Source organism: Lactuca virosa, chromosome 9 (assembly GCF_052849685.1).
Source record: "Lactuca virosa cultivar CGN04683 chromosome 9, Lactuca_virosa_CGN04683_v6, whole genome shotgun sequence".
Lineage (NCBI taxonomy): Eukaryota > Viridiplantae > Streptophyta > Magnoliopsida > Asterales > Asteraceae > Lactuca > Lactuca virosa.
This window is the reverse complement of record NC_136434.1, coordinates 184,909,701-184,981,789: the sequence shown is the minus strand read 5'-3', so window position 1 is coordinate 184,981,789 and position 72,089 is coordinate 184,909,701. Positions and strand designations below refer to the sequence as shown.

Below are 72,089 nucleotides of genomic sequence, written 5' to 3'. Positions count from 1 at the left end.
AATTTCATGCCAGCAAATAGGAGATCGGCATTTACGGCCATACAATGCCTCAAATGGTGGCATCTTGATGCTAGAATGATAACTGTTATTATAGGAGAATTCCACCAACGGTAAATGAGAGTCCCAGTTTCCTCCGAAATCCAAGACACACGCCCTCAACATATCTTCGAGTGTTTGAATAGTCCTCTCAGATTGACCATCGGTCTGAGGATGATAGGCGGTACTGAGATCGAGGCGGGTTCCCATGGCTGTTTGAAGTGATTGCCAAAACCGAGAGAGAAATCTCCCATCACGATCTGAAATGATGCTGAGAGGAATGCCATGCCGACTAACTATCTCGTTGATGTAAATCCGAGCAAGTTTTTCGACTTTGAAATTTTCACAGATGGGAAGGAAATGAGCGGATTTGGTCAAACGGTCAATGATTATCCAAATGCTGTCGTGTCCTTTTGTGGTACGGGGAAGTTTGGTTACGAAATCCATGGCGATCGCTTCCCATTTCCACCTGGGGATTTCTGGTTGGACCAATAGTCCAGAGGGTCGTTGATGTTCTACTTTGACCCTGGAACATGTAAGACATTTGGCCACGAATAAGGCAATATCCTTTTTCATTCCCGACCACCAATAATTGGTTCTCAGGCCATGATACATCTTGTCAGTGCCCGGATGAATGGAATATCGGGTTTTATGGATTTCTTCCATCAGGAATATACGAAGATTGTCACGATCTGGGATCCAGATGCGATCTTGATAATAGAAAATACCATCAGATTTAGTTTCCAACTCCCCATCAATTCCCGTGGGCATGTCATTTTCGGTAATTGCCGAGTGTTGGGCTCCTCGAATTCGGTCGCTGAGATTGGACAAGATAGGAGAACATATTAGATGAAATGCATGGGCATGTTCTTTTCGGCTTAACGCGTCGGCTACGACGTTTGCCTTGCCCGGATGATAGCGTATTTCACACTCGTAATCATTTAGGAGCTCGACCCATCGTCTTTGCCTCATATTGAGTTCCTTTTGATTAAGAATATGTTGCAAGTTCTTGTGGTTGGTGAAAATTACGCATTTAGTGCCGTAAAGGTAATGCCTCCAAATTTTAAGAGCGAAAATCACGGCACCGAGCTCCAAATCATGAGTCGTATAATTCCTTTCGTGGATTTTGAGTTGTCGTGATGCGTAAGCTATAACCTTTCCCCTTTGCATCAAAACACAACCTAGACCGAGATTGGAGGCATCACAGAATACCACGAAATCTTCGGATCCTTAAGGGAGTGTAAGAATCGGAGCGTCACACAAACTTTGTTTAAGGGTTTGGAAAGCGTATTCCTGCTTGGGTCCCCAATCAAATGGTGTACCCTTGCAAGTGAGAGAAGTAAGCGGTAAAGCAATCTTAGAGAAATTTGAAATGAAACGCCGGTAATAGCCGGCTAAACCGAGGAAGGACCGAATTTCCTTGGGGGTACGTGGGGCTTTCCAATTCTGGACTGCTTCAACTTTTGCGGGATCGACTAAAATACCCTTGTCACTTACAATATGACCAAGGAATTGTACCTCATTTAACCAAAACTCGCATTTCGAAAATTTGGCGTAGAGCCGATTTCCTTGCAACGTTTGGAGAGTTAGGCGAAGGTGTCTTTCATGCTCTGCCTTTGTCTTGGAGTAAATAAGGATGTCATCAATAAAGACGATAACAAAACGGTCGAGATAAGGTTTAAATACCCGATTCATCAAGTCCATGAATACGACAGGGGCATTTGTTAGGCCGAAAGGCATAACGGTGAACTCGTAATGACCATAGCGGGTTCGGAAAGCGGTTTTGGGGATGTCTTCTTCCCGTACTCGAAGTTGGTGATAACCCGAGCGAAGGTCAATTTTTGAGAAGCATGAAGCTCCTTGAAGCTGATCAAAAAGGTCGTCGATCCGAGGTAACGGATATCGGTTCTTGATGGTTAATTTATTTAACTCCCGATAATCGATACACATACGAAACGAACCATCTTTCTTTTTGATGAAGAGAACCGGGGCTCCCCAGGGTGAAGTACTAGGGCGGATAAATCCCTTATCGGTTAATTCTTGGAGCTGACTTGCCAATTCTTGCATCTCGGCTGGAGCCAACCGATATGGAGACTTGGCTATTGGAGTAGCCTTAGGAACGAGATCGATGCGGAACTCTAGCTCACGTACTGGAGGGAGTCCAGATACGTCATCAGGAAAGATGTCGGGAAAGTCTCGTACTATCGGAATATCTTCGATCTTCTTTTCTTTGACCTTTGTTTCCACCACATGGGCTAAGAAAGCCATATATTCTTTTCGTAGATATGATCGAGCTTGAGTACATGACATAAGACTAAGCTTTTTCGAATGAGTCTCGCCATAAATACGAAGACTTTGACCGTCGGCGAGAGGAATACGAATGAACTTATCATAACATACTATTTCAGCATGGTTTTGGGATAGCCAATCCATTCCTACGATGATGTCGAAGCTACCAAGTTCCATAGGAACTAAATTGACAGAAAATTTATGACCGCAAAAATCGAAAGTGCAATCTTGGATGACTGCATTGAGTGAAATGTATTTTCCATCGGCGACTTCTACGGTAAAGTGCTCATCAAGAATCGTGCGAGATGTGTGAAGTGTGGGCTCAAATTCCAAAGACACAAAACTTTTATCGGCACCTGAATAAAAAAGTACTGACGCGTAGCAGTCATTTATGAGAAACGTACCATTTACGACCTTGTTATCGGTCTTTGCTTGGGTTGCAGTAATGACAAAGGCTCGGCCTTTGGGAGCTGGAACCTGCACTGTTGGATTTGCCTGGGCTTGGGTGTTGATGATATTGACTAGCCTAGGACACGCGTTTCTGAAATGGGTGGGGTCACCACAGTTGAAGCATGTTCCAGTTGGATACCGGGTTTGTGTTTGCTGATTTGAGGGTAGATAGAGTGGTCGCTGAGTTTTTGGTGCACGACATGTATCCGCCAAGTGGCCATAGCGACCACAATTCGTACAGAGGCGACACGGACTGGTGGTCATATGGTGATAGTTACAGTGGTTACATAGGGGGTGAGGTCCGGTATACGGCTTTTTATTCGGTTGGGCTTGTGGGGTGACTTGGGTGATAGGAGTAGCAGGGGTAATAACAGCATGGTTGTGGTGATGACTTTTCTGCTTCTTTTTGTCATGTCGGTGGGAGGACTCGGACTTGACAATTAGGGGGGTCTCATGGGTCGGCTTTTCAGTTGACATATTTGAACCCTTGCGTGGGAGGACACCATCGTTCATATTGTCCTCGTTGAGTTGACCTGCTATTTCAATGGCGGATTCTAGGGTAGATGGCCTGCTGCTGGTCACCGAATCACGGATCTGGCGTGGTAACCCTTTGATGTAGCGACGTATTGCAGTTTTCATAGGTTGAACCATGTGAGGTAGGAGTCTCGAGAGATCATGGAATCTATTGGTGTAGGTCGCGTTGTCGCCTCCCACCTGTTTCAGATTCCAGAATTCATCCTCGAGAGTTTGCAATTCGCTGTCAGGGCAGAACTTCTCCATCATGCGTTCTTTTAGTTTTGACCAGGTCATTCCCAAGGCAACAGCCTCTCCCTTTGCCCATTTTTCTAGGTTCCACCATGTGAGAGCATGACCTAGGAGGCACCCTGTAGCATGACGGACCATCAGGTCCTCAGGACACTCGCTATGGATGAAAGTACTCTCCATTTCTTCAATCCACGTGAGGAGTGCGGTGGCACCATCGATGCCTTTGAAGTAAGGCGGATTGCAGTCACGAAAGTGCTTGAACGAGCAACGAGGAGTGGTTGCTGGAGCTTGTGGCTGAAGAGAATGAAGTTGGGTTGCAATTGTTGGGATGACGTTTGCTACCTCCTTGGCGATAAGGGCAGCTAGCCTTCGGTTGTTGCGAGCAGCGTATGGGGGTCGTAATGCCATCTACGAGAAACACGCATATGGACTTGTGAGTTATTTGTAAATTGATTATGGAAATAAAGTTTTTAGACATTGTTGGGTAAAATAATTTTAAAACACTTGTTGGGCCATGGTTAGGAGTGTTGGGCACCTTTTGGGCTTTCCATGGTTACTAAATGTGAAACATGTAGCACTTGAGTGGGCCCCCACAAAACTAAGTTTTCACATGTCTTTCCCACTTCTAGGCCCATTAGGGAACTTAATAGTCCAATGAGTTGGCCATTTTGGAGTGTATCCTTTCGGATACGTTTGATAAGGTCGGGTATTTTAATGGCTCAAAAGTAATGTGAATGACGCGCTTTGGCCTATAGGTTTGGGAACTCTCGCCTTTGGTCCCCAGGTAAGCAAACTGGTCCCTCGGTTGATTGGGATGTATACGAATGCTTACCTAGTCAGGACTTTCGGGCTACCGGCACCTCCCCCTTCCAGTTACTACGCGTCCATCACTATGATCCTACCCAACTAGAGTGGATGGCTTTGAATTTCCTATGAGCTCTAAGGAATATATATGTATATACAAAACTACTTGAATATGTGTATGATTTTCAGAGAAAGAGGCAAATATTCACAAGTGTATGCACACATATAAGTGTCAGGAGTAATACGTATGCACATAAGGGAGCAATTAACACACAAAGGTATTCCTAGAATTTTCTAAGTGCGAATTGCATACAGTTGTGTGTGCATTTTATAAACTAGCATACGAGAGGACCCTAGAGGCTATAGACTAGGTCAAGGCAATTAACCTAATTCCCTATAGTCAAGGGCTCTGATACCAATCTGTCACACCTCGATGCTTGTCGGAATAGATCAAGGCGTGATATACTGTTCAAAGTCTCATGACAACTATGTTATAATATGATTAGATTCAATTAAGTACTAAGTATGCAAACAAGATCCACAACATACAAATACATATCCAAATACGAACAACATTTATTACATCAAATTTAAATTGTCTTGTGGATTTCTAAGGCACAACCTATTTTTCATCATTCTTCATTCTTCAAATCTGCACCATGGGTAAAAACAGGTCAACTACGAGAGTTGGTGAGTAATCTAATTTTAGTGGAGAAAATTGTGAAGTTGAAACATTTATAATTTGAAATTTGTTTTCTTTTGAAGTCGACAAACAATTGTATTTGAGATAACGGTTTATAAATCAAAAATTGATTAACAAATGATAACAACAACAATAAGTCCTCACCCTATATATACATATGTATATATATATATATATATATATATATATATATATATATATATATATATATATATATAGGATGGAGCATCTAATCATCATACACACTTAACCACGTGCGATCAATCACCTTAGCGTCCCAAGGCGGGGTGGTCAACTCAATAGCGCTATTATTGTCCATAACGTACCTCAAGAATACGGACATAGTGATGGAGATTAGACTAAAAATGATAATGCACTACAAAGTACATGTAGCGTAAACAAACAATAGTTATACAATTAATGACTCACGTATAAATGTCCCAACAATGTCTCAATTGTGATAAAACAATAAAATGAAGTTGGAACACGCACCCACCCAGATTAAGCATTGCTACTCCTGTCAACAGTCGTCGCCACAAAACACTTTCCCTCGCAACAATTCACATCATGGACAATCCCGTTCGACGACAATTAGCTGAAGGGCTCCCACTGGAATAATAGTCTCTCGGTACTCCACTGGCCATCTCACAAACTCAAGTCTCAAAATAATCCAAAAATTTAGGCCATCATACTCAGATACCTCGGTACACCATCACAGAACCTCGCGATCTCTTGCCTCAACCACTGATCTTCCACTCACGGCATCATACTCGGATACCGCAGTACACCCTCTCAGAACCTCACAATGTCTTGCCTCGACCACTGATCTTCCTCTCATACAACTCGCAACTTCAAAATACTCCAACTCATAATTTGAAACACATAGGAATCGTCACTGACTAAGAACACGTTGACGACAATCTGAAACCCCATCCTCTACTGCTCAAAACTCATGCGAGAATACTCATACCGACTCTAAAATTGGTTGCCAAATCAATCGTTTCCCTTCCCGGAGTGCATATAACAACCCATACATCGAACTAGAAATTCTCAACAGTCGAGACTGGACCCCAAAGAGCCAACCGCCTCGAACTCACCCACTACAAACTCGAAGAATTTCCTAACCACAATAAGGTCCCTACTCAACGGCTACTCGTTGTGGATACACTTATCCTTTCCTGACCACGTACAACATGCATCATCTCGCTCTGCACCTTGCCTCATCCACCAATAACCCGAGTCTCATATGTCTGTACCGCATATCTCCATAACCAGTTCTCTAACCACACTTGAACAGATCGCCAATCCTCTCAATAGAATACCCAGTTCTCCCCCACTCAGGGTTCAAACCATCACCAATAGGCATACTAACAGTCTACTCCAAAGACTGTTTCACCAGGTGCATCACACTTGACTCTTGGAACGTACAACGTAACACTCGATGATCTTCCCGATATATACCAAGAAACTATAAATATCCCGAATCTCAGATGAAATCTTCGGAATCCTCCCCATGTGACTACCTCTAGTCATCCCGAAACCTCATACCGACATACCGCCAGATATCCCAACTGTCCCGAACTAGTCATGACTCTCAATCTGGAAATAATGCACTATAACACACCTCGTTCCCGATCCCTCAACCAATAATCCATTGCATGGATCATCATAGAAGCAAAAGACCTTACTCTCACAGTCGATACACAACGTAGACAACGAGGGCCGCCGCCCCGATATACTCCTATTGATTACCAGGAACTGTTGGTAGAAAGTATGCCTTACTCAACTACGGCATCTCCTTGTCCTCATCCATCTCAGTCCTCACAGATGATTCTCTCACGGTATAAGAAATACCTCGCAACGAACATACAATTACTCTGGAACCGGAAACTCGTTATCTCGTTCGCTTCAAACGAGAAGCAGAATTAATGTAATTCTCGTCACAGGATGTGGCATCTCAACCATCGATCCATCACTCAACCCAAAACGCAATCCTTCTCCACATGTCACCTCCATTTTTCCTCAAGTCCTGCTACTCTAAATGGCAGCCCACCAGTCAACTCCCCGGGATCTAAACTCAATCCTCTCACAAGGTACACTCTATCGAAGCTCAACCGACATGGCCTCAGGTGTCACACCCCGATCCTTGTCGGAATCGATCAAGGCGTGATATATTGTTCAAAGTCTCATGACAACTATGTTATAATATGATTAGATTCAATTAAGTACTAAGTATGCAAACAAGATCCACAACATACAAATACATATCCAAATACGAACAACATTTATTACATCAAATTTAAATTGTCTTGTGGATTTCTAAGGCACAACCTATTTTTCATCATTCTTCATTCTTCAAATCTGTACCATGGGTAAAAACAGGTCAACTACGAGAGTTGGTGAGTAATCTAATTTTAGTAGAGAAAATTGTGAAGTTGAAACATTTATAATTTGAAATTTGTTTTCTTTTGAAGTCGACAAACAATTGTATTTGAGATAATGGTTTATAAATCAAAAATTGATTAACAAATGATAACAACAACAATAAGTCCTCACCCTATATATACATATGTATATATATATATATATATATATATATATATATATATATATATATATAGGATGGAGCATCTAATCATCATACACACTCAACCACGTGCGATCAATCACCTTAGCGTCCCAAGGCGGGGTGGTCAACCCAATAGCGCTATTATTGTCCATAACGTACCTCAAGAATACGGGCATAGTCATGGAGATAAGACTAAAAATGATAATGCACTACAAGTACATGTAGCGTAAACAAACAATAGTTATACAATTAATGACTCACGTATAAATGTCCCAACAATGTCTCAATTGTGATAAAACAATAAAATGAAGTTGGAACATATTAGAACCACATGATACACCCCAAAAGTATTGAAAATTATAAAGTATGGGGTAGATTACTCACTTTAGTCCCAAAACGGAATGCGTGTGTCGTACGATAGACGGTTCGGGTCAAAATGGCGTAGAACCTAATATAATTAATAGTTTTGGTTTAGGAACTGCTAAACGAGAATGGAGTATTAATACAAATAATTAGACACATATTCTTATATTAGATGAATTAACAATAATTCATTTTGATTATAATATTAAGGTATTCATTTGTTAAATGAATTTTAAATTGAATTAATTACTTTGCATAATTAATTTATATTTTCAATTTAGGCCAGATTTTAATAATTTCTTATTAAAATAATAACTTGCCCAATTATAATTATTTATAGATTTTAACAATTATTTATATGAAATAATCATTAAAATGCATTTTTACATGCTTAAATACTTAGGAAAATGGTTTTAAATAGTAAACAGCCTTGAAAAATTATGAAATTATTAGCAAATCATTATTTCATAAAATATTAATTACTGTAAAATGTTTATATTTTTCTGAACTGTTTTAGTATTTATTAATACTTTAATGATTAAACAACAACAAAAATCGGGAAAAATAGTAAATGATTCCCAAAAATTCTGTAAAATTAACCATAGTTTTATAACATGATATAGAGCCCAGTGTATAATTTTCAGATATTTGTGACTATGGGAAGTATTTTTTATATATTTCATTATTAATTAATCAATAAAATCGTAAATAATGGTAAACAGTAATATAAATGCATGAAACTTCATATATCATGTTTAATCAATATATAGGTCATCCCAGAATTTTCTCAGAATTTATTGAATGCAACAAGTATTTTATGTGAATTATTGCCCTACTTTATTGCAATAATTATAATAATTCAATAAAAATAAGTTATTTTCTGAAAATTTCCAGAACTTCTTATTTTATTGATGGTATTCTGAGAAAAATCAGGTTTATGCATAAAATGAGTTTTAGATATTTTGGTGGATTTAATTTGTTTCTTGTATGAATTTGAAACTTTTAACAACATACCTTGATGAATGCTTCAAGAGGGATGAAGATTTGAGTATAATAGATTGTTCTTGGATGGAATATGAGTATTTCTTGGAGGAAATTTCGAGATTGAGAGTGAGAGAAAGAATAGAGAAGGTTTAAGTGGTGAAGAGAATAATGTGTTGGGAGAAAAAGGAAGGAAAGTGGATGGGAGGTGTGAGTGGGAGACCATGGGAATAATCTTTTTGCTTTTGGTGGTCTTCATAATTTCCCACTAACACAAGCATCTTTTACATAATTAATATAAGAGTTTTATAAAATTTAAAGTAAAGTTTATAAAAATAGAGTTTTATAAAATTTAATGTAAAGTTTATAAAAATGGAGTTTTATAAAAGATAGGTTATCATTTGATTATAACAATCTACTTTGATTTGAAGTTTAATTATGGCATTCAAGTTTGATTCTTTTAATTTAATTAGAGCATTATACTTTGATTTGATTTTAATATGGTATCATAATTTAATTTGATTATAGTTATAACATTGTACTATACTATGTTGCTATTAACGTCAATTTATATCGTAGTGTATGGGTTTTGATCCTATTAGCGTAAAGTAAACTTGAGTAGGGTTTATTAAATTTCCAATTGGGTTGGGTTGACCCGAATCCATTTTAGGCGGATGTCACATCAGGCCCCACAGTTTAGCATATCCATTCCCGGTCTGAACACCCATCGTCGGATAACTGGTAAAAATGGCAACACACTCTTCTACGAATCATGGTAACCGAACCATGTTATCTCCATACTACCTGCTATTTAGAAACTCTGGAATCCTCCCTGTTTCGAGTATGGGTCCTATGCTTTCAGTAGTACGGGCCCATACTTTCTGCCACATCTACCCATACTTTCCACATGGATCGTCCCGTGTTTCCTAAATAGCTGCTCAACCTTCTCGATCGCCAATCCCATTGCACATGGTCGCTCTCCAACGAATACTCTCCTCTATCAGCGTACTCATCTGACTAAGGTATCTCCCTAGGCTCTTTCCAAGTTCTCACACTTCTCTGCCATCAGCTGCTGAAGAACTCCTCATGATGATAGCCATCTACCTCCTGAATATCGTCATATTCACTTAGTAGTTGTCTCCCATCATCAAGAGTTCCATAAAGCACAAAGCAAGCAGCATTTGAGAATCGAATCACCTACACCAACACATAAAACCCCTCTAGCACACAACTCCACTCGCTCTATCCGCAACTCTAAAAGGCATTACCGACTCAGGCAACCCTACCTCTCGCGGTTATCTCACTACTCTCTCAGTAGATTCCTCAAATGCACATCTAGGTATCTCCCCTAGGTTACTCCTCTACTCAACACTCTCTCTAAAAGGTTCTTGCTAGATACTCTTACTTAACACATACACAGAGCAAATAGCAGATAATATCAATCAATAGCATTCCCTAGGCTAAGGCATCACAAATCAGGAAACTCTAGCCCTAAATATGAAATAGCCAGCCTATCCTCTAGCATGCATCCCTAACATCTCATAGATATCTCATAACACCAAATAAGTAAGGGTATTTTGGGAAATCACCATTTGGGCTCTGGCTGATTGTACACACTGCTCCAACTCGTCTTCTCTTTAAACTCTTACTCATTTTAGAAATTCATTTATGTTCTGAAAAATTCCTCAAATACTCAGTTTGAGTCCGGACATACCCGAGAGTACATCCGAATCCCTCAAACCAATGCTCTGATACCAACTTGTAACACCTTAAATTTTCAAAAAAACAATTCATTTTAAAATCTCATAATTCTCATTAACACTTTTCACAAAACCCCCAAAGTATCAATTGATCAAAACACATATCAATATTCGTTAAATAAAAATCCAGGATCCGCAAAAACATAACTCCATCTCGTGTGTACAATCTAGCTGGCGCCTTCCCGCGATCCTGAAAAGTACCTGAAACACATATAACACAACACGGTAAGAACAAAGCTTAGTGAGTTCCCTAAAATACCACACACACAAATAGTTAGCCTCTCATGGCTATGTCTCGATAAGGACCCTCTGGCCATGTGTCTTAGTGAAGACCCTCCGGTCCCACAGCTCGGGTCGGACCCTCCAGTCCTGGTATCTCAGTGAGGACCCTCCGGTCTCACAACTCGCTTTGGACCCTCCGGTCCTAACTCAATAGAAGCACATAACAACATACCGCATAAATCACAAAGACATAATGCATAATATCATAATACTCAGTATAAGCACACAAGACCCTCCAGTCACACAAATTACCGCTCAAGGTAAGTATAGTGAGAAGACTCACCTCGTCAGCAAGTAAGGAAACTGAATACCCCTCGAACAGTCAAATCCCCGCCTTCATCTAATAAGCATCTCTAATTAACACTTAAAGATCACAACTCTAAATAAACTCATGATAGTCCGTCTTTAACTCTTGGGATGGGTAAAAGACCATTTTACCCCTCCATGACCTCTATCCCTCAAATTTAACCAAACCCTAAAGTCAACAGAAGTCAACACTCGAGTCAACAGTCCATTTTGACCCAACTCGTCGAGTGCATCTATGCGACTCGTCGAATGCATTCGGTTCCTCAGAACCCTCATAAAAGTCCAACTCACCTCGCTGAGTTACCGCATGTTCAGTCTCATCAGGAATACCCTAGCCGACTCGTCGAGCCAGCTCATTGACTCGACGAGTCCATTTAGTCTGTGTTCTCATTCATATGTTTTAAGGAAGATCTACCACTCCAAACTCTAGATCTAGTCTCCTACGGCTCGAATGTCACATAAAGCTTCGATCTTTACGTTCATACATGGCATATTTTCTCTATAATGCCAATACAAGCTCCAACAAGGGTTTGGTGCTCATAGGCTTGCCTCTAGCTCCATAAAGCTTGGTTCTTTGGGCTCACAAGACCTCCTACAATCCAGATCTGAGGTTTCAACCTCAACATATGCTCAAGGGACTCACTAACACAAGAAGGATAGGGAAAAGCCCTAGAACTCCCCAACTAAGATCTCACAAGAAAATGATCAAGATAGAATCTTTTTACCTCGAACAGAAGCTATCCACAGAGAACCTCTAGATCTAAGCTTCCTTCCTTGCTCCAAGCCTTAATGCTTTCCTCTTCTTCTCTCAAGGTGCACCAAAATGCTCAAGATAGCCTCTCCTTCTCACTCAACAAGCTAAAACTCGATTAGGGTTCGTCAAAGTGAACAAGGGTGATGAGGGAGGCGAAAATGATGGATTAAGGCCCTTTAAATAGGACACAAACCCGGGGATTTAGGGTTTCCTCACACAGCGCCAACTCGGCGAGTCGGCTCTCTGACTCGTCGAGTTGGTCATTAAACCCACGTGACCAATCCGACTATACTCGACGATTCGGGCATACAACTCGTCAAGTCACTCACTCAATCCCAAAATAAATATATAAATATTATATCTGAGAGTCGGGATATTACAGGTGCCTCTGGAGAGGCATGTATAGTTCAGGATTGATCTGGTTCCAGGTGCGGCTCCGATAGCCAAAGCACCAATCGGTTGGCTCCTCCCGAGATGCAGGAGTTGTCTACACAGCTGTAGGAGCTTTTAGACAAGGGATTTATTAGACCGAGCAGTTCTCCTTGGGGAGAACCGATTCTATTTATGAAGAAGAAGGACGGGTCTCATCGTATGTGCATCGTCTACCGAGATTTGAATATGGTAACAGTGAGGAACCGTTATCCCCTCCTGAGGATTGATGATCTTTTCGACCAGCTTCAGGATGCATCTTGGTTCTACAGGATTGATTTGTGATCGAGTTATCATCAGATGCGGGTCAGGAATGAGGGTGTGCAGAAGACAGCTTTCCGGACTCGTTATGGTCATTACGAGTTCGTGGTGATGCCTTTCGACTCACCAATGCTCCAGCCACGTTCATGGATCTCATGAACTGTGTGTACAGACTGATGCTGGATCGGTCTGTGATAGTGTTTATTGATGATATCTTGGTTTGTTCCAAGACTTGGGAGAAACATGAGGAACACTTCAGGAAAGATTTATTTTTTCTCTTTCAATTCAATAAATTTTATCTTGTATTTAATCGCATGTGATTATATGTATCTAATCTCATATGATTTATAAGGACAAAAATGAACTTTGTCAATATAAATCATATGTGATGAACAACATATATAATCATATGTAATTTTATACACAAGAACAACTATTGAATCAAGAAAACAAAAAACAAATATTTTCCATGTAAATCATATGTGATTAAATACATATAACATATGTGATTAAATACACAAGATCAATTATTGAATCGAAAACACAAATTGAATATTGTCCACATAAATCGTATGTGATTAAATATATATAATCACATATGTTTAAACCCACCACCTACCACCACCACCGTCCTGTTGGGTTTTTAGCATTCTAACACTCCTATGGTGTACATGCAACCCTAGAAACCTTGGATCTATGTTTGACTAAGATACATGTAAATAACTATTTTTCCAAGTTTCTCAACCTAACTAGCATGGCATGGGGTACTTGAATCAAATAAAGCTAGTAGAGTTACTTACCTTTTAGTAGTGGTGGATTGCTTGGAGTTTGAGAGCCTAGCACCAATAATGTGGATGCCTCAAATGGAAATCACAAATCACCACAAACTTGGAAACTTGAGAGAATAGCAAAACCTCTTCTTGAAATCGGCCCTCTTAGTTCTCACACATAAACTAGTACAATTTCTAGAACCAAAGCCTCCTTTATATAGTGTGGTGGATTAGGGTTACATCCATGTAAACCCTAATACCCATGTCTTTTCATTTCCATGAGATCCATGGGTTAAAGCTCCATGGATTATCCATGGACTTTCCTTGCAAGCCTAGCCCATTCCAAATAAGCATTAGCCCACACTATATAAATACACAAGCCCATATTTAATTAGTCATACTTTTGATCACTAAATTAATTCTAAATTAATTATTGATCAATATTAATTAAATAATATGATTTTATATTAATATATTAATAAATCATAACTTATACTATTCTCAAAAGATTATCCATAAATTGTTCGGGTGAAGTGCAACCCAAATGGACCATGCCGGGTCGGGTCAAGTACATAACAAATATAGTTACGGACTTAGACACTATATCCAACAATCTTCCACTTGGATAAGTCTAATAACTATAGTTGCAAGTATGACTTCAGGAACCGATCGGCAATCGTAGCTCTTAAAACTCTGTTGAACTATGAAGCGCCATTTTAGATAAGTGATCATATAATCCTCTGTTCTAGATATCAGCCGGACAAACACATGGAACAATGTCTTACTTATTGTCCAGCAGTTGTTTCCCGATTTCCGATTTGTTTGACATAGAACTTAATTGAACACATCAACTTAGTTCTGACCGGGCCCGGTACATGGGTCAACACAAAATCATCGAGGGGCCCAAATATCGCTTCTAATCCAAGAAGGAACAGATAAACTTCGACTCATATGCTTGTTCTACTACTTGTTGAATTACACACAAAGGCATGTTTTATAACATCGAGTTACCAATGCATTTTCGTACAATCAATGCATAACCAACTCATAGGCAACAAGTCATATCTCTAGGTTTGAAGACTTATATGATATTACCGTCTCACGATCACTTGAGATGAATTCCATGAAGTGATACCAGTGAGCGTGGGTTGAATCCAATACTCAGAACTTATGAGCACTCATGAGTGTTGTAGCACCACTTTGTCCAACATCTTGGACCTCTACAAGCCAACCCATGACAGTCTTGATTCATATCTACTTCCAACATATGACTGACTGTGGATGGTTTGAATAACTTAATCATTCAGGAAGAGTGACTTAGTTATTTTGGAAGTCAAAACATGCAAAGTGAAACACAAGAATAAATGAATCAAATATGGTATCAAACCCTATGAATATAAATAGACCACTTTTATTTATCACCATACTGATTACTCATTATTCATTGTTTCGGTTTTAAACTATCAACTTTATACTTGAATTAAAACAATAGTTGTCCCATGCTCCAAGCATGTACACTATGATTTTTTTTTCTTTTTCTAAACACTAGTCATGCCATACGCCAAGTATGCACACTATGTTTTTACAAACATTAGTTATGCCATACACCAAGTATGCACACTAAGTTTGTCTATGATCTTTATTCTGTGAAATAGTTAGATTGAACATAATTCCAATGATACTCATTTCACAATCCCAAATCCTTACCGCAAATGCAAGAATTCCAAATTCCTGCCATTTACCTAAATCTGTTAGATTCTAAACTTATATGCATTGGTCCTCTTGTAATAATTTTGCACAAAGTCGCAAAGACTTGTCAACAGACATTACAGAGTATTCCAATGGAGATCAACTCCATGGAATCGAAGTCTCATATTCAAAGTTCATTGCCTTTGAACATTCTTCTTGCATTAAGTTTCCTAATCTTACACAGATTTAATGAATAACTTCCACCTATGGGAACATTTCCATATTCCCCTTTTGACTATTACTCTTGAACAAGAGTTGCCTCTTTTCAGAATATGTCAATATTGTCCTTCTCGAATTAACACTACACTTCCAACTGTCCCTGAGCAACCAATATTTGGTAAACCTTAGATTGTCCTCGACAATTGCTTAATCACTTTAGTCATATCCCATTCTAGACCTTTTCCCCTCTTAGTGCCCCAAGGCATTTGGAAAATTTAGAAAGGATAAATATTATAGCACATGAAATCGATCTTGTACCCAAATGGGACACGATTTATAAGGACATGATACTAGACCAGTCTTTTGCTATAATATTTCTATTTCTATTTGCCAAGTTCTCATAATTCAGATTATGAAAAGGGATGCCGTAATCATAATCGAATTTTAGAACGCAAATAATGGACCCATATGTAGAATTTCCTTTTGTTGAACCATTTCAACATGAAATTCATATATATATATATATATATATATATATATATATATATCCTTGACTAAATATGATTAAAACCTCAATCTAAGCTTTTAGAATTGAAGTGAAGTATAATTTCCTCTCCCTTAATTATAGCAAAACAACTTTTTCCCGATTGAAACCTTTTGTTTTCTATAATTAACATTGCTAACTTGCAACACTTATTATAATTATCATGCTCCCACTTGCATGATGATTATCAGCATGAAGCTTATGCTCCCACTAGCTTTGACATGTACTCAGAAATCTGCTGAACTTCTAGAAATCAATACTTTATTGACCTTCTTACCAAAGTTCATATTTCTAATACGAGATGCTTTGATAAAACTTTATCAAAATCATACAACTTTCCTTAGATAGCACACATGTGTGTCTAAACAATTTCAGAACTATGAAAAAGGATTCCGTAATCATAGTCTCAATTGTTTAGACCTTTGCCATTTCTCACAAGTCCATGTTAGTGTGCCAGTTAACCACACACGCTCCACTAACGACTTTGAGAATGCAAATATCATAATTGCTATCTACTTAAAATCTACTCAGTGAAAGCGTTTCCTCACCATCATTTTTTCATGAATCGGAGAGAAACCTTATGACACTTAGATTTTATGGTGTATGTGTTCCTATCCACATGAATTTGTCAAAACCATAATCACAAGACAAGGTTAGTGAAATATCCAAACTCTTATGGATTGAACTTGTGCAATCTTAACTTCTTGCCACCTAGCAGCTCAAGGGTCTGCCATTGCTTCCAAGTTGTTATGTTACCAGTTGAGAACTCTCAGAACTCATATGCAAAGCCAACTTTAACTAGAATGGGCACAAAAATAGGAATATATGTAACATCCGGATTTCCAGGTATTTTATAAAGTTCATTTATCTTGAGTTTTATGGAGGGACTCGGCGAGTAGACGTTTAGACTCGCCGAGTAGGACCGCGAGTTCTTGTCTGGATTAATGACCGGACTCGACGAGTAGGTGCGTGGACTCGGCGAGTCCGCGCTGTAAAGTGAAACCCTAAATCTCAGGGCCTGAGCCCTATTTAAAGGCCCTTATGGCCGTCATTTGCGGCCACTACTCCCCTGTGAAAACCCTAGAGAGCAAAGAAAGCTTAGAGAGCATTTTGGAGGCTAAATCTTCATCTTTTGGTGTGATCTTGCAAGAAGGAGTGGAGAAATTCAAGCTAGATCGATTGTGGAGTTTGGATCTATATTGTTCACACCAGGATTCACGTTTTGAGGTACAAGTTCCTTCCCATTTCGTGTATTTGATAGATTCCTTGAATCTAGGGTTTCCTTTGCACAATTTTGAGTTAGATTGTGAAGTATATGAGGTCCCTTTGGGTAGAGATGATAGATCTGGACCTTGAGAGGTCCAAAGGGTCCCAAGCTTCCAGCTTTATGAGGTTTCATGTGAGCCTTGAGAGTAGAACCCCATTTTGGAGGTTATTTATCCGTTTTTGGTCTTATAAGCATTGCATGAACATAAAGTTTGAACCTTTACGTGACTTTCGAGTGTTAGAAGGTTGGATCTACTGGTTGGTGAAGCAGATCTGACCTCAAAGGATCTTTTGAGTGTTTTCATGGGAGGAACTCGCCGAGCCCATAAGGGACTCGACGAGTCGAGTCGGGTTGCCCCGCAACTTGCGACCTGTGTTAACCCGTTGAGTGTTGGGTTGACTCAGCGAGCCAATGAGGACTAGAGGCGAAGAGGACATGCATGTACTCGCCGAGTCACTCTTGTGCACTCGACGAGTCGGTCAAAGTTTGACCGTTGACTTTCGTTGACCTTAGGGTTCTGGTCAAGACTGATTCAAGAGAGTTCAGGGAGGGGTAGAATGGCCTTCTACCCAATCTGTAGAGATGAGACTATGAGAGAATATTGATCGGGATGTTATGTGAATAATAGGAGGAGGCTAGGTCGGGACGTTGAGCACGAGAGTTTATCCGACTTCATTGAGGTGAGTCTTCTCACTATACTGTACCTAGAAGGGTACCTATGTGTGACCGGAAGGTCTTGTATGCTATGAGGTGTATGTACTGTATGTTGATATGTGATATGTATGTCATGAGGTGGACCGGAAGGTCAGGAGTATATGGACCAGAAGGTCAGAGTGATATGGACCGGAAGGTCAGAGTGATATGGACCGGAAGGTCATTACAGGTAGGATCGGAAGGTCTACCAGGGTTATGGGATGGAAGTCCCCTGGGACACAGAGAACGGAAGGTCTTATAGCCTTGAGTGGCGTATGTGCGTACGTGGTATTTTGAGGAACTCACTAAGCAATTATGCTTACAGTTGTTATGTTATGTGTTTCAGGTACTAGGGAGGATCGCGGGAAGGCGCCTACATGATCCGTACACACTTATGGAGTTTATGTTACTGAGATTCTGGGACATGTTTTGTTATGACACAGTGAATACATTATGTTTTATGATTATCGTGTGATTGAAAGTATGATTTAAAAATGAAAAATTGTTTTGAAAATTTACGTTGTTACAAGTTGGTATCAGAGCCTTGGTTTGAGGGATTCGGATGCATCTTCGGATGTATCTGAACTCAAACTGAGGACTTGAGAAAGTTTTTCATAAAATAAACAATTTTTCTAAGAGAGTAAAAGATTTTGAGAAAGGCAGAAGGAAGCAGTGTGTACGATCAGCCAGCGCCTGAACGGTGATTTCCCAAAATACCCTTACATTGTGTGTTATGAGATATGTTATGATATGATATGCATGCTAGAGTAGGCTAGGTATTCATATTAGGACTAGAGTGGCCTAATTTGTGATGCCTTAGCCTAAGAAGGATTTTGCTGCTATGTGATGCTTGAGAGCGAGTAGGTAGCAGTGATGAGTTGATGAGAGGTCTACCGAAGGGTAGCCTATGCCAGTGAGATATAGAGTACTTGAGATCTGGGATCCTAGGAGGAGGACTTGGGGTGAACATTGATGCGGTGTGGACGGTAGTATAGGGCCCGTACTACTGAAGATACCGGATCAGTGCACAGTCCAAGTAAGAATCCTTAGGGTACTAGGGAACAAGTAGGGTTGAGTTATCGAGTGCGAGTATGCTCGAGTAAATCTCTGATATTATTATGTTGTATTTCAGAGATATCATGGTTGGGACACGCCATAGACCTGAGACGAGCGGCGTGAGTGACGAGGAGCTTCGTCAGATGATCCACGATGAGGTGGCAGCGGCAATTCAAGCCGAGATTCCGGAGATGTTTGGGTCTATCAAGACCACATTGATTGAGACTTTTGATGAGCGGTACGCGGCGGTGACTGAGGCTGCGGCTGCTGCAGCTACTGCAGCAGTAGCTGCTACCAGGCCTCAGGGAGGTGACTCGTTGTTGCTTCGAGAGTTCAGCAACACGAAGCCACCAGAGTTTGACGGGACGCAGGATCCGATCGCTGCGATGAGATGGATTTCTGATATTGAGGGATTCTTCTACACGTGTTCATGTCCGGAGCATCTGAGGGTACGGTTCGCGCTGAACCAGCTTCGCTTGGGGGCGAAGGATTGGTGGAAGTTCGTGACGGCGAGCTTCACTCTTGCAGAGATTTCAGAGGTGACATGGGAAAGGTTCACCGCCATGTTCAGAGATGAGTATGTTCCCCCGGTGGAGAGGGAGCGGCTGGCTCATGAGTTCTTGACCCTCAAGCAGGATATTGATTCTGTTACTGTGGTTACCCGGAAGTTTCATGAGAGGGCGATGTTCTGCCCTGAGCAGGTGTCTACCGAGCAGGCACGTATAAGACGGTATTTGGGCGTTTTGAGGAGGGATATTCGGGAGTTCGTGTCGAACTCGACTTACCGGACATTTGCTAAGCTCCAGGCAAATGCCCGAAAGACGGAGATTGAGTTGGAGACTCAGGCCAGGGAGGAGGCCGAGTCTCAGAGGATGGATCGACGGCCGGCACAGTCTCAGCTGGCAGCCAAGCGGGCAAAGTCCGCTGATACGAGATCTAGAGGCCAGAAGGGCCGCACTTGTGGGAAGTGCGGCAAGGGACATGATGGGGTCTGTCGATCGGGTACTTGCTACAAATGTGGCAAGGAGGGGCATATCGCCAAGGATTACCCCAAGGGATTTATGGTTTGCTTTCATTGCAACCAGACTGGCCATCGGAAGGCCGAGTGCCCGTAGTTACATCAGGGATCTGCACCTGCTGCTAGGGCTACCGAGGTTCGGCCAGCGAAGGCCGAGGCACCGAAGGCTCATGGGAGAGCCTTCCAGTTGACAGCGGAGGAGGTCCGCGCAGCGCCCGATGTTGTGGCTGGTATGTATTCTTTATTTATTTATGCTGAGTTGAGACATTGTGCTTATATTATGATATGCGTAGGTACTTTTCTTGTGAATTCTGTACCTGCCTTAATGTTATTTGACTCGGGTGCGAGTCGATCATTTGTGTCGATAACGTTTAGTTGGCACATCAGTATTCGACGAGAGGCGTTGAGTCGACCTTTACGAGTTTCCATAGCTGACGAGCGAGCGGTGTATGCTACGGATATGATTCGAGGATGTGTACTCGAGATCTTCAGTGTTGAGTTCCCGATAGATCTGGTCCCGATAGCAATGGGGGACGTATGTGTCATAGTGGGCATGGATTGGTTGAGCCGATTTGGGGCTGTTATAGACTGCGAGCGACAGTTGGTGACGATACGAGACCCTAGTGGGGGAGTACTTACGGTGTACGGCGAGGGTACCCGATGTGGGTCAGTGTTTTGTTCGGCTGCCAGAGCGAGACAGAGTTTACAGCAGGGCTGCAGCGGGTTTGTAGCCTATGTGATGGACACACGAGTGGCCGCGGTGAGGCCAAGTTCGATTGATGATGTTCCGATAGTGCGCGAGTTTCCGGATGTTTTTCCCAAGGAGTTGTCGGGTGTGCCTCCCGAGAGGCAGGTAGAGTTCCGCATCGATTTGGTTCTGGGGGCAGCGCCTATCGCCAAGGCGCCTTATCACCTTGCGCCGCCAAAGATGCATGAGCTATCCTCGCAGCTTCAGGAGCTGCTGGGAAAGGGGTTTATTCGACCGAGTAGCTCGCCATGGGGAGCGCCGATCCTTTTTGTCAAGAAAAAGGATGGTTCACACCGGATGTGTATTGATTACCGGGAGTTGAACAAGTTAATGGTCAAGAACCGTTACCCGTTACCGAGGATCGACGATTTGTTCGATCAGTTGCAAGGAGCGTCTTGGTTCTCCAAGATTGATCTGAGGTCTGGATATCATCAGATGAGAGTGCGTGATGAAGATATCCAGAAGACGGCGTTCAGGACTCGTTATGGGCATTACGAGTTCGTGGTGATGCCTTTTGGGCTCACCAATGCACCGGCAGCGTTCATGGATCTTATGAACAGGGTGTGCAGACCGATGTTGGACCGATCGGTGATCGTGTTCAGTGATGATATTCTGGTGTATTCGAGGTCTCGAGAGCAGCATGAGGAGCATTTGAGGGAGATCCTTGGGGTTTTGAGATCGGAGAGACTGTACACCAAATTCTCCAAGTGTGATTTTCTGTTGCGAGAGGTCCAGTTCTTGGGGCATCTCGTCAATCAGAAGGGGATATTGGTCGATCCGGCCAAGATTGAGGCAGTGATGAGTTGGGAGGTGCCGAGATCTCCCACCGAGATCAGGAGTTTTCTGGGGTTGGCCGGCTACTATTGGAGATTTATCAAGGATTTCTCCAAGATCGTCGTGCCTCTCACCAGGTTGACCCGGAAGGGCGTTGCTTTTTCATGGGGTCCGGAGCAGCAGACCTCGTTTGAGACACTTCGCCAGAGGTTATGCGAAGCCCCGGTGTTAGCCCTCCCGGAAGGGATGGAGGAGTTTGTGGTGTATTGTGACGCATCGATATCGGGGTTGGGTACGGTGCTTATGCAGAGGGGGCATGTGATAGCGTATGCATCGAGGCAGATGAAGCCTCATGAGACGAGGTATCCCACCCACGATCTGAAGTTGGGGGCAGTGGTGTTCGCCCTCAAGATCTGGCGCCATTACCTGTATGGGGTTCGGTGTACCATATACACGGACCACAAGAGTTTGAAGTATCTGATGGATCAGCCCAACCTGAATATGCGCCAGAGGAGATGGTTGGATGTGGTAAAGGATTACGATTGTGAGATCCTGTACCACCCGGGCAAAGCTAATGTTGTAGCTGATGCGCTGAGCCGTAGGGCGGAGAGTGCCCCGATTCGAGACATTTGTATGCGGTTGATAGTGACGACTCCGGTGTTGGACACCATTCGGGAGGCCCAGGCAGAGGCCGTGATACCAGAGAACCGCAAAAGGGAGCGGGTGATCGGGCAGGTGTCCGAGTTCGTTACCGATAGTCGAGGGCTGATGACCTTTCAAGGTCGGATTTGGGTGCCGTGTGCAGGCGGGGCACGTACCATTTTGATGGAGGAGGCGCACAGATCGAGGTTCTCGATCCATCCCGGGGCCACTAAGATGTATTTGGACCTGAAAAGAGAGTATTGGTGGCCCTGTATGAAGAGGGATGTTGCGTGGTTTGTCGAGAGGTGCTTGATCTGTCGCAGGGTTAAGGCCGAGCACCAGCATCCGCACGGCAAGTTGCAGCCTCTTGAGGTTGCCCAGTGGAAGTGGGAACAAATTTCTATGGATTTTATCACCAAATTGCCGAGAACCGCGAGGGGCGTCGATGCAATTTGGGTTATAGTCGACCGACTGACTAAGAGCCCTCACTTCCTTGCTATCAGTGAGAGCTCTTCCGCTAAAAGGTTGGCCGAGTTGTATGTGAGAGAGGTGGTATCGCGACATGGAGTACCGATCTCGATTGTATCAGATCGAGATGTGCGATTCACTTCCAGGTTCTGGAAGAAGTTCCACGAGGAGTTGGGTACGAGGTTGCATTTCAGTACCGCTTACCACCCACAGACGGACGGACAGAGTGAGCGGACGATTCAGACGCTCAAGGACATGCTTCGAGCATGTGTGTTGGACTTCGGAGGAAGTTGGGACACGTACTTGCCGTTGGTTGAGTTTTACTACAACAACAGCCACCATTCGAGTATTGGTATGCCTCCCTTCGAGTTGTTATATGGGAGGAGGTGTCGAACTCCTATTTGCTGGGGAGAAGTAGGGCAGCGCGTGATGGGTAGCACTGAGATAGTGCTTCAGACGACAGAGCAGATACAACATGTTAGACAGAGGTTACTGACGGCTCAGAGTCGTCAGAAGAGTTATACGGATCGGCGACGATCCGAGCTGGAGTTCCAGGTGGGAGACTTCGTACTCCTGAAAGTATCTCCTTGGAAAGGAGTGATCCGATCCAGGAAGAGGGGAAAGCTGGGGCCGCGGTACATCGGTCCGTTCAGGGTGACCGCGAGGGTGGGCAGGGTAGCATATCGGTTGGAGCTACCTGAGGAGCTGAGCCAGATTCATGATACCTTTCACGTGTCTCAGTTGAGGAAGTGTATAGCCGACGAGTCGGCGGTGGTGCCGCTGGAGGATATTCAGGTGGATGCGAGCCTGAATTATGCTGAGAGACCAATCGCGATCCGGGATCGGAAGATCAAGGTTCTGAGGAACAAGGAGGTGTCCCTGGTGCAGGTCCAGTGGCAACATCGGAGAGGGTCCGAGCTGACTTGGGAGCCAGAGTTGGAGATGCGGGAGCATTATCCAGAGCTGTTTGCGGAGCAAGACTTCGAGGGCGAAGTCTGATTCTAGTGGGGGAGAATTGTAACATCCGGATTTCCAGGTATTTTATAAAGTTCATTTATCTTGAGTTTTATGGAGGGACTCGGCAAGTAGACGTTTAGACTCGCCGAGTAGGACCGCGAGTTCTTGTCTGGATTAATGACCGGACTCGCCGAGTAGGTGCGTGGACTCGGCAAGTCCGTGCTGTAAAGTGAAACCCTAAATCTCAGGGCCTGAACCCTATTTAAAGGCCCTTATGGCCGTCATTTGCGGCCACTACTCCCCTGTGAAAACCCTAGAGAGCAAAGAAAGCTTAGAGAGCATTTTGGAGGCTAAATCTTCATCTTTTGGTGTGATCTTGCAAGAAGGAGTGGAGAAATTCAAGCTAGATCGATTGTGGAGTTTGGATCTATATTGTTCACACCAGGATTCACGTTTTGAGGTACAAGTTCCTTCCCATTTCGTGTATTTGATAGATTCCTTGAATCTAGGGTTTCCTTTGCACAATTTTGAGTTAGATTGTGAAGTATATGAGGTCCCTTTGGGTAGAGATGATAGATCTGGACCTTGAGAGGTCCAAAGGGTCCCAAGCTTCCAGCTTTATGAGGTTTCATGTGAGCCTTGAGAGTAGAACCCCATTTTGGAGGTTATTTCTCCGTTTTTGGTGTTATAAGCATTGCATGAATGCAATGTTTGAACCTTTACGTGACTTTCGAGTGTTAGAAGGTTGGATCTACTGGTTGGTGAAGCAGATCTGACCTCAAAGGATCTTTTGAGTGTTTTCATGGGAGGAACTCGCCGAGCCCATAAGGGACTCGACGAGTCGAGTCGGGTTGCCCCGCAACTTGCGACCTGTGTCAACCCGTTGAGTGTTGGGTTGACTCAGCGAGCCAATGAGGACCAGAGGCGAAGAGGACATGCATATACTCGCCGAGTCACTCTTGTGCACTCGACGAGTCGGTCAAAGTTTGACCGTTGACTTTCGTTGACCTTAGGGTTCTGGTCAAGACTGATTCAAGAGAGTTCAGGGAGGGGTAGAATGGCCTTCTACCCAATCTGTAGAGATGAGACTATGAGAGAATATTGATCGGGATGTTATGTGAATAATAGGAGGAGGCTAGGTTGGGACGTTGAGCACGAGAGTTTATCCGACTTCATTGAGGTGAGTCTTCTCACTATACTGTACCTGGAAGGGTACCTATGTGTGACCGGAAGGTCTTGTATGCTATGAGGTGTATGTACTGTATGCTGATATGTGATATGTATGTGTTATGTATGTCATGAGGTGGACCGGAAGGTCAGGAGTATATGGACCAGAAGGTCAGAGTGATATGGACCGGAAGGTCAGAGTGATATGGACCGGAAGGTCAGGGTGACATGGGCCGGAAGGTCATTACAGGTAGGATCGGAAGGTCTACCAGGGTTATGGGATGGAAGTCCCCTGGGACACAGAGAACGGAAGGTCTTATAGCCTTCAGTGGCGTATGTGCGTACGTGGTATTTTGGGGAACTCACTAAGCATTTATGCTTACAGTTGTTATGTTATGTGTTTCAGGTACTAGCGAGGATCGCGGGAAGGCGCCTACATGATCCGTACACACTTATGGAGTTTATGTTACTGAGATTCTGGGACATGTTTTGTTATGACACAGTGAATACATTATGTTTTATGATTATCGTGTGATTGAAAGTATGATTTAAAAATGAAAAATTGTTTTGAAAATGTACGTTGTTACAAGTTGGTATCAGAGCCTTGGTTTGAGGGATTCGGATGCATCTTCGGATGTATCTGAACTCAAACTGAGGACTTGAGAAAGTTTTTCATAAAATAAACAATTTTTCTAAGAGAGTAAAAGATTTTGAGAAAGGCAGAAGGAAGCAGTGTGTACGATCAGCCAGCGCCTGAACGGTGATTCCCCAAAATACCCTTACATTGTGTGTTATGAGATATGTTATGATATGATATGCATGCTAGAGTAGGCTAGGTATTCATATTAGGACTAGAGTGGCCTGATTTGTGATGCCTTAGCCTAAGAAGGATTTTGCTGCTATGTGATGCTTGAGAGCGAGTAGGTAGCAGTGAGGAGTTGATGAGAGGTCTACCGAAGGGTAGCCTATGCCAGTGAGATATAGAGTACTTGTGATCTGGGATCCTAGGAGGAGGACTTGGGGTGAACATTGATGCGGTGTGGACGGTAGTATAGGGCCCGTACTACTGAAGACACCGGATCAGTGCACAGTCCAAGTAAGAATCCTTAGGGTACTAGGGAACAAGTAGGGTTGAGTTATCGAGTATCTTACCTTTGAGTTATCGAGTATCTTAGCCTAAGATACATGCAAATAACTATTTTTCCAAGGTTCTCAACCTAACTAGCATGGCATGGGGTACTTGAATCAAATAAAGCTAGTAGAGTTACTTACCTTTTAGTAGTGGTGGATTGCTTGGAGTTTGAGAGCCTAGCACCAATAATGTGGATGCCTCAAATGGAAATCACAAATCACCACAAACTTGGAAACTTGAGAGAATAGCAAAACCTCTTCTTGAAATCGGCCCTCTTAGTTCTCACACATAAACTAGTACAATTTCTAGAACCAAAGCCTCCTTTATATAGTGTGGTGGATTAGGGTTACATCCATGTAAACCCTAATACCCATGTCTTTTCATTTCCATGAGATCCATGGGTTAAAGCTCCATGGATTATCCATGGACTTTCCTTGCAAGCCTAGCCCATTCCAAATAAGCATTAGCCCACACTATATAAATACACAAGCCCATATTTAATTAGTCATACTTTTGATCACTAAATTAATTCTAAATTAATTATTGATCAATATTAATTAAATAATATGATTTTATATTAATATATTAATAAATCATAACTTATACTATTCTCAAAAGATTATCCATAAATTGTTCGGGTGAAGTGCAACTCAAATGGACCATGACGGGTCGGGTCAAGTACATAACAAATATAGTTATGGACTTAGACACTATATCCAACACGTCCATCCTCTACCACAACCCACCACCCACCACTACAACCCACAACACCACCACTCACCCACGCACCACCTACCACCCACCACCCACCACCTATCACTACCCACTACCTACCACTCACCACAACCCACCACACAAGATTTTTTTTGCATTCTCGATTAATTAATTTTTCTCGTTTTTTAAATCATACGTGATTAAATATACAAGAACAAACATTGAATCAAATTTGAATAAAATGGGTGGTGGGTAGTAATAGGTGGTGGGTGTTGGGTGGTAGGCGATGCTGATGGTGGTGGGTGATAGAGAAGGGTGGTGATGGTAGGTATTGGGTTTAATCGCTTGTGACTATATGTATTTAATCATATGTGATTTATTTATAAAAGATTTGTTATAACGTTCTTGATTCAATAGTCGCTCTCATGTATATAATCACGTGTGATTATATGTATCTAGTCACATATGATTCAGTAGTTTTCCTCATGTAATAATCACATATGATTATATGTATTTAATCACATATGATTTATATGGACAAAAAAATCTACTCTAATAAATAAATGTTTTTTTGCTACTTGTCACATTCTCATTCAATTTGACAAATGTCATTTTGTGGTTATTTTGAATTAGTTTTTTTTCCACATGTCATTTTATGAGTTTTTCTATTTTACTAAATTCCACATAATATTTTAATGTAATAATTGCAATAAATGTAGTAATAAATTGATATCAATTTCATTAATCAACTTACATTTTAATTTTAAAATTCCCAAAATTAAAGCTCATTAGATTCTTTTGTTTATTTATTTAAATTATTTGTTTAAATTTAAAAGATTAAAAAATATTTTCATTATAATATTTCATTATTTTTCTTATTTTATTATAAATTTAAAGTTCTCAAATATTTTGACCTTTATATTTAACTTTTTCTTTTTAAATTAACTCATGTAATATATGGGTCTCACAACTAGTTGTAACATCCCATTTTTCACGACTTAAAATTTTGTTTTTAATGAAGTAATTTATGAAATTGTTTACTGAAATTGTTTTCAACCGGTAACCGGGGACTATTTCACCCCCTACCACTACCATATAATAACATATCATGAACATACTGCTAGGCATGCATGGGTACTGTCTACCACTTCAGTATCTTTCAACCGATAACCGGGGAATATTTCACCCCTACTACTATTAACACATATATCATAGCATCCTAGCACATAAAACATATCAGATAGTGGCATACCAAACAATTATCACAAAGACAATCGTCTAACAAAGAACTCCTACTAGTGGGCCGACATTGTGGACTTAGACCCACCTCTACTAGAAGGTAACTCACCTCAATGACGTGAAGTGTCCGAACTGTCCTCGATGCTGGGATCAACTCCTCTCAAACTCCTACACATAACAACCTTCCTTAATTACCATTTCATACTCTTAACCCTTTCAAGGGTCAACTCAAGTCAAGTCAAAGTCAAGGTCAACACCCTGGTCAAAGTCAACTTTTGGTCAAGGTCAACATCTGGTTGACTCAACTCGCCGAGTTGGTCCACCAACTCGTCGAGTTCCAGAATCCACTAACATCCTGGAACTTCGCTCCTACTCGTCGAGCCTTTCAAGAACTCGTCGAGTTCCCTCCATACAGAATCGGGACCTTTTACCTATGACTCGCCAAGTTCATCCTTGAACTCGTCGAGTCCTTCTTCATGCAAGTTGGAAAGTTAGTCCTTGACTCGTCAAGTCTTTCCTTGACTCGTCGAGTTCTTATTCATATACCTTGGGACACTGCCTTGAACTCGCAGAGTTCATCCTTGAACTCGTCGAGTTCTTCGATCTTCAAGTCCATATTCCATTCCATCTTGTTGAGTCCTCTTCTATACTCAACCAGATCGATCAGAAACAGAAAAGGTTGGGGAACCATAACCCGACTCGCGCAAGTCCTATGAGCGACTCGCCGAGTCCCCCAAAGTCCAAGTCTACCAAGCCGATTTCGATCGAGCTTAATGAATCCAGAACATAGATCTGACCTCCTAGGGTCCATATTCCACGTAAAGTTACAAACTTTACGTGCATGCAAGGTATCATGAGCCAAAAACACCATTTCCAAGTCTAAAATGAAGTCTAGGCTAAAGGGAAGGGCTAAAGCATGATAATTTCATAAAGTTTATGGCTATAGGGGCTGAAAGGGATATGGATCTGAAATTACAACTTCAGATCACACTTCATACTCAAAAAGGTTCACAAATTTGCTTAAAGATGGTGCTAAACTCAAATATGGAGAGATCTAACAATAGAAAAGTCAAGGAAGCAACTTTATACCTTTAAGGGGCTGGAAATGTAGCTTGAACCTCGGATCTACTGCTTCCTTGAACCTTCTAGCTCCTTCTTCTTCTTCTTCTTCTAGCTTTGAAATCAAACAAACACTCTCACAATTGGCTCACACACTCAACAAAGCTCAAGGGACACAAGTTAGGGCGTTTTGGACTAAGGGAGACGATGGGGGCTGCATGGGAGGCGAGTTAGTGCGTTTAAATAGGGTGCAAACCCTAAAATTTAGGGTTTCACCCAGACAGGTCAACTCGTCGAGTCGGGGCTTTCGACTCGGCGAGTAGGCTCTTCCATCCGCGACCCAAAACTCACATCTACTCGACGAGTTGGGCCTCCAACTCGTCGAGTCCCAGAGTAAAAATGCAAAAACTTTAAACTAAAATACATACCGGGAACTGGGCATTACACTAGTCTTGTTAATATAAATCATATGTGATTAGATACATATAATCACATGTGATTATATATACAAGAATATCCATCAAATAAAAAATACCAAAACAAATCTTTGTTCACATTAAGCATATGTTATTAAATACATATAATCAGATATGATTAAATACATGGGAAAAGTTATTAAATGGAAAACATGAAAAAGAATCTTGTTTTTATAAGTCATATGTGATTAGATACATATAATCACACGTGATTATACGTATTTAATCACATATGGTTTATATGATTAAATACATATAAAAAAATACATATAATCACACATGATTTATGTCATTAGATGTACTTAATCACATACAATGTTAGTTATTGTAGGTGGTGGGTGGTGTTCGTGTGGTGGCGATGGGTGGTGAAGGTGGGTCGTGGGTGATAAGGGTCGTGGATGATAGTTGGTTTGTGGTTGTTATGGGTGGTGGTGGACAGTAGTTGTAGGTGGTGGGGGTGGTGGTGGTGGGTGGTGGTAGTGGTGGTGGTGGTAAGTGGTGGGTTGTAGGTGGAGGTGATGGGTGGTAGGTAGTGGTGGTGGGTGGTGAATGGTGTTGGTTAATGAGTTTTTTTAATTGTTTGTAACTATTTTTTTATTTATATGAATATTATTTTATAATTTTAATTAAAAAAAATTGTGTGGTCCAAATTTGTTCTCAAATGTTATCGCAATAAAAATGTTCTCGATTGAATCCCCCTATATATATATATATATATATATATATATATATATATATATATATATATATATATATATATATATATATATATATATATATATATATATATATACCTTCTCTAATAAACAAAACCCATTTTTGCCAACATTGCCACTTTGCCACGTGTCATCTTCTAAAAAATCCTTATACTTCCGATTTAAATAAAATAATTCAACAATTATTCATAATTATTCGACAATTCGATAGTAGATTATATAGTTGATATTATCGAAATTCCCGAATTTATATGGAGTTATTATTGAATGGTTCAAGGTTTCAAATTCAAATTCTATGTTTTTTTGGAAACAAAATCAATTGACGTTCTAAATCTTTGGTTACATATCCTATTTATTTTTTGAATCCTTTTAAAGATTTGAAAGAATCCCAAAAAACCAGCATTTTCAATTCAAATTTTAATAGATACATATCGAATACTCCAATAATACGTCTTGAACTTTCGTTCCAATTCCAATTGTCGACTTTCATTGTGTTTTCTTCTTCTTCAACATTACGTCTTCTGCAGAAAATACATCATAAGAAATGCGGTTAGTTCATCTTCATATCTTCATAAACCAATAATTCTAACCTTTTTCTGAAAATACTTTAATACCATTCTACTTTCGGTTCTTATTTTTTTTTCGGATGCATCCTACTTGACTCATGTATTACTGGTTCGATTTCTCCATATATGTTTTTAACATAAAGGAAACTGCCCCTTTATGTTCAAGATATATGTTCTGTTTGTATAGATCTTGAGAAATAAGCTTGAAAAATTAGATAAAAATGTATGTTCTGTTTGTATAGATCTTGACAAATCACATTTCTAGGACCGAAATCACATGTTTTTTAAAATCTACCAAAACCACCCCTTTATGTTCAAGATATATGTTATGTTTGTATAGATCTTGAGAAATAAGCTTAAAAAAATTAGATAAATATGTATGTTTTGATTAACTGATTTCATATAGATTTTGATTTGTTTATTTTGTTTTCTTATTTTTTCTGTATTATATAGAATTTTAGGGTAGTTATTTGAAGCTTCATATAAATCTGGAAAAAAAATCAAAGAGTAATACTTGCACCGAAAAACGAAGTTGTTCAAGAAATAAACGATCGTCTGCTTTCATTGTTTCCTTGAGAAGAAAAAAGAATACCTCAGTTCAGATAGCATCTGCCAGACAGAGTTTATTCACAATAAGTTTGATGAGAGTTTATATTCACCTGATGTTCTAAATGGACTTAAAATCTCTGGTTTGCCAAACCATAAGTTGATTTTAAAGGTCGGTGTTTCAATTATGTTACTAAGAAATATCGATCAGAAAAATGGGTTATGTAATGGTGGTATCATTGTGTAATCGTGTCATAGAAACAGTGGTCTTAACTGAAAGTAACATTGGACATCGAGTTTTTATTTCAAGGTTGTCTTTAACACCTTCAGACAACAAAATTCCATATAAGTTCAAACGGAGACAATTTCCCCTAGCGGTTTGTTTTGCTATGACCATAAATAAAAGTCAGGGCCAATCGTTAAAAAGGGTTGGGTTGTTTTTGCGAGAACCGGTTTTCTCACACGGTCAGTTATATGTTGCTTTATCCAAAGTAAAGAGCAGAGAAGGATTGGAGTTATTGATTTTAGATAAGGATGACAATTTGACTAATAAAACTTCCAATGTTGTGTTCAAGGAAGTATTTCAAAACCTATGTTAAACTCTTATGTTTGTTTTACTTGTCAAATAAAGTTGTACTTATTTACCATCCAGAATCAAATGCTTTTTTACAGTTATTAGTTTTTTTGGTGTATAATATTTTTAACTTACCTCTGGTGGTTTCCACGGGTTAACCTAGTATATATATATATATATATATATATATATATATATATATATATATATATATATATATATATATATATATTATTTTGATTTAAGAATAGAAGGGAGCCTTTTTTATGATATTAAGGGTTTTTTTTTATGATTTGTTCATGTACCTGAATTATGTTTGGATCAAAGTTAAAATAGGTAAATATTATTTTTTTGGTCGTAATAACAAGGGCAGGTACACTGTAGTTGAAGGGTTCGTGCAAAAATAAAAAATGAGCTTCTAAAATTTAGGATTAGCAACACAGAAAAAATTAGGGATGAATAGTGACAGGTTATCGACAAATTCATGAGAGAGTAACGACAGACAATGACAATTTCCCGACGAATTATTGATGGAACCGTGATGAATTGAAAATTTGAGCCTCGTGACAACACAATGCCCTATGTTGTCGTACACCACGCATGTGCTCAGGCCGACTTGGTAATAACCTCAAAATATCATATTAATGGTAAATGACAAATCTAGCCATTTCTTTTAACCAAATTCTATATTTAGCAAAAAATAAAGAATTTTTCATTTTTAACAGGAGAAATTGCATATAAGGCAAACGAGCATGCGTTTTCATCAAACCACCCGTTGTTTGTTGGTGATTTGTTATCATCAATGTTATTTAAGTGTAATGAGATTAATTTGTTGATCAAAATAGATATTGATAATATTAAACAAGTAAGGAAGGTGCAGATTACACACTTGGTTAAGTTTGATCAAGTTTCAAAGTACACTGTCATTTAGGGACGAATCCCTTGAACAAACAGGGTTCCGGGTGCAACACCCCTGGGAGTGGGGTCCAAGGGGCAGAACCCTTGGCTGGGGTCGAGCTGCTAGGTTAGTGTGAAATTTTTTTATATAGGTTATGTTACTATATAGAAAATGCATCAAAAATCCGGTTTTTTGATAATTGACCCATTTTTTATTTTTATCCAAACACCCGTTTTTATGACCGTTTTTTGGTGGTTTGTGACGGTTTGAAATTGTCATATGACAGTTTTCAGACAGAGATCTTAAAATCGGTTTTGGTCTCATTTTCTAGTACATACGAAAACATTATCAAAACACTCTCTGTTCTTGTCTCTCTAAGTCTTATCCGATTAAAAAAAATTGAGAGTACCATCCAAATACTTTAATATGAAAGTGTTCAACACGATCCTCGGAATTTTTAAGCATTTCTATACCCTAAAAAGCCAAATGTGGTTTCAGTCTTTCATATTGTATATAAAAAAAATAGATGTTAGCCATTTTCTCATAATACGAAATTGCAAATAAGACCATATGCGTTCTCCTGTTTACCCATTTCGATTTCATGTTTTTTCTAGGCTAATATCTTTGATTGTATAAATCGTTAATGCACTGTGTGTGCATAAAAGGGTTGTCCAATCGCAAATAGCCATCTGTGATTTTGTCTTTTTTTTCATAATTCAGATAAAATAACCACCAATAACTACTAGGTTTCAACTGATATTATTAATTAAAAAAAAAAAAAAAAAACCAACAACATTTGTTAATAGGAAACCCGTCTTCTACATCAGGTAAAATTTCTAAGACATGAATATAAAAATGAGGAATACTTTTTAGGTTTTAAATATATTAGACAAACAAACCACCAAACTAAAGAGAGGCCATGATTTTTGCTAACCACTCGATGAAACCACCGACGCATGAGCATCATGTGGTCTCTCTGGTTAAATTTTAAAAAACTTTAATAATCTTTAAGTATTTTATAAAAAATAATTAAAATAAATAGCTAGATTTGTCATTTTCCTCAAATTAAATACTTAAGTGGCTAGATATTTTGAGTTATATCATACCCTCAATAATTTCAAAAGTAAAACTTATTACCTTGTCTCCTAAAAGGTAAAAAGATAACAATTATTGAACCCGTACAATCAAACATGGCCAATTATTTCATTTTCTTAATCACAATCACAATCATCATCTTCCATTATTTACATCACCATGACCATGTAACTATCATTATCTTCAACCCCATTTTCCCATCAATATGATCATAATCACGAACATAACCCTTCATTAATTTCTCATACACCAATATCACCATGGATTATCATAATCATGTTCGTAGTAGTAATCACAACAGTACTCCTCCTCATCGTTGTTGTCCTCGTCATATCCCTTCTCATCATCATCATCATCATCATCATCATCATCATCATAATCATAATCATCATCATAATCGTTGTTATCTTCCTTCTCATCGATGTCATCATCAACATATTCATAATCCTCGTCGTCGTCATCATCATCATCATCATCATCATCATCATCATCATCATCATCATCATCATCATCATCATCATCATCATCATCATCATCATCATCCTTTAAACAAAGCCCATCGAACATATGAACAAAAAGATCATCACATAAAACATTCTTCCTCTCTAATACACAACCTAGATCATCATTCTTCGAATCAACCTTTGGTAAATCATGAGTCTGAAGAAACTTAAAAGTATAAGCATCTCCGATAGGAAAAGTCTTGTTAGTTTGAACATCTCCTCCTCTTTTGTTATGATAACCAGGATACTTACTCTTATCAAACAACACTTTCTCCTTCAACTCCAAACCAGCTTCATCAGCTAGCGAAACAATATTCCATCTATCATATGGAGGATCATCTCTATGCCTTATATGCACTTCACCCCCTTCACTCAACATCTTGCTTGCACTTCTAAAGTAAGCTCCCACCAACTCCCTATGCATCCTGTCATCATCATCATATGTACAGTACAACACATTCATGCACACCGGTACAAACATCAATGCATGAGATCACACGTACTTCAATTTAATTTAATTAATAGGGTAATTAATTAAACATCTTACTGGATTAATATAGGGCTACTTTCGGATAAGTAATCATAATGGCCAGCATGAGGGAAGTTGAAGATGATGATGTCGAATTTTGTGTTTTCGAAAAATGGGTTAGTGTCCATATTGTAGACATCGACTTCGACCAATAATAAGCAGCCTAATCTCTCAAGTTCTTCAAGGTGTGGTATACTCGTCCAATGCTTTTTAAATAACGAATCTAATAACAATGATTAGTAATTAGTTAATTAACCCATAACTAATAAGCCAATAATACAATTTAATTTGTAATTAAACCCTATTAACCAAAAGCAACAAATGGGAAGTGACATTTGGACACGAAGGTATACAGAACAAAACATAACACAGTTGCTCAATTCATATCATTGGAACAAATAATTTTTTTAGCAACAAAATGTCCCATTAGACATGAAAGATAATATATTAAATTAATAATAATAAAATAATATAATATATTATTACGTATAGTTTTTACCTTGATCAAGATACGAAGTAGCAACCATGTTTTTAGCAGTGCCAAAAGCTCGAGCTAAACATGCGGAAAATGAGAAATCGCCTTCACCCACAAGTAATATCTTCTGGGAACTGTTGTAACAATCGATCCATCTGGACCATCTTGTTTTTCTATCTGATTTCTTCAAGTAGTACTCCATAGCAACCAAACTAATACAAAAGCATTTTGTTAATCAATTTTTGATGTAATATCATATGATCATACTTATTTGTTAACGATTGATGCTGGTAAGAAGATGTTAAGACACAGTATTATTCATGATTCCTTCGCTGTAAAAATTAATCGAAAGTACAGTAAACCCTAAAAAATTACACACTTCTTTAGCTATATAAGGTCTTATATTCATATCGATCTATGATGAATTGCATTAGCCATTAGCATTTAGCGTTTAGCATTTAGCGATATCGATTTTAGCATACCGTGTGCGAGCAGCGAGTTGAGGAGTGAGTGACTGAGTGACTCTGATCTGAGCGCGGTGGTAGATTGTGGTGACTGATGGACAGTGGTGGTGGGCGGGGGCTTTTTCCTTTCTGCGCCTGCAACTGCAAGATAGCGCCGGTGGAAAAATCTCCGATTTCAACTTTCTTTCTGCAACTGTATGCAATTTTTGACTTTCTGCACAAGCACTACCGATTTAACAAACTAGAGAGAGAAAATTTGAGAGAGAAGCTACAGACAAAAAGGAGAGAATTGTGTAGTATTCCATTATATTATCAAAAGATATGGACAAAACAGAAAATGTTACTTCTAAATAAGTGAAGCTAGGAATAATTTAGTCTTTTAGAAAGAGATATTTTTTCCTCTAAAAAGTTAAAAACATATACGCAAGTACAGGTAATTTAAGAATAAATTAGAATGCTGATAAGAGTTAATTTAAACTAGTAAAAAGCCTGTTCGTGTGGGTTTGAATGAAATGTGATTAACATTCAAAAATTGACAAAAGTTACTCTCTTATAGATCTGTATTTTCAAATGGACCTTTAGTCACATATATACAATATAAAACCATGTATGGCTGGTTGTGTATATGAGTGTGTGTCCATAAAGTCATGCTGATGACCAAATCCCCTCATAGTGGCAACAATTCATAAAGAATTCACCTATCAGAGAAGGGAGCTGATATTGCCAGCAAAACTTTTGATACTTCCACTCAAACAAATATAACTTGACAATTATGACCTTATTTACCAAGAGAGAGAAATAGAGGAGGTTCTTTTCCCGGCACTTTCAGTTGTAGCAGGCGTCATTACCACCACCGGTCACCGCCTAATTCTAAGTCACCGCCCAATTCTATCATCATCGTTATCAACCAGCCTCACTACCACCCTTTAGGGAGGAGGGAGTCATTCCCTCCCAAACCAGTCAATCCATTACCACATCGGTTTTTTTTTTTTTCATCATCTTTTCCAACCCACAACACACGGAAACCATATCTTTTTCAACACACTCAAGTCATTCAATTAAAGAAATACAAAAAACTAAGGTACAAGTCTTAATTAGCAATAGAGCTACCGTTGGTACCTCTAAGATACCACTCCCTCTTCAGTGGGTTGTATAATTGGTTTCACTAACCCGTTTAATCATTTCTCTCTACTTTCTCTCTCTCATTTTCTCTTATACTATGTTTTTTAAGACTTGTACCTTAGTTGTTTTGTATTTTTTTCAATTGAGTGGGTTGAAAAAGATAGGATTTTCATGTGTTGTGGGTTGAAAAAGATGAAGAAAAAAGAGAGAAAAAAATGATGTGGAAGTGGGTTGAGTGGGTTGGGAGGGAATAACTCTCTCCTCTCTTATCTAATCTTCATCAAAAAACATCATCCTCATCACTCTCGAAAACTGATGACCACAATGGTGGCTTCTTCAACGCCTACACCAAAGCAAAAAATCACCGCACGATACAGATCATGGTCCTCTCCCATCACCTCTGATGTCGTGTAAAGAGCCTCCAAGGGACTCGGAGTCCTAACTGTTTGTATTGTTAATACTTTCAGACGATTGGTTATAGTTAAAGGGTGAAATGACAAAAATCAAGAATCCATTAATGTACCATCGAGGAGTTCTCAAGCATACAGTTGCTCAAGATATGGCAACGGTGCTTTATCAATCTCTAAAATGTTGTTTTATGGTTGTAGATTCTTCTCATATGCTTCTTCATATTCATGGCCGCACCACAGACTTTCTTCGAACACCACAAATGTTGTGGTCGTCGTTATTCATAACTTCCTCAATTACACCAGAACCACCATTGGTATTATGAAGTTAAACTATTTACTCTCACATTTAAGTATACAAAGTAAATTATTTATTCAAATTCCTCATGGATTTCATGGTTTAAGTGAAGCGATAGTCTATATTCAAATCTACCCGACGCTTTTTGATGGCAACTCAAGCTCCTTCTTGATGTTTCTTGTGTTTCCGACGGCTGTGAGCATGTGCTCTTTTACGTATAGCTCTGTTGATTAAAGCCTCTAATGAGGGTACAAATGGTGATGGCTAAAGAATCAGTTGAAGCAGCACCGGCTGAAGAACATAACTGAAGGAGGAAGAAAAATAGTCGTTTGGAATTTCCAGTCATGATCTTGTGTTTTTTGAAACAAAGATAGTATTTCTCTCTCTTTAATAACTAGGGGCATAATAGTCAGACTATATTTTATTCAGTGGAAAAATAAAAAATTGTCGTGGCAATATCAGCCCTCATGTAACACCTCGACTCCCATGTATAAAATTTAAAGCTTATATTCACATTCTTAGACCTACTTGACGAGTTGGATGCCCCAACTCGTCGTGTAGAAGCGGATCAGGCCGCGTGATTTAGGAGGTCCACTCGACGAGTAAGAGCTGGAAAATGAAACCCTAATTTCCAGGGCTCTACACCCTATTTAAAGGGTCATTAGCCTCCCTCTGCCTCCTTTACCGTCCCCCTTGAGCTCAGAAAACCCTAATCGCGTCCAATCTCCATTTTTGTGTGTTAAGAAGCTTGGAAGGTGGATTTTGTGAAGAGAGCTTGAAGTCTAAGGAGCTTGGAGCAAGGAGAAGCTTGTGGATCTGATTTCTACTTCATCTTAGCATCATCTTGAAGGTAACAAGTCGTTACCTTGACTTCTCTCTAGCTAGATCTCTTCATGCAAAGGTTTAGGGCTATTTCTAGTTTGTTGTGGAGTTATTTCTGGTTTTGGGCATGATCTAACGTTGTAACTTCAGATCTGGACTCCTCTAGCCGCTGATAGTCATAAAGTTCTAGTCTTTAGCAAGTTATGGCCTTCTCCTTACCTACAACTTCTTCTTTAGCTTGGTTTTGTCCTTTAAGACCTTGCATGCACATAAAGTTTGCAACTTTACGTACTATGCCCTAGGGGGCTAGATCTACCATTTGGAGCTTTGGGGTAGCTTAAAAACGTCTGAATGAGAAATGGACTAAAGGGACTCGACGAGTTGCATGGTCAACTCGACGAGTCGGATGAAGATTGTCGTTTTTGGTTTCTGCATGTACTCGGCGAGTCAGTGAGATGACTCGACGAGTTAGTTAGGGTTTTCCCAACATTAAGGACATCACATGGACTCGACGAGTTGTCTGGAAACTCGGCGAGTTGACTGGGGAATTCGCGACTTTCTGAGTTCGGAAGGAACTCGGTGAGTCTGAAGACTGCATTCGACGATTTGGGTCAACATTCACTGTTGACCTTGACCTTTGACTTTGAGTTTGACCAAGGGTCGTCCAGTTTAACTTATGGGGTATTTTATTAATTTGGGAATTTATGAAAGTGGATCATTGGTGGATGTAGGTGATTGAGTTTGGAGTTGTATTTGGAGAGTTTGACATTTATCATCTCGAGCTACTTGTGAGGTGAGTTCTTCTCACTATATCAACAAGGTCTAAGGCACCAAGGCTGGCCCTTTTCGGATTTGTATCCGAGTTTATTGCCTGATATGTTAATTGATTTGCATCCTGGTAGTTAGGATGGTGATATGCTTAGTGACCTGTTAGGTCGGTATCCTGGTATATAGGATGATGCTATGTTAGTGATCTGTTAGATCTGTATGACTATATGTACATGCTAGCTAGCGTATGGTATTTATGTGCACATTATTGTTTGATTTGGGGGTTGGGTTGAGGTGGACCTGCTTTGTGCTGAAGGTCAACATACCTAGGGCAGACCGGATAGACTACAGGCCCGGTAGGGATTACTAGTCAGGCCGAAGGCCCGATGAGCGGTCCGGATAGGCTGAAGGACCTGAGAGGCAGTCCAGACGTGTCGATGACTCGGAGAGCGTTCCAGATAGACTGATGACCTTTCGAGGTGGTCCAGTCAGGCTGATGGCTCATTATGCATGCTGTTTGTTTATATGATATTGATATGGTTTGTATGGCGTTGGTATTTTGGGGGAACTCACTAAGCTTCGGGCTTAAACTTGTTGATTTTGTTTCAGGTACTTCTGATGATCGCGGGAAGGCGAAGGCGTGATCGTGCACCTCCTTATATTTTTATGATTTGATTCTGGGATACTCTGACATGAAACCATTTTGAAAACAAATTTGTAATAATTATTGGTTTTTGAATGCTTTAAATTTTTTTTAATTAGCATGGTTTTTATGGGTGTTACAAGTTAGTATCAGAGCCTTGGTTTGAGTGAATTGGAGGAAACACTCGTGTGTATCCAGTCTCAAAATAAGGACAATATTTTAAAATGATTTTTCAAATGGTTTTCAAAATAATAAAGGAGGATGCAAGTGTACGATCAGCCGAAGCCTGTAAGTAGACCCCAAAATACCTTACGGATTATTTGATCTTGCGATATGTTAGAACAACATGCTAGTACTAGGCTAGGGATCTTCAGGAATTGAATGATAGAATTGCCTGATTATATGATGCCTGATAGCCTAGGGTTTTTCCTTATATGAAATTGACATCATTACTGTAGTTGCTTAGTGTATGCATCGCGACTGTACATAATTAAGATCTTATAGCCTGAGAATGTTTGGTTTGGCCTTATTTCCTGTTCTTGTTTGATGAAGGGCTTAGGGTAGGATCAGGTATTCGAAAGTCTATAGGGTCCAACGTTATGTATGGCTAGCATACACGAGTGTTTCCGGTTTGGTGGAAGTTTCATGGGTGGGTTGTGCGGAGTCAGTAGACCAGTTATGAGATATTTAGCCTTCCTCTAGGGGTGAGGATTGAGCACGCACCATGCTTACGTATATTGTTAGGGCGTTGTGATGATACTTGATACAAATATGAGTAGGTGTAGAAGGTAGTATGTGCCCGTACTACTGAAAGCACAAGACCCATACGCATAGCAAGGAAGTCACAACCCCTAGGGCTTTGTTGGGAGTTGGTTCCCGGATTATTATATGGAATGTCTGATATCTTATTGGTATATTTTCAGCATGGTGGTTACTAAACGTTTTGTGACTGGATCCGGATCAGGATCAGGAGATGGTGGTCAGGAGGGATCGGCAGTGCCCGAGGTCATTGGTCAGATGAGGTCGGATAAGCTGGATGCCAGGATTTGAGAGATCCTGCATGTTGAGGTTGCTACTCTGTTCCGGGCACAATGGTCGGAGATGTTTGGGTCTATCAAGACCGCCATGGTTGAGTACTTTGATGAGCGCTATGCAGCCATTGCTGAGATAGTTGCCACATCAGCTTCAACAGCTGTAACAGCGGCTGGGGGAGGAGCCAGTCAGGCTTTTCAGTACCGAGACTTCGATAACATGAAGCCCCCAAACTTTAAGGGGATTCAGGACCCGATTGTAGCCATGAGGTGGTTGTCTGACGTGGAGGGATGTTTCTTCACGTGCTCATGTCCTGTTGACCAGAAGGTCAGATGTGCCCTGAACTTGCTGAGGTCCGGGGCAAAGGACTGGTGGAGGTTGATGACGGGGTCATACACTGATGATCAGAGAGCTGCGGTTACTTAGGAGCAGTTCAGGGATATGTTCTGCGCTCGCTACATTCCGCGGGTCGAGCGAGCGGTTAGCTCATGAGTTTCTGGATTTGAGGCAGGGTGTGGAGACGGTGACGGAGATCACCCGTATGTTCACTGAGAGGGCAATTGTCACACCCCGTTAAAGCGGAAACACGAAGGATGACGGGCTAAGGTCTCATAACACAAGGTAAATAGGAGTACCAACCATAATCATTGAGCATTTTAAGTTTACATCATATTCGAAACAAAATTACATTTTAGTTCCCTACTACAAAGTCTAATACATAACAAAAGAAACATCAAGTACAAATTATTGTTGATGTCTAATTTAGATCACTGACCGTTCCCTGAAGAGCATGCCAAAAACGAGGGTCAACTATAAAATAGTTGGTGAGTTCACAGGTTTATAAAGGTACATCATTTCAGTAAGAAAATATAGATTTGTTCGAAAAAAGTTCCAACTCAAAATGAGTGTTGAATGCCAAAGCACTCCGATCACAACCAAGCCTAATGACCGTTCTTGCCCCATTCTATAATGTCCACGGTTCCCATGATGTTAGTTCACGGAAATATGCACTCACGGTTCTGGGTGAGTGGGGGATGTCTACCCCAAATAGCGTTATCCATAAGACCGTCGGCTCGAAATACGAGTTAATAGGTTGTAGTTCGGTTCTCGGGGACTTAACATACAAAGTTCATAACAAATTCATATCACAAAGTTCATATCAAAAGTTCATCGTATAAAGTTCATAGCACAAGTTCATAACAGAAAATTCATAAAAGAGTATCATTCCAAGTTCATCAAGTTCATAAAACAATATCGTTCCAAGTTCATTAAGTTCAGAAAACCATATCGTTCCAAGTTCATTAAGTTCATAAAACAAGATCATTCCAAGTTCATTAAGTTCTTAAAACAAGATCATTCCAATTTCATTAATATAGTACAGATAGCTCATAAAACAGTATCATGCTTTCCACCCCAAAACGTGAAAACAGTAAAAAGGGGGCTGTAAATACTCACTAGGGAGAGTTCACGGTTCGAGCTTCGCGGTTCGGTGTTGTAGAGATCGATTTCTACTAGTGCCCTACGGAACAAATAGTTTCTAATGAGATACAATTCACTAAGTCATTATCTAATAACTACCTATCCTACTAGTGGTGTCGTAAAGTGCCCAAAGTTTGATCAGTTCATTATTGGTAATATTGAATTCACGGTGCCTTGTGTTCAACAATCCATAAAAGCATGAAAAATGAACTCCAAAAATGGTAAAAATTTATATTCTGGTTCTAACAGAGGGTATAAGTTTCTAGAAATTTTATTGAGAATTTTGAACGAAATGCGTTATTTATTTTCAATTTAAGTCTAAATAATAGGAAAAATTCAAAATAAATAGAAAACAGTTGCAAAAATTCCCAATTTAATTTCCACAGGTTCTTAAAATGTTTCCCAAGCAGAGACAAATATTGGTTTGTGCTCTTGAGCCTTAAGACTCGGTTTTGTAAATTCATGCCCTAATTAAATGAAAAATATGAATAAAATACCAAACAGTGACCAAATTGTATGAAAATTTAGGTGACATCAATATTTCGTACTTAAATAAGTTCTAAAAATTTTCATATTTTTATCTCATCTGTAAGTATTTATTTTGAATTTTTGGTCATTAAATCCTTATTTTTGTAGAAAAATAAAGATTACGTTCTAGCAGTTGGGGTTTTACAGAACATCCCTTGAAACCATAAGCTTACATAAAACAATTTGTTTAAAAATCATTTTGGAGCTAAATGGAGGTATTCAACCCCATCAAGTTTAGAAATGTAGCACTAACTAGTGCATGAGTTCCAAATGTAGTTGGAAGTTCAACAATTTTTGTACAAACTTATATAACGTTTTTATTAATGAAATTTTAGGTCTTCTGAGAAGTATGTGTTAAGTTCCTAAAATAATTTTCTCAATATTTATTGTGGGGTTTAAGGGTCTTGATCATGTAATGCAAAACTAGTGGTCACAGAAAAAGTTCTGTTTGCGCAGCTGTTTTGTAAAAATCGTCACAAATCGAATTCGTAATGTTTTATAGTGAGACCACTTGGGTTCGAAATTTAACTCAGAGATCTATGTCTCAGAAAAAGAATATTGTGATTTGGTCAAGAAATTAGTAAGATATGGCTGTTCAAATTCGAACAATTGTTTCTGATAGAATGCATGTTATTTTTGGTTGATTAAAATGCCCATTTGGGTCATATGTTCATAAGAACAACATGAATAAACTTTATGGTTGAAAGTGAATGATAATATACTAGAGTTTATAGAAGAACAAGAAACTTTTAGATGTATGTATCCAAGCCATAAATTTAGGGTTATCCAAGACCCCAAAGTGGGTGTTTCATGCTTGTGATAGAGAACTCTTGGAACCATCGAATCTTACACTAGGATTGCACCACAAATCCAATTTCTATCACATGCATGGAGTGAATAAGCATCCAAGATGTAATAGAAACAGTTTAAATACTTTTTGTTATCTAATAAAACAAAATAAATGAAGAAGAAGATGTAAAACTCGATTTTTGAAATCATATGAACATATGTGCATCTTTTCACTCTTAACAAGGGTTTGATCTCGAATTTTCACCATCTCAAACACATGCAATGTGTTATGGTGCGAATCTACAAACACCAAGAGGAAAAACAAGGATCTCTAGCCATAGAAGGGCATAGAATCCGAAAAGTAAAGAAGAACTATGAAGAAGAGGAAGTAAAGTTGTAAAAAAATATGAAGGGGTTGTATTGTTTACCTTGATTTCGACTTTGAGTGAAGCAAGAACACTTCAAGACCTTCAAGAATCCGAAATTAGGGCAGATGATGGAGGATTTTCGGAGGTGTATGAGAGGTTTTAGGAATAGGAAAGGTTTATTGAAGAGTGAGAGAGAAGTTGGGTGATTTTAGAGAGAAGAATGAGAGAAAGTGAGGTTCTATCTCTCTGGATAGGCTATCTCTCTCGTCATCTTTTTGGGGGTATACTACGTTAAAATCGTCCACAAAACTCCAGTAATGTGAGATAATTTCTAAAAAACGAAATGGAAAAATCTCTCTTACAGAAAATGCTTCTAAGGTCGGTTTTTCCTTTTCACATTGACATGCAAAATCTGACCTCAGAATTTTTCATAAAGGAGCAATAAGGAGAGAGAGAGAGAGAGAGAGAGAGAGAGAGAGAGAGCCTATGAACCAATTTTGGGAGGAGAGAAGTAATTAAAGGCTTCTTGAAAAGTGGGGAACTTTATAAATATGGCCCCATTTCAAATTTTATAAAAAATATCTTTAGTTTTATAAAAGTTCTAGATATATTATTTAAACTTCCAAGAGTTTATTTCTTGGTTTTTTTTATTCAAGTACTTTTATTTTTAAATAAGTTCATAGACTTGAATTTTTATTTATAATTGAAGGAACTAATTATTTTGTGATTTAAATTTAATAAAAAAAATCAAATGTATAGTTCATGTAAACGGAATAAGGGTTCATAATATAAGAACGTAGGATTAGACAATCCTTGAATTATACTTTTGACTCATAATTCAAATTATGATATTTGGATATTATTTCTAATTTGTAATTAAATCAAATAATAATTTAATTATATTGAGTTTGATAAGTACTTAACCTAGTTAAGCACGTCATATGTTCAGATTAATAAGTTAGGGTATTTAACAAACCCTTAAGTTGTGATCTATTCAACATGGTTTCGCGTTTAGTTTTGAGATTGAACTTTGGCACTTTACAACCTAGTTGGAGTATTCACATATTAATGTGACTACTTAGTACAAGCTAATTTACACTACTTGTTCCGAGGGATCTATTAAGTCACGATCTAGCTCAACTTGTTGCATCTAAAGCCATGTTATGTGCACGCATGGAAATGACAAGGTTCTAGAGGAGTCCTAACCTGAGTTTTGACAGTTGTCACAGTCTCCCCCAGTTGTGAGAATTTCGTCCCGAAATTCAACTGGCGGTACCAGTGGTTCATACGTAAAAAAATAGTTTAGGATATATTTTTTTTCTTCATAAAATCCTCCCGTTCCCATGTAACCCAGGTCCGTGCTTTAGAATTCCAACGAACTTTCACAATCTGGATTCTTCCTTGTTTAAGTTGCTTAACTTCCCAATTGATGATTTATATGGGTTCATCCATGAATTTTAGTTGATTATTAATTTGGAGGTCCTCGAGATGTATGTTCAGGGATTCCTCCACCAAGCACTTTTTGAGGTTCGACACATGGAATATGCCGTGTATTGCACTAAGTTCTTATGGTATCTTGAGCTTATATGTCACTCGACCAATCATTCAATAATATCGAAGGGTCCTACGTAGCGAGAAATTAGTTTTACTCGTTTAACAAAGCTCATAATTCCCTTCCATGGGGATACTTTTAAGAGTACTCTGTCTCCCTTTTGAGATTCCAATGGTTTCCTACGCTTGTCAGCATAACTCTTCTTACGATCGGGGGTGGACTTTCTTCTATCACGTAATTTTATGATCTTGTATGTGCTCTCTTGATCTTTACCAAGCCTCATTAATTGCTATCACCAATTTCCCAACCAACAAAGTGGTGATCGACACTTATGCCCGTACAGTGCTTTGTAGGGGAGCACATTTAACATTGGCGTGACAGTTCTTGTTATAGGAAAACTCAAATAACCGTAATTGGGTGTTCCAACTACCTTCTAAACTGATCATATGGGCTTGGAGTATGTTTTCCAAAGTTTGGATAGTTCATTCGCTTCTCCATACATATGAGGATGGTAGGTAGTAATTATGTTTAATCGTGTATCGAGGCTTTCTGAAGTGACTACCAACACAAGGAGACTCTCTATCCAAAATAATGGAAATAGGTACTCCATGACGTACTACGATCTCATCTACGTAAATTAGGTCAAAATTTTCCATTCGGTAATCTTCTCGAATGGGAAGGAAATGTGCAGATTATGCCAATAGATCTACCTCTATCCAAATCGGATCGTTTCCTTTAGCAGTCATTGTCAATCTCCATTAAAATAAATTATATCTACCATCTTGGTGGTTTGAATACCTCATATGAATCGCAAGAGGATTAGCACCATCTGGACCAACAAGCACTTGGAGTCCTAAAATTATTAATGGTGAAGGATGTGTATACATCCTTGCCAGTATGGAGAAAACTCACAATTTGATATGAGCATTGTCCAAAATGCATGAAACATCCTCTACTGTAAACAAGGCGCACTTGATTCCTTAGCTATGGAACATGAATGTGAAAGGGTAGATCTGTGACGATTTGTGAGAATAAACAAAACTCAGTTACCTCAAGATTGACCTCTGTTTCCATTGGGTTAAAAGACGTAGTCTTGTTATTGCCACTATTATCATTTACTTGATAGTTTGTCTAGTACCGGGGCAATAGTTAGCAGCTCCATTAGGGTTGGATAGCTAAATATTTACAACATTCACGATTGGATCCTTGATAAGGACATGTATAGATAGAGTTCCAAGGGAAACATCCAAGTCGGGAGGAGATGTTAACTGAACAATGGGAAAGACATCTCATGTTGGAACTCTAACGATGACCAGAGCTTCTGATGTAAGAGTACGAAAGAGGTGAATGTTGCAAACAATTCTCATGATGATGCTCTTATTTACTATAGTAATGCCTCAATAGAATTCTAATTAATAGGACATGGGGTGTCGCTTCCTTCTAGTCATTCCGTTAGTTCCATAAAGAATCCAAAGAACTACAATGGGATAGTTTGAGTAGCACACAATATGAGCTAAGGTATCATTCTCATTGGGGATACCCTCCCCAAAGAAACCTTTGGTACAAATTTAGAACTTGCAGGAAGTCAAGTTCTTTCCAGTCCTTAAGAGAATGTCGATAAAGGTATATGAACTCGACAGTGAGGTTCACCAACCTATTTATGGTGGTTAGCCATGTAAAGCAACATAAAGAAATTTAGTGGTTTCTAGAGATCATAAAAAGGGTACGCTCTATATGGAGGAAGCTTCTAGTTCTGAAGTACGTGCTAATGACGAAGTTGATCATAATGGATGGAGTAAGAATACTTTACTACATAAAGAGAATGAGTCATAAAGGGTTGATAAGGATGCAAGAACATCAATGGAAGTAAACACTTATAGTTTGACAAGAACGATGCTAGAAATTTCAAAAGGAAACTAATTAAGTTGTTCTTAAAATCAGAAAGTGAGTATCTTGAAAATGAACCAAAGTTTGATACTATGTTTTGCTTGTAACAAAGAAAATTGCATCAAGGGAAAGAAATAAGAGGCTTGTGTCAAGAATTTAAATGTATAATGTCAAAAAAATTCGTGTTCATCGTTCAAAATTTAAGCTTGACTTATAAAGATACTCAGAAAAAGAGATAATATACACTTCACGTGTCAATTAAAAATAGTTAAGAGCATAATGGTAGTAAATCCATGAAAGAAAAGAAAAAAATATCAAAGTTTTAATTTTTTTTAGTTTTGGAAATTTCCATGATTTATAATACGAGAAGTGGCATAAATGACTGAAATAAGAGATGTTTTGAAATCGATGTCCTGGTAATGTAATATAAACATATTATGACCGAAAGGTTCTGAAATGACATGCTCAAATTCGAGAAATCATATTTAGGAAAAGTGGAAAACCTAAATGAGAAATTTGTCAAAAATGGAAAAGATGATTATTATGCCCTTACTGAGCATATATGAATACTGAAATGGAAATCCAATGCTAATGGAATGAGCAGGAATGAAGCCAAGGATATGGTTTCGAATAGTGAGTACACACTAGCAATGCTTGAAGTATCATTTGTATCAATAGGAGGAGTCAAGTGATTCACTCGAGTTTGCAATCTTCCAATGAGCTATACTGCCTTTGCAAGCTACTCGTTGCATTTTCCTCATGTTTGAGCATCCTCGCTCTGGGATATGTTGAAGCCCTTTGTGGTCAGTATAGATAGTGCATTTGGTTTCATATAAGTACTGTCTCTGGATTTTAAGGGAAAATACTAACGTTCCTAACTCTAGGTCGTGTGTGGTATAGTTCTACTCATGCTCCATCGATTTCCTCAAAGTGTACGCAATAACCTCGTCCTTTTGCATCAATGCACAATCATAGGATTGGTGCGATGTGTCATAATATTTTTGTAACAACGTAAATTCTCAAAACAAATTTTCATTTTTCAACATAATAAAAACATATATAATGTTCCCAGAATCTCATAATCAAATGTCATCATAATAAAACATATCCCATAATCTCAAAACATAACCCTCTGCCTGTGTGTACAAATCATGTCGGCGCCTTCCCGCGATCCTTACTGGTACCTGAAACACATAACACATAACACGGTAAGCATAAAAGCTTAGTGAGTTCCCCAAAATACCACATACAACACATAAGCCACTCGAGGCTATACCTCGGTATGACCCTCCGGTCAATGTATCTCAGCGGGACCCTCCAGTCCCGTAGCTCGTTGGACCCTCCATTCCGGTCTAGCTCGTTGGACCCTCCGGTCCGGTCTAAATCGTTGGACCCTCCGATCCGGTCTAAATCGTTGGACCCTCTGGTCTGGTCTAAATCGTAGGACCCTCCGGTCCGGTCTATATAACACATAGCATACATATATCACAAGCACATATACTCAATCATACACATAACCCATAAGACCCTCCGGTATGCACATAGTTACCACTCTAGGTAATGTATAGTGAGAAGACTCACCTCGGGAAATCTCAGAAAGTCTCAAACTCAAAATACTGATCTAGCCTCCGCCTAATCACACGAAATAATTATCTATAATTAGTACGACTCTCAAAGGCTACACTAGTCCTTTCCTATATTCTCTCAGAAGGGAAAAAGACCATTTTACCCCTCCAATGGTCCAATGTCCAAATGTTGACCAAACCCTAAAAGTCAACCTCAGTCAACGGTCCAACTTTGACCAGACTCGTCGAGTGCACTCGGGTGACTCGGCGAGTCCATGTGTATCTTCTGAATCCTCCTAAGGCCTCACTCGACTCGTCGAGTCAACCTTTTTCCCGATGGGTTACCACTGAACACAAATCGTGGTGCAACACGATCCGACTCGTCGAGTCCGCTCATGGACTCGGCGAGTTTCTTCCATGAGAATGCTCAAACGACCTTCTGAGGTCAGATCTGCTTCTCTAACCTATAGATCTGGCCTCCTAACACTCGAAAGTTATGTAAAGGTCCAAACTTTATGCTCATGCAACACTCATATGGCTCTATATGATGATTTAACCCTAAAATGACAACCATGCTCTAAAACTCAAAAAGGAACTGCATAAAGCTGGATGTTTGGGGCTCTCTGGACCTCTCAAGGTCCAGATCTAAGGTCTATTTCACATGGGACCTCTCATGCTCTTATTCCAACTCAAGAAAAGGGTAAAGAAACCCTTGATTTAAGAAACCTACACAATAAAGAAGAAAAGGGCCGAATTGCTACCTCAAGGTGAAGCCTCCTTGCTTGAAAGTCTCAGAACAACAACCTCCTTTGGTCCTTCTTGCTGGATCACTTCTCCTCCTAAGCAAAATTACAACAAATGGATCAAGATGGCTCTCTCTCACTACCCACACTCAAATATGCTAGGGTTCTTTCTTCTGGGAAGGTAGCCGCCACTGAAGGCTATAAGTGCCTTTAAATAGGGCTCATGCCCAAAGATTTAGGGTTTCTGCTAACAGCGCGGACTCGTCGAGTCGCCTCACCGACTCGTCGAGTCCATTCATTAATCCGAGTCATCAATCGCGATCCTAATCAACGAGTCTAGGCGTCAAATCGTCGAGTCCCTCTTCTCAATTCAAAATAAATATTTAAATTATGATACCTGGAAATCCGGATGTTACAATTCTCCCCCACTAGAATCAGACTTCGCCCTCGAAGTCTCGCTCTGCAAACAACTCTGGATGCTGCTCCCGCATCTCCGACTCCGGCTCCCAAGTCAGCTCCGACCCTCTCCGATGTTGCCACTGGACCAGAACCAGGGGCACCTCCTTGTTCCTCGGAACCTTGACCTTCCGATCCAAGATCGCGGTCGGCCTCTCAATGTAATTCAAACCCACGTCCACCTGAATATCCTCTAACGGTACAACCGCCGCCTCATCGGCTATACACTTCCTTGTTGGATTAATGTCTAAGTCCATAACTATATTTGGTATGTACTTGACCCGACCCGGCATGGTCCATTTGGGTTGCACTTCACCGGCACAATTTATATGGATAGTCTTTTGAGAATAGTATATTTATGATTTATATTAATATATTATAAGTTCTAATATATTAATATGGAAACATATTATTTAATTAGTATTGATCAAGAATTAATTTAGAATTAATTAAGTGATCAAAAAGAACTAATTAAATATGGACTCTTTTATATATGGAATGGGCCAAGTTCATTTAGGTTGGGCTAAGCTTTCATGGATGGTCCATGGAGCTTTTAACCCATGGATCCTATGTAAATGAAAGGTCATGGGTATTAGGGTTTACATGGATGTAACCCTAATCCTCCATAATATATAAAGGGGTCCTTGGCTCACAAAATTGGCACAAGTGTGTGAAAATAAGAGTGGGCCGATTTTAGTGTGCATACATATTCTCTCAAGTTCTTCCAAGGTGTTTTGGTGATTTGTGATTCCATTTGAGGCTTCCACACTATTGGGGCTAAGCTCTTAAAGCTTGAAGACATCAAGCTACATCAAAAGGTATGTCATCTAACTAGAACTTTGTAGTATAGGTGCTTCATAATATGCTAGTTAGGATGCAACCTTGGAATAGTTAATATTTGCATGTATAATAGAGAAAACATAGATCCAAGGTTTATAGGGTTGCATGTACACCATAGGAGTGTTAGAATGCTCAAAACCCAACAGTGGTATCAGAGCCATGGGTTGTTTTCTGTTATATTGATGCAAATGTTTTATTTTCAAGTTGAAAAAAAAAGGAAAAAAAAACATGACGTTTGTCAAATTTTAAGATAATTACTTGTTTTGTGAAAAACGAATTATTTGTAAAATTTGAATCATTTGTTATATGAGTTGAATTAGGTCAAATTTAGTAAAAGATAAAATGATATGATTATTTTATTAGTTTTAAAAGTTTGATCTAAATGTTTTAAGGAGTTACAAATTTTGTCATAAAATTTTGGAGCTCAAAAGTTTTTTTTAAAGTTGTGATCTTAAGGGTTTTTGAAACTTCCATAAGTTATGGATATGAAAGTTTTTTTTAAAAAAAAATTTGATTCAAAGTTTTTATGGAGTTACAAAATTTGGTATTAATGTTTTAAAGAATTCCATAACTTGTTCTTAAGTTATGGAACGTTGAAAGTTTCATCATAAAACACCATTAATTCCATAAGTTATGGAATCCAAAGGTTTTCAAGAATTACAAAACTTGCCCTCAAGTTTTGGAATTTGAGAAAAGTTTTTTATGAAAAAAAGAATTGAATTCTAAAACTCTTGGGTTGATAACTTAAACAATTAATTAAATGGTTTTAATTTTGAGTTTAATAATTGGAATTATGATGTTTTGTTGAATAGTTCAAATTAACTCTTATGGACTTTATTAATAGTTAATTAAAGCGTTTAATTAAAAGAGTATTATTAATCCATAAATATATGGTTTGAGTTTAATTAAATTAAAAGTCTAGTTTAATTAATAGATTAAACCACCAAGTATTTTAAATGTCTAAAATACACCCTTATACTATTATAATATTAAAAGTTTCATATATTATATGTATAAGAGCAAGTCGTCTTACCATTAGTAAGCCTCATTCACGAAGCCGGTCTATAAGGGGGTATAAGGTTACTGCCTATAAAATGGCAGTTTAATGGGTGTCCACTCTCACTCACCGTTTCCTTGACCGGTGGAGGGTCGTTAGCCGAACAGGTAGGACAAGGACTATAATTCTCCCTTCATTATAAGTATAATGATAAATACTAAGTAACTAAACACTTATAAATTCCCAATCTTAGTTACTTAGGAAAATATGAATAAGGTGCTAATCCATGAAATTACACTTTGCACTTTGTTTAAGCTGTTAGTGGAGCGTGTGTGGTTAACCGGCACACTAACATGGACTTAACAAAGTAGGCAAAGGGTAACTTAATGTTTATCATAGTATCGTTGGAGCGTGTGTGGTTAACCGGCACATCGATTGAGGGGTAAATATTAAGGGTACCAAGTATATTTGCATGGTTACTTCACACCTTGTTTTGTGATCCTCGGCATCCTAGTCAAAAAACCTGAAGGGCACACTCGAGATTGAAACATGCCATTGAAAAGTTCAATGAATCTCAAAAGCTCTAGGAGTTTCAAATCCAAGTAAAAAAACCTAATTAAATTATTTCGTTTTTCATGGTGGAAATTGGTAAATCGTCATTTACCTACCTTCAACTATTTTATAACTCGGATTATGACATCCCTCTTCCAGTTATAAATAGGTTGTTGGATCCTAGCCTTAATATTTCATATTGGGTGTTATATTAAGGACTTTAAATCAACTATCTTGAATATCTCCCAAAAGATGTCGAGTTCAGACATCTATGATCTTCCCAAATCTCTTGGAACTTTACTTCCTCCAGCTCCTCCAACTATTCTCCCTAACCCACAAGTTCAAGGTCACTCAAGCCCTAATGGCAAGCAAGGTCTATGTGTGATCACATCTTAGAGATGAAGTCACATATTGACAAGCCGGGAGAGTTGGGTTTCAAAGTCTTGAGAAAGTTGGATGTTCAATCACTTTCTAAGTCACATAGTGAGTTCCTTTGGGACTACTATGATACAGACTATGACATGAACCTTAATGATCATATCTATTTGCTTGGTGCTGCTGAATCAACAATGATTTGGAACGATAGTGAAGCAAATTTGATTAGAAGATCAACTTCCCAAAAACTTTATGGACAGTGACAATGGTGACACTGGAAATCCAGAAAAAGCATTCTCTTCCCAATGGAAAGGGATTGGCCATAGTCAACCCGGTTGACCAAATGGTAAAGAGAAAGGCTAAGTCTGAGATAGTCCCATTACCAAAGGGTCCATATGTTTATTTTGCCAAAGGAAGGGGCGTTGATTGCAAAGCTGCCAAATTTACCTAACGATGTTAAAGTCAATAAGTTTGACTCTACATCAGGTAGAGCCCATTATCTAACTCTGTTAAGTTCTATTCTGAGATCCTCATTACATGATGTGACTGGGTCACATGTTGATGTTTTAAGAATCAAAGAATAGAGAGAAATCTTAAAGGAAGTATATGCTGATTCTGATCACGAAGGTGGATTTCGATCGCATCAGAATTTTGAGCAGTTGCTTAAGAAGTTATGATATATTGCTAAGGAATAGATAACAACAATTTTCCATGTGGATTGTAAGGATAAGTTTTTCCGCAAAGTTTTAAAATAAAAGAAAATTGTTTAATTTTATTTATTTGAAGTATCCTTACAATGGCATTTGTGGAAAATTGTTGCTTATATGATTCCACTGACAGCAATATTGGAAAATGGATTTGATTCTTTCATTTGTGGTAGTGTCTAAATTTACCAAATCAGGAAAGTTCCTCATCACCCAAGTTTCAATTGGACCGAAACTTGGAATCATGCAAGTTGAATAGTATGAGGAATGAGAACTTTCAAGCATTGGAAAATCAAGACTAATTACTTGTTCACATGGATGTGTGAGTCAAGTGAAGGACTAAAGGGATCGAGTATACATTCTTGTACACTGGTCATGTCCACCACAAAGCTCGTTAAGACTATTTGATTTACTAAAGTTTAGTAAATATGGTTATACTTACAAGTTTAAGTATAATTCTGAAACATTGGAAAAGTCTCAATGTATGGCAGAACGAATGGGAAGAATCAAATTAGGCAGAAAGATAAAAGTTTCTCAAATCTGAAAAGATGGGAGAGTACTTTAGTATCATGTTTGTGATCATCTTAATGATTTAGAAATCATATCACAATTAGTCCTCTAAAGGTCATCTTAGTGCATTCTTATGACTAAGAAGAGGAGTCATGAATTGTTGAAATGGTTAGATCAGGAAGATGAGTCATACTTCGTTCCAAAACAATTCTTAGAGTCATACTCCAAGATTGTAACTTGAGTGACATATCTTAAAGAAAGGTTTAAAAAACTTGTCAAATGTAAGAGTAAAAGTGTCCTACTCTTGTACATTTGAAATTGGTAAGTTGTGATGTTTTGGATATAACAAATACCAACTAAGGCCAATTGTGTGAAGTGTTTGTCTTGATAAAGAATCCGCACTATCTCTTGAATATTTGGCAAGATAGTCTTATATGTCAAGAGGATAGTGGGAGTCTTAAAGATCCTAAAAATAATTTCAAGAACTAATCAAGAATAAAACCTGAGGTTCTTCACTAGCACACGACTTGAGGTTTATAACCTATCGTGTTGACATATTTTGTGCCCATTCCAGTTAAAGTTGGCTTTGCATAGGAGTTCTGAAAGTTCTCAATTGGTTGCATAACAACTTGGAAGCAATGGCAGGCCCTGTACTGCCAGGTGGCAATAAGTTAAGATTGCATAAGTTCAGTCCATATGAGTTTGGATTTGTCATTATCCTTGTCTTGTGACTATGGTTTTGACGATTCACATGGATAAGAACACATACACCATAAAATCTAAGGGTCATAAGGTTTCTCTCCGATTCATGAAAATGATGGTGAGGAAACACTTCCACCAAGTAGATTTGAAGCAGATGGCAAAAGGTCTAAACAATTGAGACTATGATTACGACATCCCTTTTCATAGTTCTAAAATTGTTTAGACACACATGCATGTTATCTAAGGAAAGGTGTATGATTTTGATAAAGTTTTATCAAAGCATCTCGTATCAGAAATCTGAACTTTGGTAAGAAAGTCAATAAAGTATTGATTTCAAGAAGTCCAGCTGATTTCTGAGTACATGTCAAAGCTAGTGGGAGCATAAATGTTATGCTAATAATCATCATGTTAGTGGGAGCATGATAATTATTGTTAGTGTTGCAAGTTAGCAATGTTAATTATAGAAAACAAAAGTTTCAATTCGTGAGGCTGCAGGGATTGAAAAAGTTGTTTTGCTATAATTAAGGGAGAGGATATACTTCATTTCAGTTCTAAAGGCTTAGATTGAGACCTTAATCATCTTTAGTCAAGAATATATATATGAATTTCATGTTGGATTGGTTCAACTTAAGGAAATTCTATATATTGCGTTCTCAAAATTCGATTATGATTACGACATCCCTCTTCATAGTCAAATTTTGAAAACATGGCAAATAAAAATATTGTAGCAAAAGACTGGTCTAGAATCATGTCTTTATGTGAGACATCATGAATCGTGTACCATTTGCTTGGGGTACAGGATCGATTGCATGTGCTATAATATTTGTCATTTCTAAATTTTTCCAAATGCCCAGAGGCATTAAGAAGGGAAAAGGTCTAGAATTGGATATGACTAAAATGATTAAGCAATTGTCGAGGACAATCTGAGGTTTACCAAAGATTGGTTGCTCAGGGACAGTTGGAAGTATAGTGTTAATTTTGGAAGGACCATATTGACATATTCTGAAAAGAGGCATCTCTTATTCAGAAGTGATAGTCAAAATGAGAATATGGAGTTGTCTCCATAGGTGGAAGTTATCTGTGTAAGATTAGAAAACTGAATGCAAGAAGCATGTCCAAAGCAATGTACTTTGAATATGAGACTTAGTTTCCATGGAGTTGATCTCCATTGGAATACCTTATAATGACTGTTGACAAGTCTTTGTGACTTTGTACATATTCATTACAGGAGGGCCAGTGCATATAAGTTTAAAATCTAAACAGATTTCGATAAATGATAGGAATTTGAAATTCTCACATTTTTCGATAAAGATTTGGGAGTGTGAAATTAGAATAATTGAAATTATGTTCAATTGGTTTATTTCACAAAGTAAGGATCATAGACAAACATAGAGTGCATACTTGGTGTATGGCAAAACTATTGTTTAAGAAAAACATAGTGTACATGCTTGGAGCATGGGATAACTAGTGTTTTTAATTCAAGTATAAAGTTGATAAAACCGAAACAATGAATAATGAGTAATCAGTATGGTGATAAATAAAACTGTTTATTTATATTCATAGGGTTTGATACCATATTTGATTCATTTATTCTTGTGTTTCACTTTGCATGTTTTGACTTCCAGAATAACTAAGTCGCTCTTCCTGAATGATTAAGTTATTCAAACCATCCACAGTCGGTCATATGTTGGAAGTAGATATGAATCAAGACTGTCATGGGTTGGTTTGTAGAGGTCCAAGTTGGTGGACAAAGTGGTGCTACAACACTCATGAGTGCTCATAAGTTATGAGTATTGGATTCAACCCACGCTCATTTGAATCACTTCATGGATTTTATCACGAGTGATCATGAGACGATAATATCTTATATTCTTCAAACCTAGAGATATGAGTTGTTACTATGAGTTGGTTATACATTGATTGCACGAAAACGCATTTGGTAACTCGATGTTATAAAACGTGCCTTTGTGTATAATTCAACAAGTAGTAGAACAAGCCATATGAGTCGAAGTTTATCCATTCCTTTTACCTTCGGGATAAAAGCGATATCTGTGGGCCCCTCGATGATTTAGCGATGACACATGTGAGTGCTTGGCCAAGCCAGGACTGATTTGATTTGTTCAATTAGTCAGTCATCATAAATCGAAAATCGGGAAACAACAAATGGACAGAGAGAATGATTATAATCCATGTCTCAGTCCATATGATATCTAGAATGGAGGAATATATGATCCCTTATCTAATGGACGCGTCATTGATTTGTTCAGAGTTCGACAGCGGCTTTAAGAGCTATGATTGCCAGTTAGGTTTTGAAGTCATACTCAATAATAGTTTTAGACTTATCCAAGTGGGAGACTGTTGGATTAATGTCTAAGTCCATAACTATATTTGGTATGTACTTGACCCGACCCGGCATGGTCCATTTGGGTTGCACTTCACCGGCACAATTTATATGGATAGTCTTTTGAGAATAGTATATTTATTATTTATATTAATATATTATAAGTTCTAATATATTAATATGGAATCATATTATTTAATTAGTATTTATTAAGAATTAATTTAGAATTAATTAAGTGATCAAAAAGAACTAATTAAATATGGACTCTTATATATATGGAATGGGCCAAGTTCATTTAGGTTGGGCTAAGCTTTCATGGATGGTCCATGGAGCTTTTAACCCATGGATCCTATGTAAATGAAAGGTCATGAGTATTAGGGTTTACATGGATGTAACCCTAATCCTCCATAATATATAAAGGGGTCCTTGGCTCACAAAATTGGCACAAGTGTGTGAAAATAAGAGTGGGCCGATTTTAGTGTGCATACATATTCTCTCAAGTTCTTCCAAGGTGTTTTGGTGATTTGTGATTCCATTTGAGGCTTCCACACTATTGGGGCTAAGCTCTTAAAGCTTGAAGACATCAAGCTACATCAAAAGGTATGTCATCTAACTAGAACTTTGTAGTATAGGTGCTTCATAATATGCTAGTTAGGATGAAACCTTAGAATAGTTAATATTTGCATGTATAATAGAGAAAACATAGATCCAAGGTTTATAGGGTTGCATGTACACCATAGGAGTGTTAGAATGCTCAAAACCCAACATTCCTCAATTGGGATACATGGAAGGTATCATGGATCTGACTTAACTCCTCGGGTAGCTCCAGGCGGTATGCTACCTTACCCACCATTGCGATCACCCTGAATGGACCAATATATCAGGGCCCCAGCTTGTTCCTCTTCCTGAACCGGATCACTCCTTTCCAAGGAGATACCTTCAGGAGTACGAAATCTCCAACCTGGAACTCGAGCTCGGATCGCCGCCTATCCGCATAACTCTTCTGGTGGCTCTGGGCCGTCAGTAACCTCTGTCTGACCTGCTGAATCTGCTCAGTCGTCTTAAACACTATCTCAGTGCTACCCATCACTCGCTGCCCTACCTCTCCCCAACAGATGGGAGTCCGACTCCTCCTCCCGTATAAGAGCTCGAAGGGAGGCATACCAATACTCGAATGGTGGCTGTTGTTATAGGAAAACTCAGCCAAGGGTAGATATGTATCCCAACTTCCTCCGAAGTCCATAACACATGCTCGAAGCATGTCCTCGAGCGTCTGAATCGTCCGCTCACTCTGCCCGTCCGTCAGTGGGTGGTAAGCAGTACTGAAATGCAATCTCGTACCCAACTCCTCATGAAACTTCTTCCAGAACCTGGACGTAAAACGTACATCTCGGTCTGACACAATCGAGATCGGCACCCCATGCCGTGACACCACCTCTCTCACATACATTTCTGCCAGCCTCTCCGCAGAAGAGCTCTCACTGATAACAAGGAAGTGAGCGCTCTTCGTCAGCCGGTCCACAATCACCCAAATCGCATCAACACCCCTCGTGGTCCTCGGCAATTTGGTGATAAAATCCATAGAAATTTGTTCCCACTTCCACTGGGGAACCTCTAGTGGCTGCAGCTTGCCATGCGGGCGCTGGTGCTCGGCCTTAACCTGGCGACAGGTCAAGCACCTCTCTACTACCCATGCAACATCCCTCTTCATACAGGGCCACCAGTAGTCTCTCTTCAGGTCCAAATACATCTTTGTGGCCCCGGGATGGATCGAGAATCTCGATCTATGCTCCTCCTCCATCAGAGTGCTACGTGCCCCGCCCGTATACAACACCCAAATCCGACCATGAAAAGTCATGAGCCCTCGGCTATCCGTCACAAACTCGGACACCTGTCCAATCACCCGCTCCCTTTTGCGGTTCTACGGTCTCACAACCTCTGCCTGGGCCTCTCGAATAGTGTCCAACACCGGAGTCATCACCGTCATCCTCATACATATGTCTCGAACCGGGGCACTCTACGCCCTGCGGCTTAGGGCATCGGCTACTACGTTAGCCTTGCCAGGGTGGTACAGGATCTCACAGTCATAATCCTTCACCACATCCAACCATCTCCTCTGACGCATGTTCAGGTTGGGCTGATCCATCAGATACTTCAAACTCTTGTGGTCCGTGTATACAGTACACCAAACCCCATACAGATAATGGCGCCATATCTTGAGGGCAAACACCACTGTCCCCAACTCCAAATCATGGGTGGGATACCTCGTCTCATGAGGCTTCAGCTGCCTCGATGCGTATGCTATCACGTGCCCTCTCTGCATAAGCACCGCACCCAACCCTGATATAGACGCATCACAGTAAACCACAAAATCCTCCATTCCCTCCGGAAGGGCTAACACTGGGGCTTCGCATAGCCTCTGGCGAAGGGTCTCAAACGAGGTTTGCTGCTCTGGACCCCAAGAAAAAGCAACGCCCTTCCGGGTCAGTCTGGTGAGGGGAACGACAATCTTGGAGAAATCCCGGATAAATCTCCAATAGTAGCCGGCCAACCCCAGAAAACTACTGATCTCGGTGGGGGATCTCGGCACCTCCAAACTCATGATAGCCTCAATCTTGGCCGGATCGACCAATATCCCATTCTGATTGACGAGATGTCCCAGGAACTGGACCTCTCGTAGCCAGAAATCACACTTGGAGAATTTGGCGTAAAGCCTCTCCGATCTCAACACTCCAAGGATCTCCCTCAGGTGCTCCTCATGCTGCTCTCTGGTCCTCGAATACACTAGAATGTCGTCGATAAACACAATCACGGATCGATCCAACATCGGCATGCATACTCGGTTCATGAGGTCCATGAACGCCACTGGTGCATTGGTGAGCCCAAAAGGCATTACCACAAACTCGTAATGCCCGTAACGAGTCCTAAATGCTGTCTTCTGGATATCCTCATCACGAACCCTAATCTGGTGATATCCAGACCTCAAGTCTATCTTGGAAAACCAAGACGCACCCTGCAACTGATCGAACAAATCGTCGATCCTCGGCAATGGATAACGGTTTTTGACCGTTAATTTGTTCAACTCCCGGTAATCAATGCACATCCGGTGTGAACCATCCTTTTTCTTGACAAAAAGGATCGACGCTCCCCACGGCGAGCTACTCGGTCGGATGAATCCCTTCCCCAACAGCTCCTGAAGCTGTGAGGATAACTCCTGCATCTCCGGTGGCGCAAGTCGATAGGGTGCCCTTGCAATACGTGCTGCCCCCGGAATCAAATCGATGTGAAACTCCACCTGCCTCTCGGGAGGCACACCCGACAATTCCTCGGGGAAAACATCTGGAAACTCTCGCACTATCGGTACGTCACCGACAGAACTCGGCCTCTCCACGGCAACTCGCGTATCCATCACATAGGCTACAAACCCTCTACATCCCTGCTGTAGACTCTGTCTCGCTCTGGCAGCCGAACAAAATGCTGACCCAGATCGGGTACCCTCGCCATACAACGTAAGTACTACCCCACTAGGGTCTCGTATGGTCACCAACTGTCGCTCGCAGTCTATAACAGCTCCAAATCGACTCCACCAGTCCATGCCCACGATGACACAGACATCACCCATCGCAATCGGTACCAAGTCTATCGGGAACTCAACACCGAAGATCTCGAGTACACATCCTCGAATCACATCAGCAGCATAAACCGCTCGCTCGTCAGCTATAGAAAGTCGTAGTGGTCGACTCACCGCCTCTCGTCGGGCACTGATGTGCTAACTAAAAGCTAATGACACGAAAGATCGACTCGCGCCCGAGTCAAACAACACCAAAGCAGGTACAGAACTCACAAGAAAAGTACATATGCATACCACAATATAAGCACAAAATCTCAAGCTCAAAATAAGTAAATAAAGAATACATACCAGCCACGACATCGAGCGTTGCGCGGACCTCCTCCGTTGTCAACTAAAAGGCTCTCCCGCGGGCCTTCGGTGCCTCGACCTTCGCTGGCCGGGCCTCGGTAGTCCTAGCAGCAGGTGCAGATCCTTTTGCTGATCCCTGTAGTAGCTGTGGGCACTCGGCCTTCCGATGGCCTGTCTCGTTGCAGTGAAAGCAAACCGAAAATCCCTTAGGGAAATCCTTCGCGATAAGCTCCTCCTTCCCACACTTGTAACACACACCCGCTCTGCACACCCCATCATGGCTCTTGCCGCACTTCCCGCAAGTGCAGCCCTTCGGACCCCCAGATCTCGAATCAGCGGGCTTTGCCCGCTTGGCTGCCGGCTGAGACTGTACCGGCCGCCTATCCCTCCTCTGAGACTCGGCCTCCTCCCTGGCCTGAGTCTCTAGCTCAATCTCCCTCTTCCGGGCATCCGCCTGGAGCTCGGCAAATGTCCGGTACGTCGAGTTCGCCACAAACTCACGAATATCCCTCCTCAGTATGCTCAAATATCGGCTCATACGTGCCTGTTCGGTAGACACGTGCTCAGGGCAAAACAATGCCCTCTCATGAAACATCCGTGTAATCACAGTCAGGGACTCCGTCCCCTGCTTGAGAGACAAGAACTCCTGGGCCAAACGTTCCCTCTCCACCCGGGGAACATACTCGTCTCTGAACATAGTGGTGAACCTCTCTCAGGTCACCGCGGTAAGCTCCGCAGGAGTAAAATCTGCTGTCACAAACTTCCACCAGTCCTTCGCTCCCAAGCGAAGCTGGTTCAACGCGAACCGTACCCTCAGATGCTTCGGACAAGAACAGGTGTAGAAGCATCCCTTAATGTCAGAGATCCACCTCATCGCGGTTATCGGATCTTGAGTCCCATCAAACTCTGGTGACTTCGTGTTGCTGAACTCTCGGTACAGCAACGAGTCACCCCCCTGTGGCCTGGCAGCGGCGACGACTGCGGTGGCTGTGGCAACAGCAGCCTCGGTAAGAGAAGCATATCGCTCGTCAAACGTCTCGACCAAAGTGTTCTTGATAGACCCAAACATCTCAGGAATCTCAGCTCGAATAGCTGCGGCCACCTCCTCATGAATCAACCTGCGGATCTCCTCATCACTGGCACCACTGCCTCCTGGGTTGTGGCGCGTCCCAACCATGATGTCTATGAAATACAACACAAAAGAAATCAGAGACTCGCTCGAGTATACTCGCACTCGATACTCAACCCTACTTGTTCCTTAGTACCCTAAGGATTCTTACTTGGACTGCTCACCAATCCGATGTTTCCAGTAGTACGGGCCCTATACTACCTTCCACAACGCATAGGTATTCACCCCGAGTCCTCCTCCTAGGATCCCAGATCACAAGTACTCTATATCTCACTAAACTCAGGCTACCTTCCAATAGACCACTCATAAGCTCCTCGCTGCTACCTACTCACTCCCGAAGTATCTCATAGCAGCAGAACTCGTAGGCTAAGGCATCATAAATCAGGCCCACTCTAGTCCTAAATATGATTACCTAGCCTACTCTAGCATGCATAGCTCATCACATAATATCTCATAACACATAATGTAAGGGTATTTTGGGAAATCACCGTTCGGGCACTGGCTGATTGTACACACTACTCCGCTCTGCTTTTCTCAAAACCTTTTTACTCTTTTTAGAAAAATTGTTTCTCTTATGAAAAATTTCTCAAATCCTCAGTTTGAGTTCGGATACACCCGAAGGTGCATCCAAATCCCTCAAACCAAGGCTCTAAAACCAACTTGTAACAACATAAATTGTCAAAACAAATTTTCATTTTTCAACATAATAAAAACATATATAATGTTCCCAGAATCTCATAATCAAATGTCATCATAATAAAACATATCCCATAATCTCAACACATAACCCTCTGCCTGTGTGTACAAATCATGCCTGCGCCTTCCCGCGATCCTCACTGGTACCTGAAACACATAACACATAACACGGTAAGCATAAAAGCTTAGTGAGTTCCCCAAAATATCACATACAACACATAAGCCACTCGAGTCTATAACTCGGTATGACCCTCCGATCAATGTGTCTCAGCGGGACCCTCCAGTCCCGTAGCTCGTTGGACCCTCCAGTCCGGTCTAGCTCGTTGGACCCTCTGGTCCTGTTTAAATCGTTGGACCCTCTGGCCCGGTCTAAATCGTAGGACCCTCCGGTTCGGTCTATATAACACATAGCATACATATATCACAAGCACATAAACTCAATCATACACATAACCCATAAGACCCTCCGGTCTGCACATAGTTACCACTCTAAGAAATGTATAGTGAGAAAACTCACCTCGGGAAATCTCGGAAAGTCTCAAACTCGAAATACTGATCTAACCTCCGCCTAATCACACGAAATAATTATCTCTAATTAGTACGGCTCTCAAAGGCTACACTAGTCCTTTCCTATATTCTCTTAGAAGAGAAAAAGACCATTTTACCCCTCCAATGGTCCAATGTCCAAATGTTGACCAAACCCTAAAAGTCAACCTCAGTCAACGGTCCAACTTTGACCAGACTCGTGGAGTGCACTCGGGTGACTCGGCGAGTCCATGCGTGTCTTCTGAATCCTCCTAAGGCCTCACTCGACTCGTCGAGTCAACCTTTTTCCCGACGGGTTACCACTGAACACAAATCGTGGTGCAACACGATCCGATTCGTCGAGTCCGCTCGTGGACTCGGCGAGTTTCTTCCATGAGAATGCTCAAACGACCTTCTAAGGTCAGATCTGCTTCTCTAACCTATAGATCTGGCCTCCTAACACTCAAAAGTTATGTAAAGATCCAAACTTTATGCTCATGCAACATTTATATGGCTCTATATGATGATTTAGCCCTAAAATGACAACCATGCTCTAAAACTCAAAAAGGAACTGCATAAAGCTGGATGTTTGGGGCTCTCTGGACCTCTCAAGGTCTAGATCTAAGGTCTATTTCACATGGGACCTCTCATGCTCTTATTCCAACTCAAGAAAAGGGTAAAGAAACCCTTGATTTAAGAAGCCTACACAATAAAGAAGAAAAGGGCCAAATTGCTACCTCAAGGTGAAGCCTCCTTGCTTGAAAGTCTCAGAACAACAACCTTCTTTGGTCCTTCTTGCTGGATCACTTCTCCTCCTAAGCAAAATTACAACAAATGGATTAAGATGGCTCTCTCTCTCACTACCCACTCTTAAATATGCTAGGGTTCTTTCTTCTAGGAAGGTAGCTGCCACTGAAGGCTATAAGTGCCTTTAAATAGGGCTCAGGCCCAAAGATTTAGGGTTTCTGCTAACAGTGCGGACTCGTCGAGTCGCCTCACCGACTCGTCAAGTCCAGTTATTAATCCGAGTCATCAATCGCGATCCTACTCGACGAGTCTAGGCGTCAACTCGTCGAGTCCCTCTTCTCAATTCAAAATAAATATTTAAATTATGATACCTGGAAATCCGGATGTTACAATTTTATGGCATTGTAAACGCACTTTGGTACAATCAGGGCCGACGTGTTGCACTGCTTGCGTTCTACCAATTTGGATACATCTTCTTATTGTTTTCACCCAAAAGAGCTTCCTAACTTTTGGGTCATTGCATTTAGGGGTTGGGCGATCCTAGAAAAGTACGAGCATTTTATAATTAGTCCAACAGATCGTTGATTTGGGGAGGAGATTATCATTGTTTGATCGTCAACTTATTCCGTTCTTTATAATCAATGTACAATCGATCGATCCATCTTTCTCTTTAACGGATAGCGTCATTGCATCCCATCATGAAAAATTTAGACTAATGAAACCTTTTTCGAGGGGTTTCTGGAGTTGACCAGACATATCTTGTATTTCAGAAGGGTGCTAAGTGGTACGACACTTTAGTTATAGGTGTTTCCCCATAAATTAGGTCGATTCTGAACTCAACCTATCAAGGCACGAAAAGTCTAGATAAATCCTCTGGAATTGTTTTTGGGTCGAAGGCAAGGTATCTAACATGTCGCTTTTTGGGTCTAAATGTTGGGAATTAACAAGTTGGAAAAATAGTTCTCTAGATTGGTTGAGGAGAAGGACCTAAGGATTTCTATGAAAATATTAGGAATGGGCATAGAGAGAAATATAGTTGATGTTATTCTAAATCTCGCTCGAAAGAAGTATGTTCGAAAATTCCTAAGAAGTTCTTATGGATAGGAGCAAGCCCCGACATATGCGTTTAAGAAGTCACTTATGACTTTTAAAGAATCAATCTCTAAATAGAGAGCACGACCTAGGAGGAGCGGTGAAGGCCTTTTTCAAATTATTAGTTGGCAACAGAATGTATACGGCAATATGTACTAGGCCAAACATTCCCCGTACATTGGGAGTAGCGAGTCACTTTAGGTATAATCCAAGGAGACAACATTGGGATGGTGTCGATCAGCAGCCATGGTACACGAAGGGTATTTCTAAGGTTGCTTAGAATAACAAATCATAGTGGCCACACATGATGCAATTGTGGTCCTATATGTGTCAAGCGAGGTTCAGATAAGTTCCCGATATGGGATAAGAAGACTATGCCATGGTGGTACCTTCCATCGTGAAGTAGTTCTCTATAACGATGTCCGAGAGGTAATATCTCCTCCGGGTCTTGAATTATGTCGTAATGAGTCGATTTTCCTCCATATTACACCCTTTGAATTGAAACAATGTTGGAGGGGATCTGACGTTAGGGGTTGAGGAAAGAGCTCGGGGAAATAAGAGATGTGCTTGAATGTCGTTTGAAAATATTTTGTATTTAGATCCTGAAGCTCACAAGGCGTTTTCATATTATCCATTACATTATATTTCACATATCTCAAGGGGTTTCCTAAATTTAGGAGATACTTATTGTTATACTAGTTGCACACTACAAGACAACTGGAGTTCCGTCCTTATAGCATCCTAGGGAGACTAGTGATATAACTTGGATCGTCGGAAAGGTATGAGGTGTAAGACGATGAAGATGTCAACCTAAGGAGTCGATGAAACAGTTGAATGGTGTGTAGGTCTCCTGGGTAGGTTACTGACTACTAACCTCCTTTCCGGACTCTGATCCCATAGAGGGGTCCTATTCTATCTCAGTACTAGATTACTTAACTAATGCACATCCGGTAATATATCCTCACGTGTCGGCCTATCCGGGAATGCAAGACATAGAGTTCGACCTAACTAAAATATACATGAGGAATCCTAACGTTTAGAAGCAATTCAGCAGCCTAATGTTGTAACGACCCAAATTTTACCAAGAAAAATTTCATTTTTAGTTAATCAAAACTGGCTCATAAGCCATAAAATCCCAAAACATTTGTTTTCAAATCAACATTCATTACATCATTGTTTTCCTTTTTTAAAACATCAGAGGGTCCCAAACACATCAAAAAGAGAGATAAAGTGCACGCCACGTCATCACGCCTTGCCCTTTCCCTTAGGCTCTGAAGTACCTGAAACAATTCAACAGCCTGTAAGCTAAATGCTTAGTGAGTTTCCCAGAGCATACCACACACATTCACATACACATTTCCTGATAGCTAAATAAGCTATAAACATGCGACATAAACTAAGCAATATGATTCAGCAAGAATGCCATGGGCTACCCCTCATGGTCTTTACCTAGGACCGCCATGGGGTACCCCATATGGTCTTACATCTAATGAAATGGGCTACCCCACATGGTCTTTACCTAGGACTGCCATGGGCTACCCCACATGGTCTTATATCCAATGCCACGGGCTCCCCACGGGGTCTTCCATACCAACATAATATCACATAACATATCAATTCATAAATGAATAACACACACATCACATGATCACATAATGGGCCGGCCTTGGTGCCGTAGACCCATAGGTATGGTGAGAAGACTCACCTCCGTCCGATGAATACGAATACTGCCCTCCCGATAATCCGCAAACTCCCAAGCTGAATAGTAACAATAACATATAATCAATGATAAGACCTTAAATTACCCAAAGAAAGGCCCAACCTTCACACTCTACCCCAAGGCCCAATTACCCCCTTTTTGCAAATTGGGCCCCAAAATCCAAGTCCAATATCCTTAATGGGCCCTTTGGCCCAATAAGGCCCAACCAATAAGTCCTCGGCCCAAACAGATTAAAAGGCCTCAATCTTACAGAATCCAATCAAGCTCATCAGCCAAATGAGGCCCAAAGGCCCAAAACAGCTTAGGGCCCAACTGAGCTACGTACGCCTAGCGTACCTCCCTGGTACGCGCAGCTTACTGAAGGTCTAGCGACTACGCGTTGCGTACAGACAGTTACGCCGAGCATACAACCGTATTAAGCACTTTTCCCATTAAGTGCTTAATGCTCGAATCCCTCACGTCCAAAAGCTAGATCTAAGTCTGAAAAGATGTCCTAAGGCATAAATTTGGCAACTTTATGCCCTTGCATGTCTCATACACACCCAACCACTCCATTAAGACCTTTCCAAGGTCTTTTACCCAAGCATGAAGTCAAATCTATCATCAAGCTTCCATTTTTATACTTCTAAATGACTAGGGGACCTCAGATCTGACTTTCATATCAAAAGGGAAGGCTTAACTCAACAAAAGAGGTCCAAAGCTCATAAAAGGGACAAACTACCAAAACCCTAGCTAGATCTAAAGATTAGAAAGGAAAGATGCAAGCTTTTTACCTCCAAAAGCTTTGCAAGATGCTTTTAGTGCAGGATCTTGAAGCACCCACTTGATCCAAGCTTGCTTGACCACCCCTTCTTCATGAAATACACACAAAAAGGTCACAAATGCACTCTTTAAGGCTTAAGAATGGTCTCACAAGGTTTCCAGGAGTATATGGACGTTCTAAGGCTGTGGAGGCTCTCTAGGGTTTAGTCCAAGGGACTTAAAGTTGTTTAAATAGGCCTCAAGTCCGGAAAATTAGGGTTTTGCGTACTTGGCGCGTACGCCCTGCGTAACTCAAGGTACGCCCGGCGTACCCTGATTCCTCCGCGATCACTTCCATGCAGTACGCTAAGCGTACACTTAAGTACGCCCAACGTACTTAAGGGACCAATTAAGCAGAAATTATCATTTCTTAGGGTTTCAAGACAAACCAGAATTTTGGATGTTACAACTCTCCCCCACTTGAACTAGACTTCACCCTCGAAGTCTGAAGCTGAAAAGAGTTCGGGGTAATGCTCCCGCATCTCCTCCTCTGGCTCCCATGTCCATTCGGAGCCCCTTCGGTGCTGGCATTACACCTTTACCAACTTCACTTCCTTGTTCTGAAGTCCCTTCGTCTTCCTGTCAAGAATGGCAACAGGCTTCTCGACTTAATTCAGGCCCCCATCCACCTGAATATCATCCAAGGATATAACCGCGGACTCGTCGGCAACACACTTTCGAAGCCGAGACACGTGGAAGGTGTTGTGAATCTGACTAAGCTCCTCTGGAAGCTCTAAACGATAGGCCACCTTGCCCACTCGGACTATGATCCTGAACGTGCCTATAAATCGAGGCCCCAATTTGCCTCTCTTACGAAACCTGATAATCCCCTTCCATGGAGACACCTTCAGCAAAACAAAATCCCCCACCTGAAACTCAAGATTCTATCGTCGTCGATCAACATAACTCTTCTGACGGCTCTGCGCGACTCGCAACCGGCCGCACACCTGCTGGATCAACCCGGTGGTCTTGAGTACCACCTCCGTGCTTCCCATCACCCGATGTCCAACCTTGTCCCAGCACACTGGGGTCCTGCACCTCCGACCATATAACATCTCGAATGGAGCTCGATCGATACTGGCATGATAACTGTTATTGTATGAGAACTATGCCAGTGGGAGATATGTGTCCCAACTTCCTCCAAAATCCAACACGAATGCTCGCAACATGTCCGCCAATGTCTGGATCGTCCTCTCACTCTGACCATCAGTCTGAGGGTGATACGCTATACTGAAGTGTAGCTGAGTACCCAGTTCTTCGTGGAACTTTTTCCAAAACCTGGATGTAAACCGAACATCCCTATCCGAAACCACTGACACTGGCACCCCGTGCCTAGCCACCACTTCTCGAACATAGATGTTTGCCAACTTTTTTGCGGATATACTCTCGGAGATCGGAATGAAGTGGGTACTTTTCGTTAGTCTGTCCACAATAACCCATATGACATCCACTCCTCTCGCTGTCCTCGGTAGCTTCGTAATGAAATCCATAGTGATCTATTCCCACTTCCACATGGGAATGGGTAACGGCTGAACCTTTCCATGAGGCCGCTGGTGCTCGGCCTTGACCTTCCTGCAGGTCAAGCACCGCTCCACAAACCAGTCGATCTCCCGCTTCATGCAGGGCCACCAATAACTCAGTCTCAAGTCCCTATACATTTTTGTTGCACCTGGATGTATAGAAAACTTAGACTTATGCGCCTCCTCTAACAGTCTCTGCCTCACTCCCCCTGCCAATGGTACCCACACTCGGCCACACTGAGTCAAAAGGCCGCGGCTATCCTTGACAAACAAAGGATACTGACCCCGAATTTTCTCTGTTTTCCAGTTCTCCTTCTTCACCCCCTCGACCTGGGCCCCTCGAATCATGTCCAACAAAGGCGAACTCACAGTCATCCTCATACAAATATCCCTGATCGGGGACCCCGTCGCCTTGCGACTTAATGCATCGGCCACCACGTTGTCCTTCCCTGGATGGTATAGGATCTCGCAATCATAATCCTTCAGCACATCCAACCATCTCTTCTGCCGCATATTGAGGTTCTGCTGATCCATCAAATACTTTAGACTCTTGTGATCGGTATAAATAATGAGCCGTACTCCATACAAATAGTGCCTCCAAATCTTGAGGGCAAACACCACCGCCCCGAGCTCCAAGTCATGCGTAGGGTAATTTGCCTCATGACGCTTCAACTGCCTCGAGGCATAAGCAATCACATGCCCCCTCTGCATCAACACTGCACCCAACCCTGATATCGATGCATCACAATATACCACTAAATCATCCAACCCCTTAGGTAGTACTAGGACTGGAGCCTCGCATAGCCTCCGCCTCAGGGTCTCAAAAGCCATCTGCTGGTCTGCACCCCACCGAAAAGTTACATTTTTCTTGGTCAAGCAGGTCAATGGCACGACAATCTTGGAGAAATCCTGGATAAATCTCCAATAGTAGCCCGCTAAACCCAAGAAACTACGAATCTATGATGCATTCCTTGGTACTTCCCACCGCATCACAACCTCCACCTTGGCTGGATCAACCGAAATACCCTCCTGATTGATGACATGCCCCAAGAACTGTACTTCCCGCAGCTAGAAATCACATTTGGAGAACTTTGCATAAAGTTTCTCCGCCCTCAGGGTCTCTAATACTTCCCTCAGATGTTGCTCATGCTGCTCTCTGGTCTTAGAATAGACCAGGATATCATCAATAAAAACAATCACCGACCGATCCAGTATCGGTCTGCATACCCTATTCATGAGATCCATGAATGCTGTCGGGGCATTGGTGAGCCCAAATGGCATCACCACGAACTCATAATTCCCATAACGAGTCCTGAAAGCTGTCTTCGATATATCCTCATCCCTAATCCTCATCTGATGATACCCAGACCGAAGGTCAATCTTGGAAAACCATGATGCACCCTGAAGCTGATCAAATAAATCGTCGATCCTTGGCAAAGGATAGCAGTTTTTCACCGTCAGCTTGTTCAGCTCTCTATAATCAATGCACATCCTGTGCGATCATTCCTTCTTTTTCACGAAAAGGATCGGTGCTCCCCACGGGGAACTGCTCGGACGAATAAATCCTCGGTCTAGCAGCTCCTGAAGCTGCGTCGATAGCTCCTGCATCTCCGGTGGTGCCAACCGGTAGGGTGCTTTTGCTATCGGAGCGGCACCCGACACCAAGTCAATGCGGAACTTCACCTGCCTCTCCGGAGGCAATCCTGGTAATTCTTCGGGGAAGACGTCCCGAAAATCCTGCACCACCGGCACACTGCCCACTTCCGTCACAGTCTCCACCCTCGTATCTGAGACATAAGCCAGAAATCTAGTGTAACCCTGCTGTAAAAACCTCCTAGCCCTCGCTGCCGAACAGAGGGCTGGTCCCTGCGAAGCCCTCTCAACCTGAATAACGAGTTCTCCCCCGCTTGGGGTTCGAACCCTGACCGACTGGCGCTCACAATCGATCATGGCCCTGTGGGCCCCCAACCAATCCATCCCGACAATCACTTTCAACCCTGGCAATGGTATCGGAACGACATCAACACGGAACCTCTTGCCCAATACATTCAGTACACAATTCTGATATACCCTTGCAGCACTAATGGTGCGGTCGTCTGCAATCTCCACTTCGATCGGGGAATCCAAGGTCCTCGGCGCGTCTCCGAACTTCTTGCTAAGTGCAAGAGATACGAACGATCGGGTAGCACCCGAATCAAACAAAACATGAGCCGGCATACCATTGACCAAAAAGGTCCCTATACAAAACATAATACATATATATAAGCATTTAACAAACATATGGCAGAGAAGAATAAACACGTACCAGCCACGACGTCTGGCGCTGCCCGAGCCTCCTCGGTAGTCAGCTGAAAAGCACGGCTCCTCACTGTCGGGGCATCCACCTTAGCAGAGCGGCCATCTGTGATCCTCATTGTGGCGGGCGTGGGGGCCACCATTGCTCCTCCACCTCCTTGCAACCTCGGACAATCGGCCTTTTATGGCCAGTCTGGTTGCAGTGGAAACATATCAAGCCCTTTTTGGGGAAATCCTTCCTCAGGTGGCCCTGCTGGCCACAAGAGTAACATCCTGATATCTCGGCTGTCCGACAAGCCCCACTATGAAACCTTCCGCACTTGGCACACCGGCCCCGACCCTACTGGCCCCTACCCGAAGAATCAGAGGTCTTAGGCTTCTTAGCCTGAGTCCCTGATGCCTGTACCTGCTCAGC

The 72,089-nt window shown here is 40.7% G+C and overlaps 1 protein-coding gene across 1 annotated transcript; it reads right to left on the bottom strand.

Annotated features, from left to right (window-relative positions):
• Positions 1–33,863: 33,863 nt before the first annotated feature.
• Positions 33,864–36,075, bottom strand: LOC145140990 (uncharacterized protein At4g26485-like). Its single transcript, XM_079074358.1, has 4 exons — positions 35,769–36,075; positions 35,311–35,498; positions 34,830–35,034; positions 33,864–34,707 (listed from the first exon to the last, which is right to left on the bottom strand). Exons 2-4 carry the CDS (start codon positions 35,486–35,488, stop codon positions 34,035–34,037), a joined length of 1,056 nt encoding a protein of 351 aa, XP_078930484.1. The 5' UTR covers positions 35,489–35,498; positions 35,769–36,075; the 3' UTR covers positions 33,864–34,034.
• Between the last annotated feature and the right edge of the window lie 36,014 nt (positions 36,076–72,089).

Coding starts and splice junctions, on each gene's coding strand:
- LOC145140990 (XM_079074358.1), bottom strand. CDS start 35,488: ATGGAGTACTACTTGAAGAAATCAGATAGAAAAACAAGATGGTCCAGA. Junction 35,035..35,310: donor TACTTCGTATCTTGATCAAG/GTAAAAACTATA, acceptor CATTGTTATTAG/ATTCGTTATTTAAAAAGCAT. Junction 34,708..34,829: donor AGTAGCCCTATATTAATCCA/GTAAGATGTTTA, acceptor TGATGATGACAG/GATGCATAGGGAGTTGGTGG.